Genomic DNA, 72,089 nt, shown 5'->3' with positions numbered 1-72,089 from the left:
TGTAGGTATGGGACTGCAATGTATACAAACACCGCTTCCAGCCGTGCTTCTAAATATTTCTTCAGATTCAAATTCTCTTGCTGCAGGATTATTTTCCTCCTGCGACGAAACAGGTCAAATTAAGATCCGACATTTGTATATGATGATACCTAGCACAAGACCAATTCATTCCTAATGAGAGGTTATATAGCATTTTTTTTCAATGTTGTTCTCTGGATGTTTCCTCAGAGTATGCTGATGGACCTATATTCATATATTACAATAGGAGATGTCAGCCTGGTGTCGGTTTATATGCATCACATGTTGAAGCTTTTGAAAATGATATGCACAGATGTAGGCCTACAACACCTGACAAATTAAAGCCCTTCTTACATCAGCTGATATCTCAAAATTCTGTACAGAAACCCAGCTTAAAACCCCAAACAGCAAGCAATGCAGGTGTAGAAGCACGGAACAGCCCACTATGACCATTGTACTTGCCTCAGCAGAGCTGGTTAGGCTGTTTTTATTGTCATGAATTGACTTTCAGATGACTGTTACTTATCTAATCAACTAACTTTGTTTAATTGTTACTCAATTAAATTAATCATGTAACAATGAACTCATTAGGAATTTGGGGCACCATGAGAGCGGTTGTTTAAAAAGTTACCATCTCCCGAATTAAACTCGAAAGGTCTATACCTATCACGCCCATTAAACAGTCAACGTATTAATCATAACCTTGTATCACATCAGCATTCTGAACAATTGTAACCTCCTGCATCTGCAAAAAAACAGCCTTACTTACGATTCAAATCAAGTTTATTTGACACATGTGCCGAATACAACAGTGAAATGCTTACTTACAGGCTCTAGAAAAAGGTATTAGGTGAACAGTAGGTAAGTAAATAAATAAAACAACAGTAAAAAGACAGTCTATATACAGTAGAGAGGCTATAAAAGTAGCGAGGCAACATACAGACACCGGTTAGTCAGGCTGATTGAGGTAGTATGTACATGTAGATATGGTTAAAGTGACTATGCATATATGATGAACAGAGAGTAGCAGTAGCGTAAAAGAGGGGTTGGTAGGTGGTGGGTGGCGGGACACAATGCAGATAGCCCGGTAGCCAATGTGCGGGAGCACTGGTTGGTCGTACAACGTACTGTATGTATGATAAACAGAGAGTAGCAGCAGCGTAAAAAGAGGAGTTTGGGGTGGGCACACAATGCAAATAGTCCGGGAAGCCATTTGATTACCTGTTCAGGAGTCTTATGGCTTGGGGGTAAAAATTGTTGAGAAGCCTTTTTGTCTTAGACTTGGCACTCGGGTACAGCTTGCCATGCGGTAATAGAGAGAACAGTCTATGACTGGGGGGGCTGCGGTCTTTGACAATTTTTAGGACCTTCATCTGACACCGCCTGGTATAGAGGTCCTGGATGGCAGGCAGCTTAGCCCCAGTGATGTACTGGGTCGTACGCAAAACCCTCTGTAGTGCCTTGCGGTCAGAGGCCAAGCAATTGCCATACCAGGCAGTGATGTTGCAGCTGTAAAACCTTTTGAGGATCTGAGGACCCATGCCAAATGTTTTTAGTTTCCTGGGGGGGAATAGGCTTTGTCGTGCCCTCTTCACAACTGTCTTGGTGTGTTTGGAGTTCTACAAAGTACTACACAAATTGGTTTAATTATTAATTTACTAACTAAATGGTAACACAGGATAAACATACATACTTAATACATTAAAACAGGTCCCTAGCGGACCGACACAATATGGAGGCTTGTCACATAAGAGATGGAGAGGGCAAGAGAGAGAAAGAGAGAGGGACACGAACCACTGACCGTTTGGAGTAAGAAATCATGTATGTATTTAGATGTAAATGCCTTAGTTCTCTGTGTATCTCTGTCGGAACCAAGCCTTCTTGGAAAGGGGTTTGGTTGGGCTTTTCCGTGGCATGCTTGTAATGCTCTTATTGTCCAAAAGGTGTCCCCACCCTTCTTCTACTGTTTTCCTCCTCTGCCGTCATCCGGTATCCGTTGACTTGACGTGTAGTCCTGAACAGAACTATAGAGCTTATTCTACTTTCCATTTGCTCCTGAAGCTGATTATTTGAAGATAGGCTACCCAGCCGTGTCAATGGTTCCCAGTGGGGTGATGAGAGTAGTAGAATATGATGGTTTGAAGAGAGGAGTAGAATGGTCCCACTTAAATTCACTTCTCAACTCTACTGTTGATATTCAGAGTTCGAACCACTTTGATATGTTAATTCTTAACCAACCGTTTATTACAGTTCATTCAAAGTGGTGGTTCATGAGGCTGACACGCTCTCTGACCTCACTCAAGTGGCGGTGACGACTCACTTGTACAAAGTTATAGAAACAATTGTTTATAGTTTCCAAGATCACATCCCTCTTTTAACAAAAACACTTTCATAATGTTTCATATTTCATGCACAACCTAGAGGATGGAGACTTCGTACATGTAGTGTATATACTTTTCAAGTTACAGTATTTCCTTTATAACATTTTTAATGACATCACAAAATAACAACCGAAATTAAATTATTATGCTTTAGATCACCTCTTGACCATTCCCCCTGTTCTATTTTAGAAATATTGTTCCAGGATTCACTTTAGAGTTTAGGTGGGCAAACGTCTGTGAAAGAAAGGCACATTGCTGTGTGAATTTGGAGAGATAGCTGAAAGTTCTAATTCTTGATTTACAACAGGGTGTGAACTGTCAAAGCCCCACCCTCTGTGGGTGAGAGGGGGTCTGGCTGAAGTTGTTTATTGCCCATCTGGATCCTCACAGGAGAGTCATGACAGTCCCCATCTGGTGGGTTCAATCTTGGAAGGATTCTGCAAGTTGCAACCCACCACAAGAATGACACGGGGTGTGGCTGCCAGAGGAGATGGCTGCCGTTTTACGATCCACTAACCAATTGTGCTATTGTGTGTTTTTTAGCGTTATTTGTAAGTTATTTTGTACATAATGTTTCTGCCACCGTGTCTTATGACCGAAAAGAGCTTCTGGATATCAGGACAGCGATTACTGGAGGAATACTTTTTCTTCAACGAGTCAGACGGGAAGTATTCACAGGATAAAAATACAGAGATATCGGATCAAAGGTCTGGGTGCCTTGTAAGGAGCCGACGGCGAGTGAGTAATCTCCCTTTAACATCGGTCATATTAGCCAACGTACAATCAATGGATAATAAAATAGACGAACTACGATCACTTATATCCTACCAACAGGACATTAAAAACTGTAATCTTATGTTTCACCGAGTCGTGGCTGAACAGCGTCATGAATACCATACAGCTGGCGGGTTATACACTGTATCGGTAGGATAGAACAGCGGCCTCTGGTAAGACAAGGGGTGGCGGTCTACGTATATTGGTAAACAACAGCTGGTGTACGAAATCTAAAGAAGTCTGAAGGTTTTGCTCACCTGAGGTAGAGTATCTCATGATAAGCTGTAGACCACACAATTTACCAGGAGAGTTTTCATCTATATTCTTCATAGCTGTCTATTTGCCACCGCAAACCAATGCTGGCACTAAGACCACACTCAATGAGCTGTATACGGCCATAAGCAAACAGCTCTCCCTCAACCTCCATTTGGCAAATCTGACTATAATTCTATCCTCCTGATTGCTGCTTACAAGCAAAAACTAAAGCAGGAAGCACCAGTGACTCGGCCAATAGAAAAGTACAGGATTGTTCTGTTCGCACAGACTCGAATATGTTCCTGGATTTCTTCCGATGGCATTGAAAATGGAACCAGACCCAAGCCATAGCACACCACATCAGTCACTGGCTTCATCAATAAGTGCATTGATGACGTCATCCCCACAGTGAACATACGTGCATACTCCTCATCTCCTCATATTTCTAGAGTACACGTCATCAACGCACGCAGTACAAGACTAGAGACTAGGTTTGTTTTAGTACTGACCCTAGCAATGGGTCCCAAATGGCTGGGAAATTCCGGCAGCATCAGAAGAACGGGAGATTCCGGCAGCACCGGACAGGCGGGAGACTCCGGCAGCTCCGGAGTGAAGGGCGATTCCGGCAGCTCCGGAGTAACGGCGATTCTGGCAGCTCCTGACTGACGAGCGGCTTTGGCAGCTCCAGACTGATGGACGGCTCTGGCAGCTCCTGGCTGACGGGCGGCTCTGGCAGCTCCTGGCTGACGGGCGGCTCTGGCAGCTCCTGGCTGACGGGCATCTCTGGCAGGTCCTGACTGACGGGCGTCTCTGGCAGCTCCTGACTGACGGGCGTCTCTGGCAGCTCCTGAATGACGGGCGACTCAGGTAGCTCCTGACTGACGGGCGACTCTGGCAGCTCAGGACAGACGGGCGACTCTGGCAGCTCAGGACAGATGGGCGACTCTGGCAGCTCAGGACAGACTGGAGGTCTCGAGCACTGAGCCTGCCCAACCCTACCTGGCTGAATGCTCCCCGTAGCCAGGCTAGTGCGGCGAGGTGGAACAGCCCGCACTGGGCTGTGCTGGTGAACCGGGGACACCATGCTTAGGGCTGGTGCCATGTATCCCGGCCCGAGGAGACGCACTGGAGACCAGATGTGCTGAGTCGGCTTCATAGCACCTGGCTCGATGCCCAACCTAGCCCGGCCGATATGAGGCGCTGCTATGTACCGCAACGGGCAATTGCCTGCGCACTGGGGACACCTTTCGCCTCACGGCATAACACGGTGCCTGCCCGGTCCCTCTCTCTCCACGGTAAGCTCGGGGAGTTGGCGCAGGTCTCCTACCTGACTTTGCCACACTCTCGATGTGCCTCCTCTCAATACATTTTTGGGGCTGCTTCTCGGGCTTCCAGCCGCGCTGCCGTGCTGCCTCCTCATACCTCCGCCTCTCGGCTTTCGCTGCCTCCAGCTCAGCCTTGGGGCAGCGATATTCTCCAGCCTGTGCCCAGGGTCCCTTGCCGTCCAGAATCTCCTCCCATGACCAGGAGTCCTGAGATTGCTGCTGCTGCCCGCTACCACACTGCTTGGTCCTTTGGTGGTGGGTGTTTCTGTAATGGCTGTCTTCCTCCTCCTCCAACGAGGAGGAGTAGTAAGGATCAAAGGACCAATGCGCAGCGTGACACGTGTTCATGCTCTTTATTAAAACAAGCGAACACTGAAACAAAACAATAAACGACACGTGAAATAACCAACCGAAACAGTTCCATGTTACAGGGGAGAGGAGGGGGATGAATGAGCCAATTGTAAGCTGGGGATGATTAGGTGACCATGATGGTATGAAGGACAGCTTGGGAATTTAGCCAGGACACCGGGTTTAACATCCCTACTCTTATGCTAAGTGCCATGGGATCTTTAATGACATCAGAGAGTCAGGACACCCGTTTAACATTCCCCTACACAGGGCAGTGTGCCCATCCCCCCACACAGGGCAGTGTGCAGTGTCCCATAGGCTAAAATAGGCTGAAATATATGCATTAAGGCCAGAACAATTGTTGAGTTAATGGGCTCAAATAAAACAGCCTACTGTGGTCCGCACATTCACCTATTTATGCTAGTTATGTCACTCTAAAGTCAACTGCCACCACATACACACGCATGCACGCGACTGCACACAGGCATACACACGCATACACACGCTGAAAGTTGAGAACCAAAATAATAGCCCTCTAAACTGCATCAACCTATCCTCCCGGTGCACCACTCAGGGAGGCATCAAAACACCCTGAACTTGGTGTATCATTCCCCCACAGGAGTGTGTGTGTGTGTGTGTGTGTGTGTGTGTGTGTGCGTGTGTGTGTGGAGCAGGGATCACATCACATTTGCTCGACAGACCCCATCGTGCCGATCGTCCCCTCGGGGCCTTCAAGGTGGATCACTGTCTGGCGCCCTGGAGCGACGCTGTGATCTGAGCAGTGCTTATCACTATGCCCCCTCGCCTCCATCCATCAACCACACTGCTACCCTCACCGCCCAGGCCCGGCATATTATGAAAATATCTGTCACACGGGAAATGAGGTGCTCCTCCTCCACCCCAACACCCTTTCACTAGGAATCAGGGGCCAAGGCAAGTGACGTAAAACTTGGACAGGGTTCAAAGTCTCTCCAACCGCCAGTCACCCTGGGTAATTAGAGAAGGGGGGTTGGGTGATAGTGTGTGTATGTGTGAAAGGGTAGGAGGACCGGGTGGTGGGGTGCTTCCGTCTCTCCTGTTCTTCATCTGCTCCTCATCCTCCTGTCCAGTAAGATCGCAGCTAGCACATAACGTTCTGAGACCCATATGTTTCTTTGAGCTTGGTGAGAGGGTGGTTGTCCTATGGTTATTTATTTAGCATACAACATTCCCACAAATTTCTGGGTGGAGGACAGTTGCTTGGTTTTGGAACGTTCACAGAACATTTAAGGAACTTAGCAAAAAAAATATATATTTTTTTGGTATTTCATTACTTTAAAATATCGTTCCCTAAAATTTCAAACATGGGTACATTTCAAAAACATTTTGGCATTGTTCTAGGAACGTTCTCCAACTGGTTTAACAATGCGAGAGCTTGGGACGTACAGGTGCTATCTGCATTTTGTCAAAATGATGTTATTGCCTTGTTATGTTCAGTGTTCTCTACCTACAGTATATAGTACTCTAAACGATAAGAAACAATGTTCTCTACCTACAGTATATAGTACTCTAAACGATAAGAAACAATGTTCTCTACCTACAGTAAAAAGAACTCTAAACGATAATAAACAATATTCTCTACCTACAGTATATAGAACTCTAAACGATAAGAAACAATGTTCTCTACCTACAGTATATAGAACTCTAAACGATAAGAAACAATGTTCTCTACCTACAGTATATAGAACTCTAAACGATAAGAAACAATGTTCTCTACCTACAGTATATAGAACTTTAAACGATAAGAAACAATGTTCTCTACCTACAGTATATAGAACTCTAAACGATAAGAAACAATGTTCTCTACCTACAGTATATAGAACTCTAAACGATAAGAAACAATGTTCTCTACCTACAGTATATAGAACTCTAAACGATAAGAAACAATGTTCTCTACCTACAGTATATAGTACTCTAAACGATAAGAAACAATGTTCTCAACCTACAGTATATAGAACTCTAAACGATAAGAAACAATGTTCTCTACCTACAGTATATAGTACTCTAAACGATAAGAAACAATGTTCTCTACCTACAGTATATAGAACTCTAAACGATAAGAAACAATGTTCTCTACCTACAGTATATAGAACTCTAAACGATAAGAAACAATGTTCTCTACCTACAGTATATAGAACTCTAAACGATAAGAAACAATGTTCTCTACCTACAGTAAAAAGAACTCTAAACGATAAGAAACAATGTTCTCTACCTACAGTATATAGAACTCTAAACGATAAGAAACAATGTTCTCTACCTACAGTATATAGAACTCTAAACGATAAGAAACAATGTTCTCTACCTACAGTATATAGAACTCTAAACGATAAGAAACAATGTTCTCTACCTACAGTGAAAAGAACTCTAAATGATAAGAAACAATGTTCTCTACCTACAGTATATAGAACTCTAAACGATAAGAAACAATGTTCTCTACCTACAGTATATAGAACTCTAAACGATAAGAAACAATGTTCTCTACCTACAGTATATAGAACTCTAAACGATAAGAAACAATGTTCTCTACCTACAGTATATAGAACTCTAAACGATAAGAAACAATGTTCTCTACCTACAGTAAAAAGAACTCTAAACGATAAGAAACAATGTTCTCTACCTACAGTATATAGAACTCTAAACGATAAGAAACAATGTTCTCTACCTACAGTATATAGTACTCTAAACGATAAGAAACAATGTTCTCTACCTACAGTATATAGAACTCTAAGCGATAAGAAACAATGTTCTTCTGTGGGAATTTCAGCACTTCAGCATAATGTTTCCTACAGGTTTCCTCATGGTTCTATTTAAAGTCATGTTCTCAAATTGCTCCAAGAATGTTAAGGAACAGCGTTCTTCTGTGGGAATTTAGGTCCTTTAGCATAACGTTTCCAAGAACGATAAGAAATTACGTCAAAGACCACCCAAGCCACGGCCTGTTCACCCTGCTACCATCACAAATATTTTTGGCTCACAACCCTATTTCAATATCTGAAACTTCTCGAGACCACACCGATGTACATTTTTTTTGGGGGGGGGGGGGGGGTGGGCCTTAATTAATAGTCAATGTTTAGGGTTATGGCAGTCAATTGAAAAAAATTCTAACCGTAATGATGATTGTCTTCTCAACTCAACATCACATACTGTTAATGTGGGGCATTCAATTGCAAATGAGTCTCACATAATGTATTTTATCTCACCACCACTAATGAGATGGGTGTGCTTGATGCATGTTGTCGGGCCTTCTCAAAGTCATGGGATTGGTCAACAGTGCGCACCTCATCTCTGCTGTCACATCCAACCGGGATCGATATTTTGTTTTAATGCATACGAGAGCACTGAATCCAGCTACACACCGATATGAGCTGGTGAAGGGTCCATGTCACTTATGATGTTGTCCATAACAGTAAAAACACTGTGTTCTGGAACCTAGTGTCCAAGTCACTTATGATGTTGTCCATAGCAGTAAAAACAGTGTGTTCTGGAACCTAGTGTCCAAGTCACTTATGATGTTGTCCATAGCAGTAAAAACACTGTGTTCTGGAACCTAGTATCCAAGTCACTTATGATTTCGTCCAGAGCAGTAAAAAACACTGTGTTCTGGAACCTAGTGTCCAAGTCACTTATGATGTTGTCCATAGCAGTACAAACACTGTGTTCTGGAACCTAGTGTCCAAGTCACTTATGATGTTGTCCATAGCAGTAAAAACACTGTGTTCTGGAACCTTGTGTCCAAGTCACTTATGATGTCATCCATAGCAGTAAAAACACTGTGTTCTGGAACCTAGTGTCCAGGTCACTTATGATGTTGTACATAGCAGTAAAAACCACTGTGTTCTGGAACCTGGTGTCCAAGTCAATTATGATGTTGTCCATAGCAGTAAAACCACTGTGTTCTGGAACCTAGTGTCCATGTCACTTATGATGTTGTCCATAGCAGTAAAAACACTGTGTTCTGGAACCTAGTGTCCATGTCACTTATGATGTTGTCCATAGCAGTAAAAACACTGTGTTCTAGAACCTAGTGTCCAAGTCACTTATTATGTAGTCCAGAGCAGTAAAAACCACTGTGTTCTGGAACCTAGTGTCCAAGTCACTTATGATGTTGTCCATAGCAGTAAAAACACTGTGTTCTGGAACCTTGTGTTCAAGTCACTTATGATGTTGTCAATAGCAGTAAAAACACTGTGTTCTGGAACCTGGTGTCCAAGTCACTTATGATGTCGTCCAGAGCAGTAAAAAACACTGTGTTCTGAAACCTAGTGTCCAAGTCACTTATGATGCTGTCCATAGCAGTGTAAACACTGTGTTCTGGAACCTAGTGTCCATGTCACTTATGATGTTTTCCATAACAGTAAAAACACTGTGTTCTGGAACCTAGTGTCCAAGTCACTTATGATGTTGTCCATAGCAGTAAAAACACTGTGTTCTGGAATATTGTGTCCAAGTCACTTATGATGTCGTCCATCGCAGTAAAAACACTGTGTTCTGGAACCTGGTGTCCAAGTCACTTATGATGTTGTCCATAGCAGTAATAACACTGTGTTCTGGAACCTAGTGTCCAAGTCACTTATGATGTTGTCCATAGCAGTAAAAACACTGTGTTCTGGAACCTAGTGTCCAAGTCACTTATGATGTTGTCCATAGCAGTAAAAACACTGTGTTCTGGAACCTAGTGTCCATGTCACTTATGATGTTGTCCATAGCAGTAAAAACACTGTGTTCTGGAACCTAGTGTCCAGGTCACATATGATGTTGTCAATAGCAGTAAAAACACTGTGTTCTGGAACCTGGTGTCCAAGTCACTTATGATGTCGTCCAGAGCAGTAAAAAACACTGTGTTCTGGAACCTAGTGTCAAAGTCACTTACGATGTTGTCCATAGCAGTAAACACACTGTGTTCTGGAACCTAGTGTCCAAGTCACTTATGATGTCGTCCAGAGCAGTAAAGACACTGTGTTCTGGAACCTAGTGTCCAAGTCATTATGATGTTTTCCATAGCAGTATAAACACTGTGTTCTGGAACCTAGTGTCCATGTCACTTATGATGTTGTCCATAGCAGTGTAAACACTGTGTTCTGGAACCTAGTGTCCATGTCACTTATGATGTTGTCCAAAGCAGTAAAAACACTGTGTTCTGGAACCTAGTGTCCATGTCACTTATGATGTTGTCCATAGCAGTAAAAACACTGTGTTCTGGAACCTAGTGTCCATGTCACTTATGATGTTGTCCATAGCAGTAAAAACACTGTGTTCTGGAACCTAGTGTCCAGGTCACATATGATGTTGTCAATAGCAGTAAAAACACTGTGTTCTGGAACCTGGTGTCCAAGTCACTTATGATGTCGTCCAGAGCAGTAAAAAACACTGTGTTCTGGAACCTAGTGTCCAAGTCACTTACGATGTTGTCCATAGCAGTAAACACACTGTGTTCTGGAACCTAGTGTCCAAGTCACTTATGATGTCGTCCAGAGCAGTAAAAACACTGTGTTCTGGAACCTAGTGTCCAAGTCATTATGATGTTTTCCATAGCAGTATAAACACTGTGTTCTGGAACCTAGTGTCCATGTCACTTATGATGTTGTCCATAGCAGTAAAAACACTGTGTTCTGGAACCTAGTGTCCATGTCACTTATGATGTTGTCCATAGCAGTAAAAACACTGTGTTCTGGAACCTAGTGTCCAGGTCACATATGATGTTGTCAATAGCAGTAAAAACACTGTGTTCTGGAACCTGGTGTCCAAGTCACTTATGATGTCGTCCAGAGCAGTAAAAAACACTGTGTTCTGGAACCTAGTGTCCAAGTCACTTACGATGTTGTCCATAGCAGTAAAAACACTGTGTTCTAGAACCTAGTGTCCAAGTCACTTATTATGTAGTCCAGAGCAGTAAAAACCACTGTGTTCTGGAACCTAGTGTCCAAGTCACTTATGATGTTGTCCACAGCAGTAAAAACACTGTGTTCTGGAACCTAGTGTCCAGGTCACTTATGATGTTGTCCATAGCAGTAAAAACACTGTGTTCTGGAACCTTGTGTTCAAGTCACTTATGATGTTGTCAATAGCAGTAAAAACACTGTGTTCTGGAACCTGGTGTCCAAGTCACTTATGATGTCGTCCAGAGCAGTAAAAAACACTGTGTTCTGGAACCTAGTGTCCAAGTCACTTATGATGCTGTCCATAGCAGTGTAAACACTGTGTTCTGGAACCTAGTGTCCATGTCACTTATGATGTTGTCCATAACAGTAAAAACACTGTGTTCTGGAACCTAGTGTCCAAGTCACTTATGATGTTGTCCATAGCAGTAAAAACACTGTGTTCTGGAATATTGTGTCCAAGTCACTTATGATGTCGTCCATCGCAGTAAAAACACTGTGTTCTGGAACCTAGTGTCCAGGTCACTTATGATGTTGTACATAGCAGTAAAAATCACTGTGTTCTGGAACCTGGTGTCCAAGTCACTTACGATGTTGTCCATAGCAGTAAACACACTGTTTTCTGGAACCTAGTGTCCAAGTCACTTATGATGTTGTCCATAGCAGTAATAACACTGTGTTCTGGAACCTAGTGTCCAAGTCACTTATGATGTTGTCCATAGCAGTAAAAACACTGTGTTCTGGAACCTAGTGTCCAAGTCACTTATGATGTTGTCCATAGCAGTAAAAACACTGTGTTCTGGAACCTAGTGTCCAAGTCACTTATGATGTTGTCCATAGCAGTAAAAACACTGTGTTCTGGAACCTAGTGTCCATGTCACTTATGATGTTGTCCATAGCAGTAAAAACACTGTGTTCTGGAACCTAGTGTCCAGGTCACATATGATGTTGTCAATAGCAGTAAAAACACTGTGTTCTGGAACCTGGTGTCCAAGTCACTTATGATGTCGTCCAGAGCAATAAAAAACACTGTGTTCTGGAACCTAGTGTCCAAGTCACTTACGATGTTGTCCATAGCAGTAAACACACTGTGTTCTGGAACCTAGTGTCCAAGTCACTTATGATGTCGTCCAGAGCAGTAAAGACACTGTGTTCTGGAACCTAGTGTCCAAGTCATTATGATGTTTTCCATAGCAGTATAAACACTGTGTTCTGGAACCTAGTGTCCATGTCACTTATGATGTTGTCCATAGCAGTGTAAACACTGTGTTCTGGAACCTAGTGTCCATGTCACTTATGATGTTGTCCAAAGCAGTAAAAACACTGTGTTCTGGAACCTAGTGTCCATGTCACTTATGATGTTGTCCATAGCAGTAAAAACACTGTGTTCTGGAACCTAGTGTCCATGTCACTTATGATGTTGTCCATAGCAGTAAAAACACTGTGTTCTGGAACCTAGTGTCCAGGTCACATATGATGTTGTCAATAGCAGTAAAAACACTGTGTTCTGGAACCTGGTGTCCAAGTCACTTATGATGTCGTCCAGAGCAGTAAAAAACACTGTGTTCTGGAACCTAGTGTCCAAGTCACTTACGATGTTGTCCATAGCAGTAAACACACTGTGTTCTGGAACCTAGTGTCCAAGTCACTTATGATGTCGTCCAGAGCAGTAAAAACACTGTGTTCTGGAACCTAGTGTCCAAGTCATTATGATGTTTTCCATAGCAGTATAAACACTGTGTTCTGGAACCTAGTGTCCATGTCACTTATGATGTTGTCCATAGCAGTAAAAACACTGTGTTCTGGAACCTAGTGTCCATGTCACTTATGATGTTGTCCATAGCAGTAAAAACACTGTGTTCTGGAACCTAGTGTCCAGGTCACATATGATGTTGTCAATAGCAGTAAAAACACTGTGTTCTGGAACCTGGTGTCCAAGTCACTTATGATGTCGTCCAGAGCAGTAAAAACACTGTGTTCTGGAACCTAGTGTCCAAGTCACTTACGATGTTGTCCATAGCAGTAAACACACTATGTTCTGGAACCTAGTGTCCAAGTCACTTATGATGTCGTCCAGAGCAGTAAAAACTCTGTGTTCTGGAACCTAGTGTCCAAGTCATTATGATGTTTTCCATAGCAGTATAAACACTGTGTTCTGGAACCTAGTGTCCAGGTCACTTATGATGTTGACCATAGCAGTAAAAACACTGTGTTCTGGAACATAGTGTCCAAGTCACTTATGATGTTGTCCATAGCAGTAAAAACACTGTGTTCTGGAACCTAGTGTCCAGGTCACTTATGATGTTGTCCATAGCAGTAAAAACACTGTGTTCTGGAACCTAGTGTCCAGGTCACTTATGATGTCGTCCATAGCAGTAAAAACCACTGTGTTCTGGAACCTGGTGTCCAAGTCACTTATGATGTTGTCCATAGCAGTAAAACCACTGTGTTCTGGAACCTAGTGTCCATGTCACTTATGATGTTGTCCATAGCAGTAAAAACACTGTGTTCTGGAACCTAGTGTCCATGTCACTTATGATGTTGTCCATAGCAGTAAAAACACTGTGTTCTAGAACCTAGTGTCCAAGTCACTTATTATGTAGTCCAGAGCAGTAAAAACCACTGTGTTCTGGAACCTAGTGTCCAAGTCACTTATGATGTTGTCCACAGCAGTAAAAACACTGTGTTCTGGAACCTAGTGTCCAGGTCACTTATGATGTTGTCCATAGCAGTAAAAACACTGTGTTCTGGAACCTTGTGTTCAAGTCACTTATGATGTTGTCAATAGCAGTAAAAACACTGTGTTCTGGAACCTGGTGTCCAAGTCACTTATGATGTCGTCCAGAGCAGTAAAAAACACTGTGTTCTGGAACCTAGTGTCCAAGTCACTTATGATGCTGTCCATAGCAGTGTAAACACTGTGTTCTGGAACCTAGTGTCCATGTCACTTATGATGTTGTCCATAACAGTAAAAACACTGTGTTCTGGAACCTAGTGTCCAAGTCACTTATGATGTTGTCCATAGCAGTAAAAACACTGTGTTCTGGAATATTGTGTCCAAGTCACTTATGATGTCGTCCATCACAGTAAAAACACTGTGTTCTGGAACCTAGTGTCCAGGTCACTTATGATGTTGTACATAGCAGTAAAAATCACTGTGTTCTGGAACCTGGTGTCCAAGTCACTTACGATGTTGTCCATAGCAGTAAACACACTGTGTTCTGGAACCTAGTGTCCAAGTCACTTATGATGTTGTCCATAGCAGTAATAACACTGTGTTCTGGAACCTAGTGTCCAAGTCACTTATGATGTTGTCCATAGCAGTAAAAACACTGTGTTCTGGAACCTAGTGTCCAAGTCACTTATGATGTTGTCCATAGCAGTAAAAACACTGTGTTCCGGAATATTGTGTCCAAGTCACTTATGATGTCGTCCATCGCAGTAAAAACACTGTGTTCTGGAACCTAGTGTCCAGGTCACTTATGATGTTGTACATAGCAGTAAAAATCACTGTGTTCTGGAACCTGGTGTCCAAGTCACTTACGATGTTGTCCATAGCAGTAAACACACTGTGTTCTGGAACCTAGTGTCCAAGTCACTTATGATGTTGTCCATAGCAGTAATAACACTGTGTTCTGGAACCTAGTGTCCAAGTCACTTATGATGTTGTCCATAGCAGTAAAAACACTGCGTTCTGGAACCTAGTGTCCAAGTCACTTATGATGTTGTCCATAGCAGTAAAAACACTGTGTTCTGGAACCTAGTGTCCATGTCACTTATGATGTTGTCCATAGCAGTAAAAACACTGTGTTCTGGAACCTAGTGTCCAGGTCACATATGATGTTGTCAATAGCAGTAAAAACACTGTGTTCTGGAACCTGGTGTCCAAGTCACTTATGATGTCGTCCAGAGCAGTAAAAAACACTGTGTTCTGGAACCTAGTGTCCAAGTCACTTACGATGTTGTCCATAGCAGTAAACACACTGTGTTCTGGAACCTAGTGTCCAAGTCACTTATGATGTCGTCCAGAGCAGTAAAGACACTGTGTTCTGGAACCTAGTGTCCAAGTCATTATGATGTTTTCCATAGCAGTATAAACACTGTGTTCTGGAACCTAGTGTCCATGTCACTTATGATGTTGTCCATAGCAGTAAAAACACTGTGTTCTGGAACCTAGTGTCCATGTCACTTATGATGTTGTCCATAGCAGTAAAAACACTGTGTTCTGGAACCTTGTGTTCAAGTCACTTTATGATGTTGTCAATAGCAGTAAAAACACTGTGTTCTGGAACCTAGTGTCCAGGTCACTTATGATGTTGTCCATAGCAGTAAAAACCACTGTGTTCTGGAACCTGGTGTCCAAGTCACTTACGATGTTGTCCATAGCAGTAATAACACTGTGTTCTGGAACCTAGTGTCCAAGTCACTTATGATGTTGTCCATAGCAGTAAAAACACTGTGTTCTAGAACCTAGTGTCCAAGTAACTTATTATGTAGTCCAGAGCAGGAAAAACCACTGTGTTCTGGAACCTAGTGTCCAAGTCACTTATGATGTTGTCCATAGCAGTAAAAACACTGTGTTCTGGAACCTTGTGTTCAAGTCACTTATGATGTTGTCAATAGCAGTAAAAACACTGTGTTCTGGAACCTTGTGTTCAAGTCACTTATGATGTTGTCAATAGCAGTAAAAACACTGTGTTCTGGAACCTGGTGTCCAAGTCACTTATGATGTCGTCCAGAGCAGTAAAAAACACTGTGTTCTGGAACCTAGTGTCCAAGTCACTTATGATGCTGTCCATAGCAGTGTAAACACTGTGTTCTGGAACCTAGTGTCCATGTCACTTATGATGTTGTCCATAACAGTAAAAACACTGTGTTCTGGAACCTAGTGTCCAAGTCACTTATGTTGTTGTCCATAGCAGTAAAAACACTGTGTTCTGGAATATTGTGTCCAAGTCACTTATGATGTCGTCCATCGCAGTAAAAACACTGTGTTCTGGAACCTAGTGTCCAGGTCACTTATGATGTTGTACATAGCAGTAAAAACCACTGTGTTCTGGAACCTGGTGTCCAAGTCACTTACGATGTTGTCCATAGCAGTAATAACACTGTGTTCTGGAACCTAGTGTCCAAGTCACTTATGATGTTGTCCATAGCAGTAAAAACACTGTGTTCTGGAACCTAGTGTCCAGGTCACTTATGATGTTGTCCATAGCAGTGTAAACACTGTGTTCTGGAACCTAGTGTCCAGGTCACTTATGATGTTGTCCAAAGCAGTAAAAACACTGTGTTCTGGAACCTAGTGTCCAAGTCACTTATGATGTTGTCCATAGCAGTAAAAACACTGTGTTCTGGAATATTGTGTCCAAGTCACTTATGATGTCGTCCATCGCAGTAAAAACACTGTGTTCTGGAACCTAGTGTCCAAGTCACTTATGATGTTGTCCATAGCAGTAAAAACACTGTGTTCTGGAACCTAGTGTCCAGGTCACTTATGATGTTGTCCATAGCAGTGTAAACACTGTGTTCTGGAACCTAGTGTCCATGTCACTTATGATGTTGTCCAAAGCAGTAAAAACACTGTGTTCTGGAACCTAGTGTCCATGTCACTTATGATGTTGTCCATAGCAGTAAAAACACTGTGTTCTGGAACCTTGTGTCCATGTCACTTATTATGTTGTCCATAGCAGTAAAAACACTGTGTTCTGGAACCTAGTGTCCAGGTCACATATGATGTTGTCAATAGCAGTAAAAACACTGTGTTCTGGAACCTGGTGTCCAAGTCACTTATGATGTCGTCCAGAGCAGTAAAAAACACTGTGTTCTGGAACCTAGTGTCCAAGTCACTTACGATGTTGTCCATAGCAGTAAACACACTGTGTTCTGGAACCTAGTGTCCAAGTCACTTATGATGTCGTCCAGAGCAGTAAAAACACTGTGTTCTGGAACCTAGTGTCCAAGTCATTATGATGTTTTCCATAGCAGTATAAACACTGTGTTCTGGAACCTAGTGTCCATGTCACTTATGATGTTGTCCATAGCAGTAAAAACACTGTGTTCTGGAACCTAGTGTCCATGTCACTTATGATGTTGTCCATAGCAGTAAAAACACTGTGTTCTGGAACCTAGTGTCCAGGTCACATATGATGTTGTCAATAGCAGTAAAAACACTGTGTTCTGGAACCTGGTGTCCAAGTCACTTATGATGTCGTCCAGAGCAGTAAAAAACACTGTGTTCTGGAACCTAGTGTCCAAGTCACTTACGATGTTGTCCATAGCAGTAAACACACTATGTTCTGGAACCTAGTGTCCAAGTCACTTATGATGTCGTCCAGAGCAGTAAAAACACTGTGTTCTGGAACCTAGTGTCCAAGTCATTATGATGTTTTCCATAGCAGTATAAACACTGTGTTCTGGAACCTAGTGTCCAGGTCACTTATGATGTTGACCATAGCAGTAAAAACACTGTGTTCTGGAACATAGTGTCCAAGTCACTTATGATGTTGTCCATAGCAGTAAAAACACTGTGTTCTGGAACCTAGTGTCCAGGTCACTTATGATGTTGTCCATAGCAGTAAAAACACTGTGTTCTGGAACCTAGTGTCCAGGTCACTTATGATGTCGTCCATAGCAGTAAAAACCACTGTGTTCTGGAACCTGGTGTCCAAGTCACTTATGATGTTGTCCATAGCAGTAAAACCACTGTGTTCTGGAACCTAGTGTCCATGTCACTTATGATGTTGTCCATAGCAGTAAAAACACTGTGTTCTGGAACCTAGTGTCCATGTCACTTATGATGTTGTCCATAGCAGTAAAAACACTGTGTTCTAGAACCTAGTGTCCAAGTCACTTATTATGTAGTCCAGAGCAGTAAAAACCACTGTGTTCTGGAACCTAGTGTCCAAGTCACTTATGATGTTGTCCACAGCAGTAAAAACACTGTGTTCTGGAACCTAGTGTCCAAGTCACTTATGATGTTGTCCATAGCAGTAAAAACACTGTGTTCTGGAACCTAGTGTCCAGGTCACTTATGATGTTGTCCATAGCAGTAAAAACACTGTGTTCTGGAACCTAGTGTCCAGGTCACTTATGATGTCGTCCATAGCAGTAAAAACCACTGTGTTCTGGAACCTGGTGTCCAAGTCACTTATGATGTTGTCCATAGCAGTAAAAACCACTGTGTTCTGGAACCTGTTGTCCAAGTCACTTATGATGTCGTCCAGAGCAGTAAAAAACACTGTGATCCGGAACCTAGTGTCCAAGTCACTTATGATGTCATCCAGAGCAGTAAAAACCACTGTGTTCTGGAACCTAGTATCCAAGTCACTTATGATGTTGTCCATAGCAGTAAAAACACTGTGTTCTGGAACCTAGTTTCCAGGTCCCTTATGATATCATCCATAGCAGTAAAAACCACTGTGTTCTGGAACCTAGTGTCCAAGTCACCTATTATGTAGTCCAGAGCAGTAAAAACCACTGTGTTCTGGAACCTAGTGTCCAAGTCACTTATGATGTTGTCCATAGCAGTGTAAACACTGTGTTCTGGAACCTAGTGTCCAAGTCACTTGTGATGTTGTCCATAGTAGTAAAAAACACTGTTCTGAAACACCGTTGCTGCACTGTCCTGAACTGTCTCCTCTTGAGCGGTCTCATCAGAGGCTCTCTGGATGTTTAGTTTTTACCAAAAACAAAAAAGAAAAAGAAACCATGTATTTATTAGTGTAAATTAAACATTATATTAATGATGATAGGTAAAACAATTTCCATATTAAATGATTAACCTAATGTTCTAATAATATGTTAGGGCCCCTGTCATTCACAGGCCCTATATTTGTCCTAACTTTCCCCCCATACTGCGCCCCTGTATGCACATACAGTGCCTTCGGAAGGTATTCAGAACCCTGGACTTTTTACACGTTATGTTAGGTTACAGCCGTATTCTAAAATGGATTAAATAAATTTTCCCCCATAAATCTACACACAATAACCCATGATGACAAAACAAAAGAGTAAAATGCACCTTGGGCAGCGATTTACAGCCTTGAGTCTTTTTGGGTATGACACTACATGTTTGTCACCTGTATTTGTGGAGTTTATCCCAATCTTTTCTGCAGATCCTCTCTAGCGCTCACGCTCTGATGGGGAGCGTCGCTGCACAGCTATTTTCAGGTCTTTCCAGAGATGTTTGATCGGGTTCAAGTCCGGGAGAGTCACAGCACAGCCATTTTCAGACTTGTCTCCGAGTCCCTACCACTGAAAAACATCCCTACAGCATGATGCTGCCACCACCGTGCTTCGCCGTAGGAAGGAATGGTGCCAGGTTATTTTCAGATGTGATTTTCTGATTTCAGGCCAAAGAGTTCAATCTTCATTTCATCAGACATGATATCATATGCCTTTTACTCAGGAGTGGATTCTGTCTGGCCACTCTACCATAAAGGCCTGATTGGTGGAGTGCTCCAAGAGATGGTTATCCTTCTGGAACTATTTGGATAACAATTTTACAAACAATTTAGCAGTCTTATAGCTTGGGGTAGAAGCTGTTCAGGGTCCTGTTGGTTCCAGACTTAGTGCATCTGTGCCGATTACCGTGCAGTAGCAGAGAGAGCAGTCTATGACTTGGGTGACACCGCCTGGTATAGAGGTCCTGGATAGCAGGTAGCTCGGCCCCAGTGATGTACTGGGCCGAACGCACTACCCTCTGTAGTGCCTTGCAGTCGAATGCCAAGCATTTTCCAAACCAAGAGGTGATGCAGCCAGACAAGATGGCCTCAATAGTGCAGCTGTAGAACCTTTTGAGGATCTGAGGGCAAATGTCAAATCTTTTCAGCCTCCTGAGGGGGAATAGGCTTTGTCGTTCCCTCTTCAAGATTGTGTTGGTGCATGTAGACCATGATCGAGTCTTAGTGATGTGGACACCAAACAACTTGAAGCTCTAGACCCACTCCACTCCAGCCCCGTCGATGTGAATGAGGGTGTGCTCGGCCCTCTTTTCCCTGTGGTCCAGCTCCTTTGTCTTGCTGACTTTAAGGGAGAGGTTGTTGTCCAGGCACTGCACTGCTAGGTCTCTGACCTCCTCCCTATAGGCTGTCGTTGGTGGTCAGGCATACCACCGTCGTTTTGTCAGCAAACTTAATGATGGTGTTGGAGTCGTGAGCAGCCACGCAGTCGTGGGTGGACAGGGAGTACAGGAGGGGCGTAAGCACGCATGGCGGATGTGTTATTGCCTACCCTTACCAACTGGGGGCAGCCAAACATGCCAAACTAAGTATGGAATCAATCTTTAGGATGTTTTTAACATAAAACTCTCCAAATTCACCCATGAATGTGCCTTTGTTTCATAGACGTTTTACCGCCAAAACTCTAACACATTCTAAAGCGAACACTGGAACAATATTTCTAACATAGAACAGGGGGAATGGTCAGAGGTGATCTAAAGCATAATAATGTAATTTCGATTGTTATTTTGTGATGTCATTAAAAATGTTATGAAGGAAATACTGTAACTTGAAAAGCATATACACTACATGTACGAAGTCTCCATCCTCTAGGTTGTTTAAGAAATATGAAACATTATGGAAGTGTTTTTGTTAGGAGAGGGATGTGATCTTAGAAACTATAAACAATTGTTTCTACAACTTTGTACAAGAGAGAGCGTCAGCTTCACGAACCGCCCCATTTCAATGATCTGAGTGAAATGATGAGTTAAGAATTAACATATCAGAACAGAGAGATGTGTAGCTGCAGTTCACGTCCAAAGTGGTTAGAACTCTGAAATTTCCTAAGATACCAACTTTCTATACAGTAGCTAAATTACAAAAACAAGTGTCTCCTCCTCCAGGTAGACCCATTGTAGCAGCAATCGACTCTGTGACATCCAACATTTCTAAATTTGTGGATCACCACATTAAACCAATGGTCTCCCATCGTATGTCAAAGACACTCGTCACATGATCTCATTGATAGAGGGCTTCGGAAGGATACCAGAGGCCACCCTGCTGGCCACTTTTGATGTGGAGAGCTACACTGACACGCCACACACCGGAGGCTTGCAGGCGCTGCAACACTTCCTTCAGCAAAGAGACTCCCTTGCTCCATCCAATGATTGATTCTCTCAACTTACTGAACTGGTATTATCCAATAACTACTTTGTCTTTTTGTCAGACTTTTTTCTTTAAATTGGAGGTGTAGCCATGGGCTCGCCGTTTCCCCCAACTATGCAAACCTGTATGTGGGACAATTTGAGGAAGCACTCCTTTAAAAAACAGAGACACACCCCTACTTTCTAAAATCCTCCTATGGATGAGATACATAGATGATGTCTTTGTGCTCTAGGAAGGAAGTGAGCAGGAACTAAATTAATTCCAAACTCTACTAAACGAGAGCTCTGAATACCTCAAATTAACCATGCAGAGTGATGAGAAAAATAAACTACCTGTACTTATGGATCATCAAGGAGAATGATGCATTACACACAGATGTATACACAAAGCCCACAGACAACAATACCCTGCTATGTGTGGATAGTATTCATCCCCTTCCCCTCAGGAATGGTCTACCATATAGCCAGTTATGCAAGGTTAAACAAATTTGTGGCCAACAGACAGATTTTGACACCAATGCTAAAAAAATGATAGATAAATTCAAAATGAGAGGCTACAAGAACAAAACTCCTGATGCTGTAATGATGAAAATATCTCAAAAACCAAGAGAGTAATTGCTAAAAACTCAACCAAAGAAGAAAACAAAGCAACTGTCTTCGGCATCAAGTACACCAAGTTTTTGGAGAAAATGAAAGCAGTCCTGAAAAAGCACTGTCATATTCTGCAATCAGACAAAACAAATTGCACACCTCTTCAAGGAACCCTCACTGGTGGTCTATAAGCGTGGTCACAATATTGGTGATACCTTGGTGAGATCTGACATGCCCCCTGAGCCCACTCAGACACTCTTGACATCCATTCCAAATGGGAACTACAAATGTGGCTCATATGCACAGTGTAATAGCACTATAAAAACATCCTTCTTCAGACACCCACATACAGGTTGAAAAATCCCTGTTAGAGGGATCCCATTTTTACTTATTTTTTTATTTCACCTTTATTTAACCAGGTAGGCCAGTTGAGAACAAGTTCTCATTTACAACTGCGACCTGGCCAAGATAAAGAAAAGCAGTGCAACAAAAACAACAGGATGGAGTTACACATAAACAAACGTACAGTCAATAAAACAATATAAAAATCTATGTACAGTGTGTGCAAATGTAGAAGAGTCGGGAGGTAAGGCAATAAATAGGCCATAGAGGTGAAATAATTACAATTTAGCATTAACATTGGAGAGACAGATGTGCAGATTATGATGTGCAAGTAGAGATACTGGGGTGCAAAGAGCAAGAAGATAAAAAACAATATGGGGATGAGGTAGTTGGGTGTGCTATTTACAGATGGCTATATACAGGTACAGTGATCGGTAAGCTGCTCTGACAGCTGATGCTTAAATTTAAAGAGGGAGATATACAGTGCCTTGCCAAAGTATTTGGCTCCCTTGAACTTTGCGACCTTTTGCCACATTTCAGGCTTCAAACAAAAAGATATAAAACTGTATTTTTTGTGAAGAATCAACAACAAGTGGGACACAATCATGAAGTGGAACGACATTTATTGGATATTTCAAACTTTTTTAACAAATCAAAAACTGAAAAATTGGGCGTGCAAAATTATTCAGCCCCTTTACTTTCAGTGCAGCAACTCTCTCCAGAAGTTCAGTGAGGATCTCTGAATGATCCAATGTTGACCTAGATGACTAATGATGATAAATACAATCTACCTGTGTGTAATCAAGTCTCCGTATAAATGCACCTGCACTGTGATAGTCTCAGAGGTCCGTTAAAAGCGCAGAGAGCATCATGAAGAACAAGGAACACACCAGGCAGGTCCGAGATACTGTTGTGAAGAAGTTTAAAGCCGGATTTGGATACAAAAAGATTTCCCAAGCTTTAAACATCCCAAGGAGCACTGTGCAAGCGATAATATTGAAATGGAAGGAGTATCAGACCACTGCAAATCTACCAAGACTTGGCCGTCCCTCTAAACTTTCAGCTCATAAAAGGAGAAGACTGATCAGAGATGCAGCCAAGAGGCCCATGATCACTCTGGATGAACTGCAGAGATCTACAGCTGAGGTGGGAGACTCTGTCCATAGGACAACAATCAGTCGTATATTGCACAAATCTGGCCTTCATGGAAGAGATATCCATAAAAAGTGTTGTTTAAATTTTTCCACAAGCCACCTGGGAGACACACCAAACATGTAGAAGAATGTGCTCTGGTCAGATGAAACCAAAATTGAACTTTTTGGCAACAATGCAAAACGTTATGTTTGGCGTAAAAGCAACACAGCTCATAACCCTGAACACACCATCCCCACTGTCAACGTAACGTAACGTAATCAACACTGCTTGCTAGCCAGCTAGCCCCCGAATAGCAGCACTGTAGAAACTATTACACTCGACGGAACGACTTGATTAGTGTAGTGTCAACAACGCAGCCACTGCCAGCTAGCCTACTCCAGCAGTACTGTATCATTTCAATCATTTTAGTCAATAAGATTCTTGCTACGTAAGCTTAACTTTCTGAACATTCGAGACGTGTAGTCCACTTGTCATTCCAATCTCCTTTGCATTAGCGTAGCCTCTTCTGTAGCCTGTCAACTATGTGTCTATCTATCCCTGTTCTCTCCTCTCTGCACAGACCATACAAACGCTCCACACCGCGTGGCCGCGGCCACCCTAATCTGGTGGTCCCAGCGCGCACGACCCACGTGGAGTTCCAGGTCTCCGGTAGCCTCTGGAACTGCCGATCTGCGGCCAACAAGGCAGACTTCATCTCAGCCTATGCCTCCCTCCAGTCCCTCGACTTCTTGGCACTGACGGAAACATGGATCACCACAGATAACACTGCTACTCCTACTGCTCTCTCTTCGTCCGCCCACGTCTTCTCGCACACCCCGAGAGCTTCTGGTCAGCGGGGTGGTGGCACCGGGATCCTCATCTCTCCCAAGTGGTCATTCTCTCTTTCTCCCCTTACCCATCTGTCTATCGCCTCCTTTGAATTCCATGTTGTCACAGTTACCAGCCCTTTCAAGCTTAACATCCTTATCATTTATCGCCCTCCAGGTTCCCTCGGAGAGTTCATCAATGAGCTTGATGCCTTGATAAGCTCCTTTCCTGAGGACGGCTCACCTCTCACAGTCCTGGGCGACTTTAACCTCCCCACGTCTACCTTTGACTCATTCCTCTCTGCCTCCTTCTTTCCACTCCTCTCCTCTTTTGACCTCACCCTCTCACCTTCCCCCCCTACTCACAAGGCAGGCGATACGCTCGACCTCATCTTTACTAGATGCTGTTCTTCCACTAACCTCATTGCAACTCCCCTCCAAGTCTCCGACCACTACCTTGTATCCTTTTCCCTCTCGCTCTCATCCAACACTTCCCACACTGCCCCTACTCGGATGGTATCGCGCCGTCCCAACCTTCGCTCTCTCTCCCCCGCTACTCTCTCCTCTTCCATCCTATCATCTCTTCCCTCTGCTCATACCTTCTCCAACCTATCTCCTGATTCTGCCTCCTCAACCCTCCTCTCTTCCCTTTCTGCATCCTTTGACTCTCTATGTCCCCTATCCTCCAGGCCGGCTCGGTCCTCCCCTCCCGCTCCGTGGCTCGACGACTCATTGCGAGCTCACAGAACAGTGCTCCGGGCAGCCGAGCGGAAATGGAGGAAAACTCGCCTCCCTGCGGACCTGGCATCCTTTCACTCCCTCCTCTCTACATTTTCCTCCTCTGTCTCTGCTGCTAAAGCCACTTTCTACCACTCTAAATTCCAAGCATCTGCCTCTAACCCTAGGAAGCTCTTTGCCACCTTCTCCTCCCTCCTGAATCCTCCGCCCCCTCCCCCCCTCCTCCCTCTCTGCAGATGACTTCGTCAACCATTTTGAAAAGAAGGTCGACGACATCCGATCCTCGTTTGTTAAGTCAAACGACACCGCTGGTTCTGCTCACACTGCCCTACCCTGTGCTCTGACCTCTTTCTCCCCTCTCTCTCCAGATGAAATCTCGCTTCTTGTGACGGCCGGCCGCCCAACAACAACTTGACCCTATCCCCTCCTCTCTTCTCCAGACCATTTCCGGAGACCTTCTCCCTTACCTCACCTCGCTCATCAACTCATCCCTGACCGCTGGCTACGTCCCTTCCGTCTTCAAGAGAGCGAGAGTTGCACCCCTTCTGAAAAAACCTACACTCGATCCCTCCGATGTCAACAACTACAGACCAGTATCCCTTCTTTCTTTTCTCTCCAAAACTCTTGAACGTGCCGTCCTTGGCCAGCTCTCCCGCTATCTCTCTCAGAATGACCTTCTTGATCCAAATCAGTCAGGTTTCAAGACTATTCATTCAACTGAGACTGCTCTTCTCTGTATCACGGAGGCGCTCCGCACTGCTAAAGCTAACTCTCTCTCCTCTGCTCTCATCCTTCTAGACCTATCGGCTGCCTTCGATACTGTGAACCATCAGATCCTCCTCTCCACCCTCTCCGAGTTGGGCATCTCCGGCGCGGCCCACGCTTGGATTGCGTCCTACCTGACAGGTCGCTTCTACCAGGTGGCGTGGCGAGAATTTGTCTCCTCGCCACGCGCTCTCACCACTGGGGTCCCCCAGGGCTCTGTTCTAGGCCCTCTCCTATTCTCGCTATACACCAAGTCACTTGGCTCTGTCATAACCTCACATGGTTTCTCCTATCATTGCTATGCAGACGACACACAATTAATCTTCTCCTTTCCCCCTTCTGATGACCAGGTGGCGAATCGCATCTCTGCATGTCTGGCAGACATATCAGTGTGGATGACGGATCACCACCTCAAGCTGAACCTCGACAAGACGGAGCTGCTCCTCCTCCCGGGGAGGACTGCCCGTTCCATGATCTCGCCATCACGGTTGACAACTCCATTGTGTCCTCCTCCCAGAGCGCTAAGAACCTTGGCGTGATCCTGGACAACACCCTGTCATTCTCAACTAACATCAAGGCGGTGGCCCGTTCCTGTAGGTTCATGCTCTACAACATCCGCAGAGTACGACCCTGCCTCACACAGGAAGCGGCACAGGTCCTAATCCAAGCACTTGTCATCTCCCGTCTGGATTACTGCAACTCGCTGTTGGCTGGGCTCCCTGCCTGTGCCATTAAACCCCTACAACTCATCCAGAACGCCGCAGCCCGTCTGGTGTTCAACCTTCCCAAGTTCTCTCACGTCACCCCGCTCCTCCGCTCTCTCCACTGGCTTCCAGTTGAAGCTCGCATCCGCTACAAGACCATGGTGCTTGCCTACGGAGCTGTGAGGGGAACGGCACCCCAGTACCTCCAGGCTCTGATCAGGCCCTACACCCAAACAAGGGCACTGCGTTCATCCACCTCTGGCCTGATCGCCTCCCTACCACTGAGGAAGTACAGTTCCCGCTCAGCCCAGTCAAAACTGTTCGCTGCTCTGGCCCCCAATGGTGGAACAAACTCCCTCACGACGCCAGGACAGCGGAGTCAATCACCACCTTCCGGAGACACCTGAAACCCCACCTCTTCAAGGAATACCTAGGATAGGATAAAGTAATCCTTCTCACCCCCCTTAAATGATTTAGATGCACTATTGTAAAGTGGCTGTTCCACTGGATGTCAGAAGGTGAATTCACCAATTTGTAAGTCGCTCTGGATAAGAGCGTCTGCTAAATGACTTAAATGTAAATGTAAATGTCAAACATGGTGGTGGCAGCATCATGGTTTGGGCCTGCTTTTCTTCAGCAGGGACAGGGAAGATGGTTAAAATTGATGGGAAGATGGATGGAGCCAAATACAGGACCATTCTGGAAGAAAACCTGATGGAGTCTCCAAAAGACCTGAGACTGGGACGGGGATTTGTCTTCCGACAAGACATTGATCCAAAACATAAAGCAAAATCTACAATGGAATGGTTCAAAAATCAACATATCCAGGTGTTAGAATGGCCAAGTCAAAGTCCAGACCTGAATCCAATCGAGAATCTGTGGAAAGAACTGAAAACTGCTGTTCTCAAATGCTCTCCATCCAACCTCATTGAGCTCGAGCTGTTTTGCAAGGAGTAATGGGAAAAAATGTCATTCTCTCGATGTGCAAAACTGATAGAGACATACCCCAAGCGACTTACAGCTGTAATCGCAGTAAAAGGTGGCGCTACAAAGTATTAACTTAAGGGGGCTGAATAATTTTGCACGCCCACTTTTTCAGTTTTTGATTTGTTAAATTTTTTTGGAAATATCCAATAAATGTCGTTCCACTTCATAATTGTGTTCCACTTGTTGTTGATTCTTCACAAAAAAAATACAGTTTTATATCTTTATGTTTGAAGCCTGAAATGTGGCAAAAGGTCACAAAGTTCAAGGGGGCCGAATACTTTCGCAAGGCACTGTAAGTCTCCAGCTTCAGTGATTTTTGAAATTTGTTCCAGTCATTGGCAGCAGAGAACTGGAAGGAAAAGCGGCCAAAGGAAGTGTTGCCTTTGGGGGTGACTAGTGCAATATACCTGCTGGAGCGTTTGCTACGGGTGGATGCTGCTATGGTGACCATTGAGCTGAGATAAGGCGGTGCTTTACCTAGCAAACACTTATAGATGACCTGGAGCCAGTGGGTTTGGCGACGAATATGTAGCGAGGGTCAGCCAACGAGAGCATACAGGTCGCAGTGGTGGGTCGTATATGGGGCTTTGGTGACAAAATGCATGGCACTGTGACTACATCCAGTTTGCTGAGTAGGGTGTTTGAGGCTATTTTGTGAATTACATCACCGAAGTCAAGGATCGGTAGGATAGTCAGTTTTACGAGGGTATGTTTGGCAGCATGAGTGAAGGACAGTTTGTTGCGAAATAGGAAGCCAATTCTAGATTTAATTTTGCATTGGAGGTGCTTAATGTGAGTCTGGAAGGAGAGTTTACAGTCTAACCAGACACCTAGTTATTTGTAGTTGTCCACATTCTAAGTCAGAACCATCCAGAGTAGTGATGCTAGTCGGGCGAGCAGGTGCGGGCAGTAATCGGTTGAAGAGCATGCATTTAGTTTTACTAGCATTTAAAAGAAGTTGGAGGCCATGGAAGAAGTGGTGTATGTCATTGAAGCTCATTTGGAGGTTTGTTAACAGTGTCCAAAGAAGTGCCAGATGTATACAGCATGGTGTCGTCTGCATAGAGGTGGATCAGAGATTCACTAGCAGCCAGAGCAATATCATAGATATTTACAGAGAAAAGAGTCGGCCTGAGAATTGAACCCTGTGGCACCCCCACAGAGACTGCCAGAGGTTCGGACAACAGGCCCTCAGATTTGACACACTGAACTCTATCTGAGAAGTAGTTGGGGAACCAGGCGAAGCAGTCATTTGAGAAACCAAGGCTGTTGAGTCTGTCGATAAGAATGCGGTGACTGATAGAGTCGAAAGCCTTGGCCAAGTCGATGAAGATGGCTGCACATGATATCGTTTAGGACCTTGAGCGAGGCTGAGGTGCACCCATGACCAGCTTGGAAACCAGATTACATAGTGGAGAAGGAACAGTGGAATTCGAAATGGTTGGTAATCTGTTTGTTACATTGGCTTTCGAAGATTTAGAAAGGCAGGGCGAGATGGATGTAGATCTATAACAGTTTTTGGGGGGATGGGGGATGACCTCGGCAGCTTTCCAGTCTTCGAGAATCTCAGACGATACGAAAGAGAGGTTGAACAGGCTAGTAAGAGGGATTGCAATAATTTTGGCGGATAATTTTAGAAAGAGATGGTCCAGATTGTCTGATTTGTAGGATCCAGATTTTGCAGCTCTTTCAGATTTCTGGTGGTGACAGTGTTTCCTAGCCTCAGTCCAATGGGCAGCTGGGAGGAGGTGCTCTTATTCTCCTTGGACTTTAGTGTCCCAAAATTATAGGAATTAGTGCTACAAATTTCTGTTTGAAAAAGCTATCCTTAGCTTTCCTAACTGACTGTGTATATTGGTTCCTGACTTCCCTGGAAAGTTGCATATCGCGAGGGCTATTCGATGCTAATGCAGAATGCCACAGGATGTTTTTGTACTGGTTAAGGGCAGTCAAGTCTAGGGTGAACCAATGATTATATCTGTTCATAGTTCTATATTTTTTGAGTGGGGTATGCTTATTTAAGATGGTGAGGAAAGCACTTTTAAAGAGCAACCAGTCATCCTCTACTGATGGGATGAATTCAATATCCTTCCAGGATACCCGGGCCAGGTCGATTAGAAAGACCTGCTCGCTGACTTTTTTTAGGGAGCGTTTGACAGTGATGAGGGGTGTTTGTTTAACTGTGGACCCATTACAGACGCAGTCAATGAGGCAGTGATCGCTGAGATCCTAGTTGAAGATGGCAGAGGTGTATTTAGAGGGCAAGTTGGTCAGGATGATATCTATGTGGGTGCCCATGGTTACGGATTTAGGGTTGTACCTGGTAGGTTCTTTGATAATTTGTGTGAGATTGATGGCAATCTAGATTGTAGGGCGGCCGGGGTGTTAAGAATATCCCAGTTTAGATCACCTAACAGTACGAATTCTGAAGATAGATGGGGGCTATGAATTCACATATGGTGTCCAAGGCACAGCTAGGGGCTGAGGGGGGTCTATAACAAGCGGCAACGGTGAGAGACTTGTTTCTGGAAAGATGGATTTTTAAAGTAGAAGCTCGAACTGTATGGGCACACACCTGGATAGTATGACAGAATTCTGCAGGCTATCGCTGCAGTAGATTGCAACTCCGCCCCCTTTGGCAGTTCTATCTTGTCAGAAAATGTTGTAGTTTGGGATGGAAATTTCAGGATTTTTGGTGGCCTTCCTAAACCAGGATTCAGACAGAGCTAGGACATCAGGGTTGGCGGAGGTTGCTAACACAGTGAATAAAACAAACTTGAGGAGGCTTCTGATGTTAACATGCATGAAACCAAGGCTTTTACAGTTACAGATGTCAACAAATGAGACTGCCTGGGGAATGGGCGTGGTGCTGGGGGCTACAGGGCCTGAGTTAACCTCTACATTACCAGAGGAACAGAGGAGAAGTAGGATAAGGTTATGGCTATAAGAACTGGTCGTTTAGTGCGTTCAGAACAGAGTAAAAGGGCAGGGTTTTTCTGGGCGTTGAAGAATGGATTCAAGGCATAATGTACAGAGGGTATGGTAGAATGTGGGTACAGTGGAGGTAAACCTAGGCATTGAGTGACAATGAGGTTTTGTCTCTAGAGGCACCAGTTAATCCAGGTGAGGTCACCGCATGTGTGGGGGGTGGGACAAAAGGGCTATCTAAGGCATGTTGGGCTGGCCTGGGGGCTCTACAGTGAAATAAGACAATAATCACTAACCAAAACAGCAATAGACAAGGCATGCAAGACCAAGGGAGTAATCTATCTCATCACCTGTGGGAAAGCCTACATGTGGGAAAGCCTACATATGACAAACAAAAAGACAATTAAAACAACGCATAGTTGAGCACTGCAGCTCAATCAGGTGTAAGAACATTGAATATCCAGTAGAAGCTCACTTTGTTGAAGCTACCCATCCCATCTCTTCCCTCAAATACACAGGCATTGAGCATGTTACTGTACCAAGGGGAGGAGGTAACATTGAGATCCTACTACTACAAAGGGAGGCTTACTGGATATCCTATCTAAAAACATGACTTTGATCTCAGGACTTTCTTATGAACAATTCTCTCTTTTATGAACAAGCCTTATGAATTGATATATTCCTTCTATCAGCTTATCAGCGTTCCAATATGTTCCCCCTGTTTTGATGATGCTTATTATGCATTATGTTTGAACCAAAAGGTAACTTGTAACAATTTTTTTAATGAAATAGGAAACAATTAAACATGTGAAATTGAAATAAAAAATAATGTATTTTGATGCCAATATTTACAATATTCAATTATGTTTCCAGATGATAACAATAGCCTCGTATATTCAATATGCCATAAACAATTGCTTTTTAACAGTTTCACTCAATTCATTCCAATTAACTTAATAATTATGACACACCCCTCACTATTATCATTGGTTGCACTAATTGCACTGTTTGTCTACATAACCCGGTTCAAGCATTCAAATCAAATCAAATCAAATTTTATTTGTCACATACACATGGTTAGCAGATGTTAATGCGAGTGTAGCGAAATGCTTGTGCTTCTAGTTCCGACAATGCAGTAATAACCAACAAGTAATCTAACTAACAATTCCTAAACTACTGTCTTATACACAGTGTAAGGGGATAAAGAATATGTACATAAGGATATATGAATGAGTGATGGTACAGAGCAGCATAGGCAAGATACAGTAGATGGTATCGAGTACAGTATATACATATGAGATGAGTATGTAAACAAAGTGGCATAGTTAAAGTGGCTAGTGATACATGTATTACATAAGGATGCAGTCGATGATATAGAGTACAGTATATCCGTATGCATATGAGATGAATAATGTAGGGTAAGTAACATTATATTAGGTAGCATTGTTTAAAGTGGCTAGTGATATATTTACATCATTTCCCATCAATTCCCATTATTAAAGTGGCTGGAGTTGAGTCAGTGTCAGTGTGTTGGCAGCAGCCACTCAATGTTAGTGGTGGCTGTTTAACAGTCTGATGGCCTTGAGATAGAAGCTGTTTTTCAGTCTCTCGGTCCCAGCTTTGATGCACTTGTACTGACCTCGCCTTCTGGATGATAGCGGGGTGAACAGGCAGTGGCTCGGGTGGTTGATGTCCTTGATGGTCTTTATGGTCTTCCTGTAACATCGGGTGGTGTAGGTGTCCTGGAGGGCAGGTAGTTTGCCCCCGGTGATGCGTTGTGCAGACCTCACTACCCTCTGGAGAGCCTTACGGTTGAGGGCGGAGCAGTTGCCGTACCAGGCGGTGATACAGCCCGCCAGGATGCTCTCGATTGTGCAACTGTAGAAGTTTGTGAGTGCTTTTGGTGACAAGCCGAATTTCTTCAGCCTCCTGAGGTTGAAGAGGCGCTGCTGCGCCTTCTTCACGATGCTGTCTGTGTGAGTGGACCAATTCAGTTTGTCTGTGATGTGTATGCCGAGGAACTTAAAACTTGCTACCCTCTCCACTACTGTGCCATCGATGTGGATAGGGGGGTGTTCCCTCTGCTGTTTCCTGAAGTCCACAATCATCTCCTTAGTTTTGTTGATGTTGAGTGTGAGGTTATTTTCCTGACACCACACTCCGAGGGCCCTCACCTCCTCCCTGTAGGCCGTCTCGTCACTGTTGGTAATCAAGCCTACCACTGTTGTGTCGTCCGCAAACTTGATGATTGAGTTGGAGGCGTGCCACGCAGTCGTAGGTGAACAGGGAGTACAGGAGAGGGCTCAGAACGCACCCTTGTGGGGCCCCAGTGTTGAGGATCAGCGGGGAGGAGATGTTGTTACCTACCCTCACCACCTAGGGGCGGCCCGTCAGGAAGTCCAGTACCCAGTTGCACAGGGCGGGGTCGAGACCCAGGGTCTCGAGCTTGATGACGAGCTTGGAGGGTACTATGGTGTTGAATGCCGAGCTGTAGTCGATGAACAGCATTCTCACATAGGTATTCCTCTTGTCCAGATGGGTTAGGGCAGTGTGCAGTGTGGTTGAGATTGCATCGTCTGTGGACCTATTTGAGCGGTAAGCAAATTGGAGTGGGTCTAGGGTGGAGGTGATATGGTCCTTGACTAGTCTCTCAAAGCACTTCATGATGACGGAAGTGAGTGCTACGGGGCGGTAGTCGTTTAGCTCAGTTACCTTAGCTTTCTTGGGAACAGGAACAATGGTGGCCCTCTTGAAGCATGTGGGAACAGCACACTGGTATAGGGATTGATTGAATATGTTCGTAAACACACCAGCCAGCTGGTCTGCGCATGCTCTGAGGGCGCGGCTGGGGATGCCGTCTGGGCCTGCACCCTTGCGAGGGTTAACACGTTTAAATGTTTTACTCACCTCGGCTGCAGTGAAGGAGAGACCGCATGTTTCCGTTGCAGGCTGTGTCAGTGGCACTGTATTGTCCTCAAAGTGGGCAAAAAAGTTATTTAGTCTGCCTGGGAGCAAGACATCCTGGTCCGTGACTGGGCTGGATTTCTTCCTGTAGTCCATGATTGACTGTAGACCCTGCCACATGCCTCTTGTGTCTGAGCCGTTGAATTGAGATTCTACTTTGTCTCTGTACTGACGCTTAGCTTGTTTGATAGCCTTACGGAGGGAATAGCTGCACTGTTTGTATTCAGTCATGTCACCAGACACCTTGCCCTGATTAAAAGCAGTGGTTCGCGCTTTCAGTTTCACGCGAATGCTGCCATCAATCCACGGTTTCTGGTTAGGGAATGTTTTAATCGTTGCTATGGGAACGACATCTTCAACAAACGTTCTAATGAACTCGCACACCGAATCAGCGTCTTCGTCAATGTTGTTATCTGACGCAATACGAAACATGTCCCAGTCCACGTGATGGAAGCAGTCTTGGAGTGTGGAGTCAGCTTGGTCGGACCAGCGTTGGACAGACCTCAGCGTGGGAGCTTCTTGTTTTAGTTTTTGTCTGTAGGCAGGTATCAGCAAAATTGAGTCGTGGTCAGCTTTTCCGAAAGGGGGGCGGGGCAGGGCCTTATATGCGTCGCGGAAGTTAGAGAAACAGTGATCCAAGGTTTTTCCACCCCTGGTTGCGCAATCGATATGCTGATAAAATTTAGGGAGTCTTGTTTTCAGATTAGCCTTGTTAGAATCCCCAGCAACAATGAATGCAGCCTCCGGATAAATGGTTTCCAGTTTGCAAAGAGTTAAATAAAATTCGTTCAGAGCCATCGATGTGTCTGCTTGGGGGGGGGGATATATACGGCTGTGATTATAATCGAAGAGAATTCTCTTGGTAGATAATGCGGTCTACATTTGATTGTGAGGAATTCTAAATCAGGTGAACAGAAGGATTTGAGTTCCTGTATGTTTCTTTCATCGCACCATGCCTCGTTAGCCACAAGGCATACTTATGCGGATTTCATCAAACTTGTTGACAAGAGACTGGACATTGGCAAGAATAATGCTAGGGAGTGGTGCACGATGTGCCCGTCTCCGGAGTCTGACCAGAAGACCGCCTCGTTTCCCTCTTTTTCGGAGTTGTTTTTTTGGGTCGCTGCATGCGATCCATTCCGTTGTCCTGTTTGTAAGGCTGAACACATGATCCGCGTCGCGAAAAACATATTCTTGGTCGTACTGATGGTGAGTTGACGCTGATCTTATGTACAGTAGTTCTTCTCGACTGTATGTAATGAAACCTAAGATGCCCTGGGGTACTAATGTAAGAAATAACACGTAAAAAAAACAAAAAACTGCATAGTTTCCTAGGAACGCGAAGCGAGGCGGCCATCTCTCTCTTCATGACATTACCATGAAGAAGGCACAGTGATGCCGAAAACATTGGTGATTTACCCAATAAATTACTGTGAGTTTATATATGTAGTGTGACTCCTCTTACTTTTATAGCTTATAGCTAATTCACCGTTAGTCAGCACCTCTACATAAAATAATTTCCTCTGTTTTTATTTTTACGTGGTCTGCCACTGCGAGGACAATCAGCTGTCCAGCCTGTCTCCCTGTAGCGCTGTCTTAGGCATCTCACAGTACTGACATTGCAATATATTGCCCTGGCCACATCTGCAGTCCTCATGCCTCCTTGCAGCATGTTCATTTTCTATGTTTTGTATTTCTTTGTGTTTGGCCGGGTGTGGTTCTCAATCAGAGGTAGCTGTCATGTCTTGTTATGTCTGTTCCTGTCCTTTCTCTTCACTCTGTCTCTCTCTGCTGGTCTTTTTAGGTTACCTTCTCTGTCTCTCATTCTTCAGCTGTTCTACATTTCCCCTAACTAGCTCATTCACTCTTTCCCCACCTGTTCTCTCTTCCCCCTCTGATTAGGTCTCTATTTCTCTCTCTGTTCCTGCTACTTTCAGTGTCTGATTCTTGTTTGTGTTTTTGATACCAGAAGCAAGCTGTCGTCCCGTTTGCTTCCACCTTGTCCTATCCTGTCGGAGTCTGCCTGGCAGGTGCATCCTGCATTATACTACGTTCTTTTGTTCCATTGACTACGTTGGAAGAGGATTTATGCCATTCCTGTTTTTTATTAAAGAACTCTGTTTTCTGTTAAAACCGCTTTTGGGTCTTCACTCAAGTACATAACAGAAGAATCAGACCAAGAATGGACCCAGCGGCTCCGGACCCTTTTCACTCCGCCGTCGAGATCCAGGGAGCGATGCTAGGCAGACACGAGGAGGAATTGTCTGCTGCTCGACATGCCGTTGAGACCCTGGCCGTCCAAGTCTCCGACCTCACAAGACAGGTTCACCAACTCCGCCTCGATCCACCGCCCACTTCCAGGGTTTCCGAGTCTCCGGAGCCCAGGATCAACAACCCGCCGTGTTACTCTGGGGAGCCCACTGAGTGCCGCTCATTCCTCACTCAGTGTGATGTGGTGTTCTCTCTCCAGCCCAACACTTACTCCAGGAGCGCAGCCCGCATCGCCTACGTCATTTCTCTCCTTACCGGACGGGCGCGTGAGTGGGGCACGGCAATCTGGGAGGCGAGGGCTGAGTGTATTAACCAGTATCAGGACTTTAAGGAGGAGATGATACGGGTTTTTGACCGTTCTGTTTTTGGCGAGGAGGCTTCCAGGGCCCTGTCTTCCCTATGTCAGGGGAATAGATCCATAACGGATTATTCTATTGAGTTTCGCACTCTCGCTGCCTCTAGTGACTGGAACGAGCCGGCTTTGCTCGCTCGTTTTCTGGAGGGTCTCCTCGTCGAGGTTAAGGATGAGATCCTCTCCCGGGAGGTTCCTTCCTGTCTGGACTCCTTAATAGCTCTCGCTATTCGCATAGAGCGACGGTTTGATCTTCGTCGCCGAGCTCGTGGAAAGGAGCTCGCGTTCTCCGTTGCTCCCCTCTCCACATAACTGCCACCTGCCGCATCACTGCCACCCTCCTCCGCCGGCTCGGATGCTGAGCCTATGCGGCTGGGGGGTATCCGCATCTCGGCCAAGGAGAAGGAACGGAGAATCACCAATCGCCTCTGTCTCTACTGCGGCTCCGCTGGTCATTTTGTCACCTCATGTCCAGTAAAAGCCAGAGCTCATCAGTAAAGGGAGGGCTACTGGTGAGCGCAACTACTCAGGCCTCTCCTTCTGGATCACGCACTACCTTTCCGGTCCATCTCCGCTGGCCCGGTTCATCTGCTTCCTGCAGTGCCTTGATAGACTCTGGGGCGGAGGGCTGTTTTATGGACGAGACCTGGGCTCGGGAACATGACATTCCTCTCAGACAGTTAGGGAGCCCACGGCCTTGTTCGCTTTAGATGGTAGTTCTCTCCCCAAGATTCAGCGTGAGACGCTGCCTTTAACCCTCACTGTCTCTGGTAATCATAGCGAAACCATTTCTTTTTTAATTTTTCGTTCACCTTTTACACCTGTTGTTTTGGGTCATCCCTGGCTAGTGCGCCATAACCCTTCTATTAATTGGTCTAGTAATACTATCCTATCCTGGAATGTTTCTTGTCATGTGACCTGTTTAATGTCTGCTATCCCTCCTGTTTCCTCTGTCTCTTCTTCACAGGAGGAGCCTGGCGATTTGACAGGGGTGCCGGAGGAGTATCACGATCTGCGCACGGTGTTCAGTCGTTCCAAGGCCACTTCTCTCCCTCCACACCGGTCGTATGACTGTAGTATTGATCTCCTTCCGGGAACTACTCCTCCCCGGGGTAGATTATACTCTCTGTCGGCTCCCGAACGTAAGGCTCTCGAGGATTATTTGTCGGTTTCGCTCAACGCCGGTACCATAGTCTCCTCCTCCTCTCCCGCCGGAGCGGGGTTTTTTTTTGTTCAGAAGAAGGACGGGTCCCTGCGCCCATGCGTGGATTATCGAGGGCTGAATGACATAACAGTTAAGAATCGTTATCCGCTTCCTCTTATGTCTTCAGCCTTCGAGATCTTGCAGGGAGCCAGGTTTTTCACCAAATTGGACCTTCGTAACGCCTACCATCTCGTGCGCATCAGGGAGGGGGACGAGTGGAAGACGGCGTTTAACACTCCGTTAGGGCACTTTGAATACCGGGTTCTTCCTTTCGGCCTCGTTAACGCTCCAGCTGTCTTTCAGGCACTAGTTAACGACGTCCTGAGAGACATGCTGAACATTTTTGTTTTCGTTTACATGGACGATATCCTGATTTTTTCTCCGTCTCTCTCGATTCATGTTCAGCATGTGCGACGCGTCCTCCAGCGCCTTTTGGAGAACTGTCTTTATGTGAAGGCTGAGAAGTGCATTTTTCATGCCGCCTCTGTCCCTTTTCTCGGTTCCGTTATTTCCGCTGAGGGCATTAAGATGGATCCCGCTAAGGTCCAGGCTGTCATTGATTGGCCCGTTCCTAAGTCACGCGTCGAGCTGCAGCGCTTTCTGGGCTTCGCTAATTTCTATCGTCGTTTCATCCGTAATTTCGGTCAGGTGGCAGCTCCCCTCACAGCCCTTACTTCTGTTAAGACGTGCTTTAAGTGGTCCGTTTCCGCCCAGGGAGCTTTTGATCTTCTTAAGAATCGTTTTACATCCGCTCCTATTCTTGTTACACCTGACATCTCTAGACAGTTTGTTGTTGAGGTTGACGCGTCAGAGGTGGGCGTGGGAGCCATTCTTTCTCAGCGCTCTCTCTCTGACGGCAAGGTCCATCCTTGCGCGTTTTTCTCTCATCGCTTATCGCCGTCAGAACGTAACTATGATGTTGGTAATCGCGAACTGCTCGCCATCCGCTTAGCCCTAGGCGAATGGCGACAGTGGTTGGAGGGGGCGACCGTTCCTTTTGTCGTTTGGACTGACCATAGGAACCTTGAGTACATCCGTTCAGCCAAACGACTTAATGCGCGTCAGGCTCGTTGGGCTCTGTTTTTCGCTCGTTTCGAGTTTGTTATTTCTTATCGTCCGGGCTCAAAAAACACCAAGCCTGATGCTTTATCTCGTCTCTTCAGTTCTTCTGAGGTCTCCACCGACCCCGAGGGGATTCTCCCTGACGGGCGTGTTGTCGGGTTGACTGTCTGGGGAATTGAGAGGCAGGTAAAGCAAGCACTCGCTCACACTCCGTCGCCGCGAGCTTGCCCTAGGAACCTTCTGTTCGTTCCCGTTCCTACTCGTCCGGCCGTTCTTCAGTGGGCCCACTCTGCCAAGTTAGCCGGCCACCCCGGCGTTCGGGGTACGCTCGCTTCCATTCGCCAGCGTTTCTGGTGGCCCACTCGGGAACGTGACGCGCGTCGATTTGTCGCCGCTTGTTCGGTCTGCGCGCAGACTAAATCTGGGAACTCTCCTCCTGCCGGCCGTCTCAGACCGCTTCCCATTCCCTCTCGACCGTGGTCTCACATCGCTTTAGATTTTATCACCGGACTGCCTTCATCAGCGGGGAAGACAGTTATTCTTACGGTTGTCGATAGATTCTCTAAGGCGGCTCATTTCATTCCTCTCGATAAGCTCCCTTCTGCTAAGGAGACGGCTCAGATCATTATCGAGAATGTTTTCCGTATTCATGGCCTTCCTTCTGACGTCGTTTCCGACAGAGGCCCGCAGTTCACGTCTCAATTTTGGAGGGAGTTTTGCCGTTTGATTGGGGCTTCCGTCAGTCTCTCGTCCGGCTTTCATCCCCAGTCTAACGGTCAAGCCGAACGGGCCAATCAGACTGTTGGTCGCATTTTACGCAGCCTTTCTTTTCGTAACCCTGCGTCTTGGTCAGAACAGCTCCCCTGGGCAGAGTACGCCCACAACTCGCTTCCCTCGTCTGCTACCGGTCTATCCCCTTTTCAGTGTAGCCTCGGGTACCAGCCTCCGCTGTTCTCATCTCAGCTCGCCGAGTCCTGCGTCCCCTCCGCTCAGGCTTTTGTCCAGCGTTGCGAGCGCACCTGGAAGGGGGTCAGGTCGGCACTTTGCCGTAATAGGGCGCAGACTGTGAGGGCCGCTAATAAGCGTAGGACCAAGAGTCCTAGATACTGTTGCGGTCAGAGAGTATGGCTCTCCACTCAGAACCTTCCCCTTAAGACAGCTTCTCGCAAGTTGGCCCCGCGGTTCATTGGTCCGTTCCGTATTTCTCAGGTCATTAATCCTGTCGCAGTGCGACTTCTTCTCCCGCTATCTTCGTTGCGTTCACCCGGTCTTCCATGTCTCCTGTGTTAAGCCCGTTCTTCGCGCCCCCGCTCGTCCCTCCCCCCCCATCCTTGTCGAGGGCGCACCCATCTACAGGGTTCGTAAGATTTTGGACATGCGCCCTCGGGGCCGTGGTCAGCAGTACCTAGTGGATTGGGAGGGGTACGGTCCTGAGGAGAGGAGTTGGGTTCCCTCTCGGGACGTGCTGGACCGTTCGCTGATCGATGATTTCCTCCGTTGCCGCCAGGTTTCCTCCTCGAGTGCGCCAGGAGGCGCTCGGTGAGTGGGGGGGGGTACTGTCATGTCTTGTTATGTCTGTTCCTGTCCTTTCTCTTCACTCTGTCTCTCTCTGCTGGTCTTTTTAGGTTACCTTCTCTGTCTCTCATTCTTCAGCTGTTCTACATTTCCCCTAACTAGCTCATTCACTCTTTCCCCACCTGTTCTCTCTTCCCCCTCTGATTAGGTCTCTATTTCTCTCTCTGTTCCTGCTACTTTCAGTGTCTGATTCTTGTTTGTGTTTTTGATACCAGAAGCAAGCTGTCGTCCCGTTTGCTTCCACCTTGTCCTATCCTGTCGGAGTCTGCCTGGCAGGTGCATCCTGCATTATACTACGTTCTTTTGTTCCATTGACTACGTTGGAAGAGGATTTATGCCATTCCTGTTTTTTATTAAAGAACTCTGTTTTCTGTTAAAACCGCTTTTGGGTCTTCACTCAAGTACATAACAGGTAGCTATCTATTGTTGTCTCTGATTGAGAATCATACTAAGGCAGCTTTTTCCCACCTGTGTTTTGTGGGTAGTTGTTTTCTGTTTTGTGAACTGTTTCGTTTTGTTCCATGTTGTTATTTTGTCTCAGTGTTCAGTTTAAATAAATTATCATGAACACGTACCACGTGCGCTTTGGTCCACTCCTTCTTCATACAACGACGAGCGTTACAGAACTACCCACCACCAAAGGACCAAGCAGCGTGGTAAGGAGGAGCAGCATGGTCAGAGGTATGAGACAACCTGGGAGGAGGTAAAGAGGTGGTCGGTCGACCCAGGGAGAGTGCCAGAGCCCGCCTGGGAGTCAATGAAGCAGTGCATAGAAGTATACCGGAGGATGGAGTTGGCGAGATGAACACGGCTGGCAAGGAATCCCGAGAGGCAGCTCCAAAAATGTTTTGGGGGATGGCACAAGGGGAGTGTGGCAGAGTCAGGTTGGAGACCTGAGCCAACTCCCCGTGCTTACCGTGGCGGGCGTCGTACTGATCAGGCACTGTGTTATGCGGTGGAGCGCACGGTGTCTCCAGTATGCGTTCTTAGCCAGCTCCCCACATCATCCCAGCTCCCCGCATCTGCCGGGCTAGGGTGATTATCCAGCCAGGACGGATTGTGCCAGCCCTGCTCTCCAGACCTCCAGTACGTCTCTACGGCCCAGGATACCCTGCTCCGGCTCTGCGTACTGTGTCTCCAGTGCATCTGCACAGCCCAGTGCGTCCTGTGCCTGCGCCCCGCACTTGCTGGGCCAAAGTAACCATCCAGCCAGGACGGGTTGTGCAGGCTCCTAGCTTGAGACCCCCAGTGCGCCTCCACGGCCCAGTGTATCCGGTGTCTCTGCCTAGGACAGGGCCTCCTGTATGTCTCTCCAGTCTGGTGAGCCCTGTGCCTGAGCCTAGAACTAACTCTCCTGTATGTCTCCCCAGCCTGGTGAGCCCTGTGGCAGCTCCACGTACCAGACTGCCCATACATCTCCTTCCTCCAGTAATGATCCATGGCAAGAAGCCTCCAGTGATGATCCATGGCACAACACCCCCAGTGATGATCCATGGCACGAAGCCTCCAGTGATGATACATGGCAAGAAGCCTCCAGTAGTGAGACATGGCACGAAGCCTCCAGCGACGTTCTCCAGTCCGAAGCCTCCAGCAACGACGGCCTCCAGTCCGGAGCCTCCAGCAACGACGGCCTCCAGTCCAGAGCCTCCAGCAACGACGGCCTCCAGGGGGGGCGGTACTGTCACGCCCTGACCTTAGAGAGCTTTTTATGTCTCTATTTTGGTTTGGTCAGGGTGTGATTTGGGTGGGCATTCTATGTTCATTTTCTATGTTTTGTATTTCTTTGTGTTTGGCCGGGTCTGGTACTAAATCAGAAGCAGCTGTCTATCGTTGTCTCTGATTGAGAATTATACTTAGGCAGCTTTTTCCCACCTGTGTTTTTCCCACAGAATTGTTTAGTTTTGTTCCATTTTGTTATTTTGTCTCAGTGTTCAGTTTAAATGAATTACCACGTACACGCTGCGCTTTGGTTCACTTCTTCTTCAAACAACAACGAGCGTTACAACCTTCCTGTTCAAGTGAGCACAGGACAACAAGGTGACTCCAAAAAGGCATTGTATGCTGCTGCATAAATTATGTAATATGACAGGGAGATATGTATACTGTAGCTAAGAGAGTAATACTAAGTGTATGTTGTGTAGTAAGCTGTTAGTATGCCATGTGCTTAACCCTAATAATGTATTTCCTCCTATTCATTTAGCCTAATGTTTTGACTTGGTGGTGCAAATGCAGCCTATAACCTGTTTTAGAGAAATGTCTTTATCAAAAATTGTAAGAACTTTCATTATCTGATTATACGCCCCCTTTATTTATCCTATGGTTCTGACTTGGTGTAAAGGGAGAACACTGTAATAATGGCCAAGGTTCTGAATTCTGTCGCTGTACATTTCAAATGTGCTGAACAAATAATTATACTGACTACGTTTATCCTAGCTCGCTCATTAATGTCTTAATCGAAATTACAGATTGCCTCTTATCCGCTTGTCTTCCCCTTATGCCATAGTTTGTACATCTCAATTGTCAGTAGAAACCACATTTGTTTAAGCAAGTCAGCCATATCAGCCATGTTTTTTTAAAGGCAGTAAATGAGGATGAATGAATTGTTTCGCTGATAGCGAGGTGTAGCAGTACTTTTAGGACTCTGCTGTTGGGACAGCTTTATGTAGGTTTGTGGGCACCGTTTGTCACCATTATAGTGCAATTAACGTATTGTGTAGTGGCTTTGCTGGCTTGCATCCTAAACATTTTTTTTCCCCCACCAAGATATATATGCTAAAATCGCACCTGGTCAGGATGTAGATTATAATAGTAAATTAAAGAAGAAAAAAAAATAAAGATGCTCTCGGTGGTGCAGCTGTAAAACTTTGGAGGATCCAAGGGCCCATACCAAATATTTTCAGCCTCATGAGAGGGAAGAGGAGCTGTCGTGCCCTCTTCATGACACAGGTGAACCATGTTGCGTCCTTAGCGTCTATGCCTACAGCGTTTTAGTAGCCTATGAAACAAAGGAATGGGGTCTGGTATGAACAAGGGAACACCTGAGTTGGAGTTGAAGTCGGATTTGAAGTAGAAATCGAGGTTAGTAACTGTCAATCTGCCAGAAGAGCTTGTTGGCCGTATGTGAAAAGATATAAATAAAGTATCTCTCTGTACAAAATTAAAGATAAACATGAAAAAAGTCACTAAATAGCAAAGACAGGTTGGAACTGTTAAAATGTCGCCCTTCTCCATCAACGCCATCTTACATTTTAGCTTGCCAGGTATAGTAGAACCAATAGTCCAAAAACAGTCCTCCCATAATATTAGAACTTCTTAATAGACCCCAGGTAAGTAAAATTGTGTGTATTCTTATTATTATGATTATTATTATGATTAATATATTGTGGTACATTAGCAATTACCTGTACTTTTGACCATTTGCTGTTTACCATACCTCAAAACTGTAAGTCAGGCGCAGGAGAGCAGTACTGGGTAATAACCGAAGCAGTTTAATATGCAAAACCAACGGCACCCAGAACAACAAAATATGAGTGCAAAATGACCTGTCGCGAACCAGTCAGAAACAAACACTTTACAACAAACAATTTCACACACAGACCAGGGGAAAAACAGAGGGTTAAATACACGACAAGTAATGAGGGAATGTAAATCAGGTGTGTGGGAAAACAAGACAAAACAAATGGAAAATGAAAGGTTGATCGGCGATGGCTGGAAGACCGCTGACGTCGCCGCCCGAACAAGGAGAGGAACCGACTTCGGCGGAAGTCGTGACAAAAACTGATAACTTTTTTTTCTTTTTTGATTTTTTTTTTTAAAAGCTTGACTGTTAAAGTTTCAGTTTATATTTATTTTACAAAAGTTATTTGAATACGTTTTTAAGAGAAAATTTTTCAGACAACAGTCATTCGACTCAGCCGGTTTGGATGACGCTGGTACCATGTGAAAATGTAACACATATTGCTCGTGCACATGCATCGTGTGTGTGTATGTGTGTGTGCACGCACGGGTGCGTGTGGTCGTGTGTGTGCATACGTACAGTTGAAGTCGGAAGTTTACATACACCTTAGCCAAATACATTTAAAATCAGTTTTTCACAATTCCTGACATTTAATTCTAATAAAAATTCCCTGTCTTAGGTCAGTTAGGGATCACCACTTTATTTTAAGAATGTGAAATGTCTGAATAATAGAGAGTGATTTATTTCAGCTTTTATTTCTTTCATCACATTCCCAGTGGGTCAGAAGTTTACATACACTCAATTAGTATTTGGTAGAATTGCCTTTAAATTGTTTAACTTGGGTCAAACATTTCAGGTAACCTTCAACAAGCTTCCAAAAAAAGTTGGGTGAATTTTGGCCCATTCCTCCTGACAGAGCTAGTGTAATGGAGACAGGTTTGTAGGCCTCCTTGCTCGCACACGCTTTTTCAGTTCTGCCCACAAATTTTGTATGGGATTGAGGTCAGGGCTTTGTGATGGCCACTCCAATACCTTGACATTGTTGTCCTTAAGCCATTTTGCCACAACTTTGGAAGTATGTTTGGGTTCATTTTCCATTTGGAGGTTGCTATGACCTAGCCTATGAATAAAAGTTTACAATGTAGCTGCACAGGTTGAGAGAAAAGGTCATGATGGCCACTCCAATACCTTGACTTTGTTATCCTTAAGCCATTTTGCCACAACATTTGAAGTAAGCTTGGGGTCATTGTCCATTTGGATGACTTATTTTCGACCAAGCTTTAACTTCCTGACTGATGACTTGAGATGTTGCTTCAATATATCCACATCATTTTCCATCGTCATGATGCCATCTATTGTGTTGAGCTGTTGCTTCAATATACGTATATCCACATCATTTTCCTACCTCATGATGCCATCTATTTTGTGAAGTGCACCAGTCCCTCCTGCAGCAAAGCACCCCCACCACATGATGCTGCCACCCCCGTGATTCACGGTTGGGATGGTGTTCTTCGGCTTGCAAGCCTCCCCCTTTTTCCTCCAAACATAACGATGGTCATTATGGCCAAACAGTTCCAATTTGGTTCATCAGACCAGAGGACATTTCTCCCAAAAGTAAGATCTTTGTCCCCATGTGCAGTTGCAAACCGTAGTTTGGCTTTTTTATGGCAGTTTTGGAGCAGTGGCTTCTTCCTTGCTGAGCAGCCTTTCAGGTTATGTTGATATAGGACTCGTTTTTCTGTGGATATAGATACTTTTGTACCTGTTTCCTCCAGCATCTTCACAAGGGCCTTGGCTGTTGTTCTGGGATTGATTAGCACTTTTCGCACCAAAGTACATTAATCTCTAGGAGACAGAAAGCGTCAACTTCCTGAGTGGTATGACAGCTGCGTGGTCCCATGGTGTTTATACTTGTGTGCTATTGTATGTACAGATGAACGTGGTATCTTCAGGCATTTGGAAATTTCTCCAAAGGATGACTTGTGGAGGTCTACAATTTGTTTTCTGAGGTCTTGGTTGATTTATTTTGATTTTCCCATGATGTCAAGCAAAGAGGCACTGAGATTGAAGGTAGGCCTTGAAATACATCCACGGGTACACCTCCAATTGACTCAAATTATGTCAGACGCTTCTAAAGTCATGACATCATTTTCTGGAATTTTCCACGCTGTTTAAAGGCACAGTCAACTTAGTATATGTAAACTTCTGACCCACTGGAATTGTGATACAGTGAGTTATAAGTGAAATAATCTGTCTGTAAACAATTGTTGGAAAAATGACTTGTAGATGTCCTAACCGACTTGCCAAAACTATAGTTTGTTAACAAGACATTTGTGGAGTGGTTGAAAAACAAGTTTTAATGACTCCAACCTAAGTGTGTGTAAACTTCCGACTTCAACAGTACATGTGTGCTTTTGTCATATGATCATATCCTATAGGTAGTAACTTTTTTTTAAAACCAACAGAGACCAGGTCAAGTCTTGCTCACCATTTTACATTTTGAAATAAATTAATGCTTAATTACATCAAAAGGGGGCAACTGCACAAGAATGGGAGGACAAACAAAGAAAAGACTGTGGTTAAAGGGATGATGAATCAAAAAACAACATTTGTCGATGTACACAAGTGTACATCCTCATTCATGAGTGAAGGTAATCACAGTCAGAAGGAAAGCAGCTTGATTCTCCATGTCAGAAACCTTATAGTCCTATCAGCTTCCAGGTTAATGTTCAGTAGGCACCAAGTGGAAGAAAACTGTTTGAAACAAGGAAGTACTATCTGAATTTGTCCAATAAGAAACACTCGTTTACGTTTTCCATTACAAAATATGTTGCTACTGTACGGTCCTAATGAGCAGGACCCAGGTAAAGTTGGTTTATTTGCCAACTTCACAAATCCCTGATTAGTTTCTCTGTACCAACACCAATATTCAGGCAGGTCCCCACAAGGAACCGTTTTGTAGGGACAATTCCAAATAAGTATTTAGAAGTGGTGTCTTGGATTTATTTTTGATTGCTGGTACCATTGTTCGATGCTCCCATACAGCATCTATGTTTTAAATAGATTTATTTTGTGTTAAATTCCTACATTGTCTGGACTTTTAGAATTGCAAAATGTGATACCACGCAAACAGAGCCATAACCTTGGTATCTACCCAAAATCAGAGTGCTGGTTTTCAGAAACAAGCACATAGAAAGACATTTAGACTGAGGTAAGTATGGCGTGAGCGTGTGTGCGTGACTGCCGTGTGGAAGTGCATCTGGTACACAAGTGCTGAAACAAACTACAAATGTAGTGATGAATGTGACAATATTCAAATAGCCAGACATTATTCCACAATCTAAATCCATATGTTTCTGCTATCAATTCATAATCCAAAGAGTGAGATGCTCAAAAAGCACTAGATATGTTGTAGCTATTTTTGCTTAAAATGTATATGTTACTGAGATATTAAATGGTGACTGCAAATAGAATCAATGCAATTTAATCAGCAAAGAGTCAGATATGAGTCAGATATCAATATATATCAATATCAATCAATATATCAATATATATATTATATCTAATTTCTGTGTATGACAGTATATTGTTACAAAATATTAAAGCAAAGTCTGAGTAAACGATAGTGACTGTGATATCTTTATATTAACTATATCAGTTTAATTCTAATTCTCATCTATGCCCTATCTATCAATATACATTTTCTTGTTGACATCTGACCCTTACTCTGTACAGACTGAATTGTAAAGTAGATCAGCTTTGATGGCCATGTCTTAAGCAAATGCAGTTGTCAGTGGGGCAACCGTCCTTTAACAAAATCTTTTAAGAAATATGCCACCTGGATGAGACATTTCTCAGATCAGGGATTCCGCAGTGTGATTAAAATGTATAAGGCACGTTAGAGTCTTCCGGATAACCTTGCTACAGTACTTTGCAACTGCATTTTACACTCCCAAATGCTTTTACCTTTTTTTACAAGTCCCTACCTAGAAACAGAATGGTCAGGATGGAGTGACAGGGTGGAAGCCTAAGGTCCAAGGTCCAGGGGGAATATCATTTATATAAGTGACTCCCTCTTGAATGAGCTGGTGGATGGGTTTATGGGCGGATCGGGTGGGGTGGGTGACATCAGAAAAGGCTGGTAAGGGTGGTCTGGGAAGGGCTCACACTCATGGAGTCATGTAGGTCCATGCCCCCCGGCACGGCGGTCAGTACAGAGTTAGCCGGTGTCATAGAGGGGCTGGTCATGTCCGTGAGGGTGGTATGGGTACTGGAGGGGCTCATTGAGGAGTTGGACAGCTCGGAGGGAGGGCCTGAAGGCGACCCCCCTGATAGAGTGGACCCATCCAACAGCTTGTCCAGTCCTGTGCTCTCCTGATGTAGAATGTTCCGTCGAAACTTGGCCCGGGCGTTTTGGAACCAAACCTTCACAGAAAGAAAGAGAAAGGGGAAAAAAATGCTCAATAGATAGTGTAAGTGTGGTGAACCGAAGCCTGGGCTCTGGGGGGAAAGGTTTAGAAACAGAGAGATACCTAAGGAGAGGGGGGTTCAAATCAAAATGACAAACATGAAAATGGAATTCATCAAAGCAAAGAGTCGGCTTTGTTTTTCTTCAGTTTGTTCATTAAATCCGTGTTTTACGCCTGTCTGTTTTTAAAAAAAACATAATTTGCAGTTGTTTATACTTTTGCAAATGGTCCGTTGCGTGTTTTTCAATTCCCATATCGAATGCTAAACAGTTGGTATGATAACTCGGTGACACTTTCTTTAAAAAAAAATAAAATAGCTCATTACTTAGATCAAGCGATATCTATACTGACTGTGTGAGGACTAAATGTTTTTAGTCTTGTGAAAATTATGTTCAACGGGATGGAAATAGGTAGGTCATTTCAATTTACAATTTGTTTGGGATAATCATAACACTTGAACACTTGAACAATACTAATCAAAACCTTCCCTGATAGATTTCTCTGGCATTTTGCACTATTATTAAGTTCATTATTACCACAGATACAAAGAATGCAATTTCAAATATTGTCATTATTTACTACTACTACATGTAAAACAACTATGAGGGAATTGTTGAAATACTGAGTACATAGCCACACAAATACATTTTTCTACAAGGGCTGCAGGTACCATCATCAATGTACAACACTTGACAATAACCTCACAAGCATAAACCACTGTTTCCATTTGCCACACAGTCGAGTACTATTGTACAAGGCCTAGTATCCCAAGAGCTTTCATAGTTCGTGTAACATTAAAGATGCACTATACAGAAATCGCTTCGCCATTTCCTAGTTGATAAAATTCTAATTGTTCATCTAATTTCAGTTTATGTGAAAAAACAAAAGTAGAGTGTAGAGAATCATTGTGCCATCTAAACCGCTGTGAAATATATTTTCAGCTGTTCTAGGCTGGTGTTCAAAACCGAAAGTCAAAGACGCAAAAACTAAACTTAAGAACGGGAGGCATGGAAATAGCCCACATAGAACAGATCTACTGCTTCTTAGACTTGCTTTCAATGAGAATGAGAATGACAGATCTATAACTCACATTTTTATGTACATTTGGTCGGGTCTCCCAAAAATGTACGTTGCAGCTTTAAGTTAATTATTTTTGTAGTTCCTACAGTCAGTTGCATCGTTAGCATCCAAGCTGTTTCCCAAAAGGAACATTGTTACTCTAAACGAATTCCTTTGTTGTTACACCGATTAATCACTTTCCCTCTGTGTGAATGCTGAGTGTTAGTAGTTAAAGGGATAGTTCACCCAAACTACAAAATCACTTTGTTTCCTTTCCCTGTAAGCAGTCTATGGACAAGTTATAACAGCACTCCATGCTTTGATTTTGTTTAACTGGACATTGTTTCCAAATACTAACTTTGCTGAGATACACAATCCATTTTAGACACTTAAGGATCCATTGGATATGAAGTGCAAAAAATGCTAATATAGTGACTTCCATTGGATTGTAATGATGTAATAAAAAAGTAAAATGGTATATTTAATTAGGTGGAATGATGCACTAAACCGAAAAATACAGATAACCAGAGCAAAAAAATGATGATTTACAGTATTTGTAACTGGTGAAATGCGATGCAGATTTCACTTACCAAATAAGCATCAGTGCCAGTATTTGTCTCAGAGTAGGACTGCTGGTCTAGGATCAGGTCCCCCCTATCCATATAATCTTATTCATTATTATCTAAAAGGACAAAATAATCCTACTCTGAGACACTTGTTCAATATGAGCCCAGAAGTGGACTATATACAATAACATACAGGTAACTTCCAAAATAAAGGAAACACCAACATAAAGTGTTTTAACAGGGCGTTGGGCCACCACAAGCCAGACCAGCTTCAATGCACCTTGGCATAGATTCTGGAACTCTATTGGAGGGATGCGACATCATTCTTCCATGAGAAATTCCATAATTTGGTGTTTTGTCGATGGTGGTGGAAAACCCTGTCTGAGGCACCGCTCCAGAATCTCACATAAGTGTTAAATTGGGTTGAGATCTGATGACTGAGTTGCCAATGGCATATGGATTACATAGTTTTCATGCTCATCAAACCATTCAGTGACACTCGTGCCCTGTGGATGGGGGCATAGGCATGGTAGCCACTATTTTGGCAGTTACCTTTACCTGTGTGTAAGTAATTGTCCTTATGAAGGGAATCTTCTTTCTCACCTGCAGCACGCGTTTGGAGAGACCCGTCTTCTGGGCCAGCTGTTTCAGGTCTTTGGCGTCTGGATTATGGTTGATGGCAAAGTAGGACTTCATGGTCCTCAGTTGGTGGTGTTTGAAGGAGGTGCGCATGCGCTTGGACTTGGAGCTGGAGGAGTAGTGGGAGTCACGGTCCAGGTGGTCCCCATCCTCACTGCAACTTAATGCTGGTGGGGAGGGACAACACACACAGGTTCGTTTCTGTTTAAGATATGATACAATACAATATGACACAATACTTTGGTGACCATTTTCATGGAATTTATTTTATGGTTACAATCATGTCATCATTGGGATTACGTATTCAGACTATTCCAATGTGTTGTTTTGTTGCCGTTGTGAACGCTATGGTAGATAGACCGCGTGTCTTATTTGTTTATAGGAAAGCTCATGACGGACTGGACTTTACAAGGTTGTGGTTAGTGGAGGCTAAACGGATACACTCATCAAAGTGAAATATTTTTGAGTCTAGTGAGATTAAAATGTCAACTGAAAATGTAAGTCAAAATAAGCAAATGATGCATTAAAGGGGTAATTTTACAGAGCAATCATTGCACTAGAATATTTTCTTTCTAGCTAATCAGATTATATTATTGTCATTATTACTATTACTGTTATTGGTAACAGTACAGTTATCTATATCTATAAACTATTGTGCTAATTTCAATGAATTCATAATGACAACTTTTGTATCAAATTGAATCAAGCAAGAGCACGACATATATGTTTACATTCTGTAGTTTACAGCATGGGCAAAACTGTCTGCAAAACACCTACAACACATCTGACAGTCTACAAGTACTCTGGAAGCTCGAAATTAGAAAGCATGTTAGTGGCAAAACTGAATACAAAACACCTTCAACACATCTGACAGTCTACAAGTACTCTGGAAGCTCGAAATTAGAAAGCATGTTAGAGGCAAAACTGTCTGCAAAACACCTACAACACATCTGACAGTCTACAAGTACTCTGGAAGCTCGAAATTAGAAAGCATGTTAGTGGCAAAACTGTCTGCAAAACACCTTCAACACATCTGACAGTCTACAAGTACTCTGGAAGCTCTAAATTAGAAAGCATGTTAGTGGCAAAACTGTCTGCAAAACACCTTCAACACATCTGACAGTCTACAAGTACTCTGGAAGCTCTAAATTAGAAAGCATGTTAGTTGCAAAACTGAATACAAAAAGAATCAATGTGATTACTCCTAAATACCCACAACACTGAGTGAAAATGCCTAAATTAATCAATAAAATGTCAACCCGAAAGATTGACTGGACACAACAAATACTTTACCTTAAGTGTTCTTATTACTTTGTAAGTAGTGCAGTGTTAAAAGTATTGCATTTGCTCATTATTGGAACTCACTTTTTCCCTTTTTTCTTCTGTAAGTACAGTAAGTATTGTATTTACTAGAATAATGACTCTAAAGTGTTACTAATAATTCCTTAAAAAAACGGGGACAACAAATTCATATGTCAAAATATTCAAGAGATTAAAAAAAATGTCAAATGTCAATTGCATGTCAAAAACTTTTGCCAAAAGTTATGGAATTCACCAAACAGGGAACGGAAAGGCACTGGAGCGACGAATAGCCCTTGCTGTCTCTGCCTGGCTGGTTCCGCTCTCTCCACTGCTCCACTCCTCTACCCCTATTACGGGGGCTGAGTCACTGGCTTACTGGGGCTCTTCCATGCTGTCCCCAGGAGGGGTGCGTCACTGGAGTGGGTTGAGTCACTGACGTGATCATCCTGTCTGGGTTGGCGCCCCCCCTTGGGTTGTGCCGTGGCGGAGATCTTTGTGGGCTATACTCAGCCATGTCTCAGGGTAGTAAGTTGGTGGTTTGAAGATATCCCTCTAGTGGTATTGGGGCTGTGCTTTGGCAAAGTGGGTGGGGTTATATCCTGCCTGGTTGGCCCTGTCTGGGGGTATCGTCGGCCGGGGCCACGGTGTCTCCCGACCCCTCCTGTCTCAGCCTCCAGTATTTATGCTGCAGTAGTTTATGTGTTTCGGGTGGCTAGGGTCAGTCTGTTATATCTGGAGTATTTCTCCTGTCTTATCCGGTGTCCTGTGTGAATTTAAGTATGCTCCCTCTAATTCTCCCTCTCCCTCCTCGCCCAGAGGACCTGAGCCCTGGGATCTTGCCTCGGGACTACCATGCCTGATGACTCCTTGCCGTCCCCAGTCCACCTGGTCGTGCTGCTGCTCCAGTTTCAACTGTTCTGCCTGCGGCTATGGAACCCTGACTTGTTCACCGGACGTGCTACCTGTCCCAGACCTGCTGTTTTAGAATCTCTTTCTCTGCCGCACTTGCTGCCTCTAACTCTGATTGCTCGGCTATGAAAGGCCAAATTACATTTACTCCTGAGTTGCTGACCTGTTGCACCCTCTACAACCACTGTGGTTATTCTTATTATTTGACGCTGCTGGTCATCTATGAATGTTTGAACATCTTGGCCATGTACTGTTATAATCTCAACCCGGCACAGCCAGAAGAGGACTGGCCACCCCTCAGAGCCTGGTTCCTCTCTAGGTCTCTTCCTAGGTTCCTGCCTTTCTAGGGAGTTTTTCCTTACCACCGTGCTTCTACATCTGCATTGCTTGCTGTTTGGGGTTTTAGGCTGGGTTTCTGTATAGCACTTTGTGACATTGGCTGATGTATATAGGGTTTTATAAATACATTTGATTGATTGATTGCAGAATATATTATAATGGATAAAATTGGCATGTATTTTCACAGTGTTATGCAGTGCAGTCAGGGTTTGATAGAAAATCCAGATGATAGTGAAAGGAATGTCAACAAATGCCCTCGGGTGGAAGCAAAGCTCCAAAACAGAAAGGTAGAACTAAAGAAAAGGCAACATGTTCCTCTCCATGATGCCTTATTCAATATTGTATAACACTGCAGGCTATAATTTAATTCGAATTTCATTAGACTTGAGATTTTGTAAAAGTGGGTAAAAGTTGTCTTGGACAATGCAAAATATTATGCAAAGAAAGATAGGTATAAGCCTATATACAGTATTAGTTGGTTTAAGATTAAAGTCCTTATTTTATTTTATGTAATTAGGCTTTCTTCTTTTATATGTCGTTTATTTATGTTAGCTATTTTAGATTTGGAGGGAAATTGTGCAATTAATCCTGCCCATTTGTATAACCATTTACCAGACAACCCTGTCAAAAAAAGTAAGTTGTTTATGAAATAGTCCTTGACAATAATGTATAAATATTGTAATTACATTTGCATGCTCATAGTTATTGAAGCACACTCAAAACGGTACATTTCAAAATGTTTATGAAACGAAAATCCAAATTCTCGTTTCCCAAAGCAGAATGCAGAGAACAGACCTAATCTTTTAACTATTAGCCCTGCCATTCATGTTTAACTCACGTGCTTACTAAAGCGTTCTGCCATTCGCCTTTCATATTCAAATCACCATATGCCACCACAATAAGGAGCTATAGCGACCTGAAATTGTATCATTAAATCCTTTACTCTCGAAAAACCGACAGGCTTATACAATCTGGCTCTATCCTTATTGGGCCTATCCTTGCCTACTCCTACTCATATTATTATCGGAATGATAATACGCCTATAACAAGTATAAACATTGCTTATTAATGCCTAATCATAATACCAAGACGTCATCAGCCCCCATCTGAACTATTTTCACTTGTCTGCTTCTGTCGTCTTCTAAAAAATATTTTATTACTCTAACTTTTGAGATAGGTTTTACAAGACTAAATTGACCGTGTATGAGCTTGCAAATGAAATGTTCAGTGGGAAAAGTGAAACATTTAAAAAAAGAATGAAGTGGAGTGTTTCAAGAGATGTTATTACGCAAGCCGTCTCTCTGTAGCCTATAATGGGACATGCAGAAGGACATGGAGAATTGGGTAGACCTTCAGAAGCAGGTTCATCTTGCATATTTCTCTGAGGATATGTTATCTAAATATATTAGATTGGAAGTGGATCAAGCGCTCCCATTCCACAAATCATCAGAGGCCTCCATTGAACTTCTGACTTTTCCCTAACATCTATGAGCAAACATTAAATCTTGTTAATATTACGCTGTCTCAGAAAGGTGAATTATTCAATAAATCAACATATACATATCGATCCGTTTTAAAACATGTCAGGCCTAAAATATTTTTGATTATAACAAATAAGAAGTAACCATTTAGTTTATCAAACTGATTAACTTTGTTTAAAAATGACAAAAACGACATTCTATGTTTCCCAAAACGGTGCAGACAAAATAGGCCTGTCGAAATAAGGGCCGATTTCCATCAAACCAAAATATTTCAAATTAGTCCAACAATCCATTATTTTGCGCGTTATCTTTCATTCCAACAGAGATATCACACATACTGTGAAATAAAATAGGTCCTACAATTGTGAGATTTTCTTTTCGTGGCACTTTCTGTAGATTTAAATGACCATAATCATTCATGGCTAACCGGTACATACTCGTCCTACCTGCGTTGTAAGCCACCACATCTGCTCCAGGCCCGGGACTTTTCTTTTTCCTCGGCCTTCCTTTCTGCACGGTTCGGGCGCCGTTGTAGTAGGTCTGCCCCAGCGAGTTTCCCGCGCTGCCCGCGCAAAGTCCTTTGCCCGAGTCTACATCCCCCGAGTGATTGAAATGCGCGTGATATTCCCCTTGTGTGAGTGTCTCAAAGTGGATCCGGCAGTACACAAGACTGTCCCGCATACCGAAGTGGTCTCCGGTCGTGAGCATTTTGTTGCAGATTGTACAGGTGAAACAGTTCAAGTGATAGACCAAGTCCCTCGCCCGCATGACCATCTCTGACGCCGAGATCCCGAGATGGCAACGGGCGCACCTCTGGACGGAAAACCTCCTGCTTGGGAGAAGAGAGCGGATGACACAAACACGTACAGAATATAGATTCAATCCAGGGTCAACAAACTTTAGTTTGTGCACATTCTGACGAACAACGTTGATGTAAAGTTGTTATTAATCAATACAGGCATATTCATTATCACGCGTAAAAGGCTAAATGCCTTCAAATCTTCATGTTTTTTTTCATTCTTGTCATTTTGCCACTTAAAAATATGATGTTTTGGTTTAGACTAAGTAGAGCATCAAAAACAAGAATAGGTCTACCAGAGATATGGAATAGTAGCATATTGGCTAATGTGTTGTAATTTGTAAATAATGTATGGCCTGCATGGATAACAAGCTACCGTGTTTTGGGGAAGATTAGCCTACCAATGGAGTAGCAGTAGCTGGGGAGTTGAAGTGTTTGTAATAAGTAGCCTAGATAGAATACTAGCTGTAGGCCTAGGCCTAATTGGATATCTCTCGTTTATATGCTTGCTTGGCCAGTTGTTTTTGTTATAGCTGTAGCCTTGTATCATGGTTACCTGTAGTAATCTTCTTTGCAATAGATGCTGCCGTCTTTACTGAAACAGGTAAGCTCGGACTCGAGGTTGAGTTTGCACTCGCAGCACTTGAGACAGCGCATGTGCCACTGTTTGTCAACCGCAAGCAAGTAGTAGCGGTCAGATATCTTCCCCCCGCAGCCCGCGCATAAGGCCACACGGTCGCTGTTGATGGACCTCATACCCTGAAGAGGGAAAGGGAAATCAGTTTTATGTTTACAATAAGAACACGTTCGATAGTATGCCACCAAGAAATGTCAAGGCCAATACTGTATAACAGTTAATATTGTGCGCACACATATTCCATACCTGTTCATACCTCTGTCTACTTTGCAGCGATAGATAAAAGGGTAACACTAGATAGAACCTAAATGTGGCATGACGTAACAGGTAGGCATAACATGTAAATGCACCAGAAACCTTTTTTTTTCATTGCGCTACATATATTATAACAACTAAATAAAAGGCAAATGTCAAATTCAAATATGTTTCCTAAGCGCATTAATTCACGTGAAACACTCAATATTATCATCAATTAACAAATCTTGTTGACAACCAAAATATTGCAAAACGTATTTGATTAGGTCTAATAAACGAATAAAAAAATCATCACAGATTAAGCATTAAAATTCTAATGTTTCTGTGAAATAAACGTATTTTCCTTTGGATGTGTTATATTTCAATTGGAGAGTTGAATGGACATGAGCATGTCCAACTTTAAGACGTGTTTTAGTGGACAATCGACGTGAGCTGGCCTATTGAACAACGACTTGTTTGTTTTTACAAAAAACGAGAAGCCTGTTTATGTTTCACAAATTAGGCCTATATGTTTCGTGCCTTGCTGGGTTCCCCTTATCAATGACAGTGATTGCCTATATCCTGCTATAGCAATAGGCCGAGATAACATACCTAAATAGGCTATCAAAGTGATCAAGATGATCTGTTAGAAATAATTATTGGGTTGTGAATGAACATGCACGGCCTTAAAACGGGCAAACAGACATACCATGCAGTGTAAAATCAAATGTTTTGAGTTTTTACTGTATATATCTGTTTTGTTATCTAAGTGGGCCTATGTAGTCTACATGCATCTGAAAGGAAACTTCGTGAATAAAATTCGAAAGTTATTGTAACATGTTGTTTCGTAGGAATACGAAATAGTAGCCAGTAGCCCATGAATAATTAGTTTACGCAAATGTGAACGCTAACATGCAAGCAATGTACTGCTTTCTAGCTTATAAATAAATATATTTGAATCGGAGTTTACTTTCTGACCGTAGTCCCTCGAAATGAACGCTTTATTTGTGCTTCCACATGTCTGAACAGCACGGGTCCTTCTTTAATAGAGCATTTACCCACCGTCTCGGTTTCTCCCATGTCTATAGCCGAACTGATGGCGGTACAATCGCCCTTCGCCCTCCGGCCCATCTCGTAGATAACCCCCTGCATCTCGCCTCCGAGCAGCCCGTGGAAGAGCATCGTGGAGGCTGGAGAGCTACACTTGCAAGCGGCTCCCTCAGATCTGCAAGCCAAAACTTCCATGAGACGCAAATCTCGCCCATGCATTTAAAGTGAATGGCTCCCATCTATTGGTTTAGGATGTCAAAAAATCCAAGCCAATAAAGATAGTAGGCTACGAAAAACATATTTTCCTTTCCAACACTGTGATTTTGATTCGTATTCAAATATAGTCCTTTAATTTCAGACATGATTATAGTAAATATTACGTTTTCTATATGGCGTATAGGCTGTAGTTTACACCATATTTGAACACGTGATCAAATACAAAATAGCCTTCTATTTACAACCAATAGATGAGAAGAATTAAATAAACATACCAGCAAACCACAAAGTAAATTCGGAATCAAATAATCTCTCTCAATAGGCAGATTTCAGGATGCACAAAAATGCACCATTTTCTCCCTGTCTTCAGGCAAAAGTGGTCGAGAGCTACTGCAAACGTTCAACTTGCATTAGGACTAAATGATGGAGTAAATACGTATTCCAGAAACAACCGAGAAAGGAGGGGAAAAACTAAAAACACGGCAGAATTGTAGATGACTTGTGGTTGGTATCCTGGCCTCCACTCTTGAGTTGCTCCAAGCCTCGAATCACAACAGCGACGTTCAATGCTACACGTGGATGCTGACGCAAAACACCCAAAACGAATATCAATCGAGAATAAAATAATAGCAAAGACGACGAACGAATGCATAAAAACACACAATTGTTCGAGTCCAAGGGCTATTGCAAAACATACATTGTTTTCCTACGGGTATCAAGCTCTTCGGCAAGGCGAGCACTGAGCCCTATGTGTGTGTGCAATTTATGGGGAGGAGATGACTATTGATTCGATGTGTACAAATCCCTTGTCAAGACTCTCGGAAGCGGTCTCAGCTTCGTTTTGCTTGGCACCTCCGTACCTATAGCTGCACTCCGCGCCTTTCTACCGGGACTCGTAGACTACGTCACGTGGCACTTTCAGTCGTTCATTGGTTTACAAATGTCACCAAAATGATCTGTATTACAATGTACCGTAGCTCGAGCGGTTGAATCAAAAGCGACTGGATCGATAAAGCAAATTCTTCTTTTGAAAACAGCCTATGTGGTGGCATCGATGAGTAGGAAACCTTTATTATGATTTCTATAATAGGATAAGGATTATTGCTATGTTTTGACCATTTTCAAAAACTTGTCATTTCATGATATTTAATCTCAAAACGTTTAGACTAATGGTTACATTTACATTGAATACAAGTTAGCGAACATGAATAACCTATTCAAAACAGGTATTTTGCGCGTAAAATATTATGGTGATGTCTCGTTCACTTATTGGAAATTGTGTGATGCCAGAACACATATTTGCAGCATGGTATCCACACTTACAGAAGAAACGTTTTGTTTATTTAATTATTTGTTTAGATATGGACTGTACACTGCAATTCAGCTCGTATAGCTGCCAATGTGTATACCACCATAACGATACACTAAACCAAAGGCTATACATATTTGTCATTTATAGATGTTAGAATTCAATCACACTCCCATTTGTGTCTTTGTCTAACTACACTAGAGGCATATGAGGGGTCTAACTAGTCTAGAAATAGCCTTACGAACAATTGTATTTGACTGAAACGAATAGAATACTGTTTACAGTGAGTTCATATCAATCCTACTGATTGAATTTGAATCCAGAAGACTGATTCAAATTGGATGTTATCACGCTTTCTGAGTTTATCATCTTGGACAGTAAGTGCATTATAGCATGGCTGGCACAGGGCCGTGGACAGTGTGTGTGTGTGTGTGCTTGTCTTGTTATGTCATTGTAATTGAAATTACCGCTACATTATTAATAGCACCATTGTTGTTTTAATTACTTTAAATAATTATTCCAATTTGTACCTTTGATTGTGTGATAGAAGACTGATTCAAAAATCGAAATGAAACTATAGGGCAGACTACAACCCAGACCAACGGCCAGTGTCTGACTCCACCGTGGAGCACCATACATCTCAACAAAGGGAAAGTGACAGGTGAACAAATCACAGGTCTCCCATTACCTCACTGCACCTCTTAGCAACGTCATCCTCTCGCTGCAGCCGCTGACTTCTGTACCATCTGTTAGCAACCCCGACCAGCAAATTGGACAACAATGCCTGGACCAGCGCCTTCGCTACAGTCGTGACTAAACTCCAACAAAGAACAACGCCTTCGGCCGCGGGGGACAGGGCTCTCTGTCACCCCAGACATTTTACCACCAGCGCGGGGGCTATAGCAGAATACTTTGTTTAATCCATGTAATAACAGCCATTGAGCGTTGCTTTACACTGGTTTTACCTCCATATTTCTTCATCTGTCAGAGTGGCTACATTGGTGATCTTTTTGGGACTCATGGCCAAATGAGGCATCGAAATTAAAAACGTGTTTTAGTTTTTTAAATTATAATTTACATTGGTAAATCAGTATGCAAATGAACATTGCCTATAAGCCTATTGCATGTTAATGTCACTGCAATAATCCTCAATAGAAACAACATGACAGAGGAAGGCCCGAAAAGCCATCACTCTGCTAACATCCGGTAAACGGTACTGGAGCATCCGCTCTCGGACCAACAGGCTCCGAGACAAATTCTACCCCAAGCCATAAGACTGCTAAATAGTTAACCCTCCTGCTGTGTTCCGGTCGAATTGGACCGATTTACAAGTTTTCTCTCTGAAAAATGTAGTTCATTTAATCTGATAGTCATAAGGTTCCATGATTTTGTACATACAGAGCATCTGAACACACAAAATACATTTGGATGATTTTCATTACATTTTGGGTGTTTTATTGAACTTTTGTACACCTATGGAGTTCCCGTCAAAAATGGCCGGTCATTAGAAATGAATGGGTGAGACTACAATTAGTGTATAAAATAAATTTCAGGCACATGCCCATTCATCAGATGGACACACTTCCTCTCCCAGACCCCCACATGCATGTGTGTTTGAGCACACACTCACACACCTCACTCCCCCTCTTGGCTTCCATGTCTACCCCCACGGGAACCTTTCCCAAATATAATCTTTCCTCCACGGAAACCACACCTGTTGGCATTCTCACAATTGTTTCAATAATATATAGTGCTTGTTAACTTTGACACAAAGTAGTCTGTGATAAATAGCATGATATGTTTCATCTGAGTATTTGTTATATTCAAAATAATCCGTACATTGAGCATTTCTCCTTTACCAAGATAATCCAGCCACCTGACAGGTGTGGCATATTAAGAAGCAGAAGATCATTACACAGGTGCACCTTGTGCTGGGGACAAAACAAGACCACTCTAAAATGTGCCGTTTTGTTACAGAATACAATGCCACACGTCTCAAGTTTTGAAGGTGTGCAATTGGCATGTTAACTGCAGGAATATCCACCAGAGCAGTTGCTGGAGAATTAAATGTTAATTTATTTTTACCATAAGACGCCTTCGACGTTGTTTTAGAGAATTTGGCAGTACATCCAACCGGCTTCACAACTGCAGTCTAGGACCTCCACATCCACTTTCTACACCTGCAAGCTCTACCCCAAATATAATTTAAATTGTACTACATATATTAAAAACTGATGAAATGTGTTCTCTCTAAACTTTAGGCTCCCCGAGTGGTATATATTAAAACGTATATTGATCTAACGTCGTTAGATTAAGCTATATATACACTGCTCAAAAAAATAAAGGGAACACTTAAACAACACAATGTAACTCCAAGTCAATCACACTTCTGTGAAATCAAACTGTCCACTTAGGAAGCAACACTGCAAACTTACCTCCAGCAGGCCACAAATGTGCATGTGTCTGCTCAAACGGTCAGAAACAGACTCCATGAGGGTGGTATGAGGGCCCGACGTCCACAGGTGGGGGTTGTGCTTACAGCCCAACACCGTGCAGGAAGTTTGGCATTTGCCAGAGAACACCAAGATTGGCAAATTCGCCACTGGCGCCCTGTGCTTCACAGATGAAAGCAGGTTCACACTGAGCACATGTGACAGACGTGACAGAGTCTGGAGACGCCGTGGAGAATGTTCTGCTGCCTGCAACATCCTCCAGCATGACCGGCTTGGCGGTGGGTCAGTCATGGTGTGGGGTGGCATTTCTTTGGGGGGCCGCACAGCCCTCCATGTGCTTGCCAGAGGTAGCCTGACTGCTATTAGGTACCGAGATGAGATCCTCAGACCCCTAGTGAGACCATATGCTGGTGTGGTTGGCCCTCTTCCTCTTAATGCAAGACAATGCTAGACCTCATGTGGCTGGAGTGTGTCAGCAGTTCCTGCAAGAGGAAGGCATTGATGCTATGGACTGACCCGCCCGTTCCCCAGACCTGAATCCAATTGAGCACATCTGGGACATCATGTCTTGCTCCATCCACCAACGCCACGTTGCACCACAGACTGTCCAGGAGTTGGCGGATGCTTTAGTCCAGGTCTAGGAGGAGATCCCTCAGGAGACCATCTGCCACCTCATCAGGAGCATGCCCAGGCGTTGTAGGGAGGACAGACAGGCACGTGGAGGCCACACACACTACTGAGCCTCATTTTGACTTGTTTTAAGGACATTACATCAAAGTAGAATCAGCCTGTAGTGTGGTTTTCCACTTTAATTTTAAGTGTGACTCCAAATCCAGACCTCCATGGGTTGATAAATTTGATTTCCATTGATAATTTTTGTGCAATTTTGTTGTCAGCACAGTCAACTATGTAAAGAAAAAAGTATTTAATGAGAATATTTCATTCATTCAGATCTAGGATTTGTTATTTTAGTGTTCCCTTAATTTTTTTGAGCAGTGTATATATATATATATATATATATATATATATATATATATAACTTTTTCCAAATGACATTATATAATATCAGTGTACCTCAAAATCGTTTTGTTGGAGTGACCTAAAATGTTGAGATGAGACAGATTCCATTTTTAGACTTGTGGCATCCAGAGAAAGTATTGAAAAAAATGTTGGTGATATAATGGTGTTTCTGTGAGAGTTACACCCTAAGCCATTCTAGCCTATAGCTATACAACTGTAATGTTATAACCCTGGAAGCGGGAAAATATGAGAAACGATTCACACTGACACCTAGCATCAGCTACAAACCAAAATGTACGACTTTTTTTTGAATTGTACTATTTGCATTTTGATTGCCTTGTAAGGTAGGCCTATATGAAAGATATGCTTCAATATCAACATCTCCACATGGCCTATCTTCTTTTTAAGTTCAAACCTTGTTTGTTAATATTAGTACAGATTCTCAGGGAACGCCACATTTGGCCCGACCCGGAGTTTGTGAACCACTGCACTAACCCCTCTCTGCTTGCTTCCTCTCTCTCTCTGTCTCTCTCTCATTCTCTGTCTCCTCTGCACCCTCCTGCATGCATTGTAGCTTGCCCCCCCCCCCCCCACACACACACACTGAGCGCCACATCACTGTTGTAGCCTACAGAGTTATGTGAACTTAGTACAGTAGCATATGTTTTGCTCTTGCTGAGATAGGAGGCTCCGTTCAATGTAAACTTTAGCTTCTTACTTCGTTCATCCTTCTAGCTGGCTAAGTAATGCTAGCCAGAACCCTCAACATTACTGCAATAGAAGCGACTATTCACCAGTTGTGCTCTCATTCTCCGGGAGTCGGTTTTTGTTTGTTTGGGGGATGTCTGTAGTCATAGCAGCAGTCGCAGGATGGTTTTAAAATGGCCCTTTGTCCAACATCTTGCCAACAAACTGTCAGCAGCATCTCAAGGTGCCAACTTGAGCCAACCACAAGCTGCGGTAGTTCGTTTTACATCTCAGGCTCTCGGTCTGTGCCGCGAGAGGGCGGAGTAAACCGTTTGAGAGAGTGTTGAATGTGCTGCTAAAAGGCAAATCCGGGGGACGCAGGCGAATATAACGAAAAACCACTGATCATGATATCCCTCGTTTGCAAAGGCAGGCGCGAATAGTACTCAGTCAGATTGATAATATTAGCGTTCTGAGCTTTGATCAACGCTGGGAGCAATAGTTTGATGTTGACCCGTCATTTAGTTTCTTTGTGTACAAAATATATAGTTTATATTATTATTAGAAACAATTACCAAGGTCCGGACTTCGGTGTCCGCACATGTAGTTACGTCATAATGGCACAATAGTATTCTGCCTATAGCATGCAAACAGAGTAAGATGCAGCGTACCATAAAACAAATAAATAACATGTTCAATTTCAATAGATAATATAGATTAGGTATTTCTTTAGTGTCTGATTTTCACAGATATGCTATTTGTTTTAGTACAAGAAAATGCACTGCGGTAGGAAACGAATTCATGTCATAAAACATTCACATTCATGAACAAACAAAAACAAAATTGACATCTCAAAGACTTTTACCCCTCCCCTCCCTATACCATAACTTATTTGTACAACCACCATTATTTCACATGCTCAATGTTGCAGTCCCTGAACATTGCACATACTGCTACTTCACGACCCTGCGATCTCAATATCCACGATGCACCTTTAAATTGCAATTAGTTACATTTCACAGTAGCGACCACAGTCAACACAATGACTTATAAAGATAATAGTTTTAGCATACTAATCGCTGATAATATCCATCATATTCTACTAATAAGATAATAACCATTTTGTTATATAAAAAAATCTACTTAATGAAACATCGACTTTCAATAGCCTATAGTGTTCCATTCTCGTATGGGTTACATTATCAAGTAGTAGATTATGTTTATATATTTCCATGTTATAGCCTATTTATTTGCATGGTTATGCTATAACCAAATGTATCGACTAATTTGCATTATTTTCTTACAGTTTCGTGGTAAATAAATTAACAGCAAGGCATAGTTCGTATTTTTCTACTTCATGATTATCAAATTAATCGGATATTTTGAGGATACCCCATCATCTGCCTTATACAGAATCTAGGTCAATTTGATGTCACATTAAATATCATGTCCTATCATACACCTAGCGAAAAAAACACACACGAGACATTTTCCCTATATCACCACTGTCATGACTTGCTTCAGTAGGCTATCAACATTCAAGTATTTAATGATGTTTAGTATATCATGAGCGTATCAGGGAAGCCGTAGCCTATGCTACAAAATTAGTTTCTAATTGGGGTCATTTTCATATTTACATCGTCCATGTCATGACATTAAGTGATTCTTGAAGAATATAACTTATAAATGCCTCATGAGTTTAGCTCAACTGTTGTAACCCATCAGAACCCAAAGTATATGCTTGTTTTATTCCAATGTTTCTAAACAAAGTAAATGTAAACATGGTGAAAACTATCATTTTAATTTCATGGATTCTTTGTCCTTGTATCCTCTATGAATTTGAGAGTGGTTACATTTCTCCAGGTCCATCACTCAACTTTTTACCGAAACAGTGGCAGTGATTGTTTAAAAATGCAGATTGACACTTTAAATGTAGAATAATGTCAGTTATGTCCACCACATTGTTTGCGTTTCTTCTACTCTCTTCAAACTCAGAAACGTCACCTCTCAGACAATATATGCTAGAGCATCTTTAAGGGCCGGTGTGCCGCTCCGGTCCTTATTTATCAGGTCTCGCGCTTCAAACAGGATCTGTGATCTTGCCGGGAAGTGGCGTATTAACTTCCTGAATATTTACTGTCAGCATCGATCTAGGGAAGATTTCCCGTCTGTGAAGAGAAAGAAAGGGCGGGGAAACGCTATATGACGTTTTGCTAAATCACCGAGTAAAATGTTGCTGAACTCGCCTATTTGTTTGGTTAGGCCTATTCAAGTAGGCGTGGTCGATGTCAAACGAGAGAATAGGTCTGTGATGTGAATGCATTGATAGGTTACATGTGTTTCTGATTCTGTGTTGCTCCGCAGGCATAACATTTAAGCATGTCCAACACATTCACTTTGGCAGGCTTGGAGTCTTTGCGCTTGCCAAAAGCGCTAGTGCATGCTGCCAGTGCCAAGACTAGCGAAGCATATGCCACATTTTAGGCCGTATATTCAAAGGATATGTTATTGTGTATTAGTTAACCTCCCCCGAAGAGTCTGAGAAAATAACGGGGTTGGATAAGGATTAAACAAACAAAAATAATGACCCGTGAAGCTTTTATCCAACCATTCAACACAAGAGTTAGGCCTACCACATTTTATTTGCGTTTTTGATGTAACAATTATGTAGTTTTGATGTAGCAATACATTTTTGGAACTAATCCTTAAACAAACACAAAAATAGCTTGATGGAAATTACACTTACTTTTGCCCTTAATATGGCCTGTGTCTTGAGGTTTCCAAATCGACGTGAACTGAGGTCTTTTTGTATCTTATAATTTCCCTCTTCATTGAATACTTCAACCACTCGCTTCTGATTTGAATAAATACTGCTTGTGTGCTTGTGTGTGTGCTTGTGTGTGCACGCGCGTGTGTGTGTGCGTGTGTGAAGCTACAGCGTCACCCGCTAAACACAGAGGTGAGCCCTGGCATAGGAGGCTGGCATCGGAGACCAGATCTGCGGGGGCCAGCGGCTGTATTTGTTCACTCACAAGGAGTGATATTGCGGAAATAGCTGGCTGCTGCAGGATGCCAAATGACACAGCATGGATTATTTAATTTGTTGGATTTGTTTCAGAACATAACGCATGTTTGCATGATCGAAAATTAATTTCATCCTACTCTGTATGTTAATTCCAAGACATGAAACTTGTGGGACTATATCGTGTTTGTGGTTATTTCATTGATTGGCTGAGCCTTTGAATGTGAGAGATGTTAAAAGTCATGTGCGTATTTTCAGCAATCAACTGGTCTACTCCGTAGTTTAAAAGAGGGGACAATAAACTAACATATGGAATAATGTCAAATTTTACTTATTAGGATAGAAGTTGACCTTGGAAAGAAGTTGCAAAACAACAAACGAAAACCACTTGATGCACGCCGGAATTCTGATTAGCAAAACTGATTAAACCGAATGAGCATTTCGAGTCCTTTCCACTTGTTTCGGGTATAAGGGATATCCCGGATATCACCTGCTAATGAATTGACTCTATGTTCAGTCAACAGTATGTAGTATAGCCTATTAAGACAGTTTATGCAGGCAGACTTAACAAAGAACCCAATGAAGAGTGAACAGTGAAATACATTAACCTGGAAACGACAACAGTTTAAAAGAATCCGTCACAACATTTCTGAAGGACTTTACATTGAATACCTAAACTCAAATACCTCTTGATTTCGACGTGTAAGAAGGTGCACCATGGTAGGATGTAGTTACACATAGAGCCTATAATCTATTCAATTAAAACATCGTGGTGCAGAAAAGGCCCCATCGCAGCACAATCACGAAAGAGCCTTGGTACGTCCTAAATCCGTATGCAAATAAAAACTCATGTAATACCCTTAATTGAATAAATGCATATTTATCATCTAGGTCGTCTGTCTGGAATAAGCTCATGCATTAAACAAAGCGTTGCCCAGCACGTCTGTGCTCATGGATGAAATATGATATTGTGAGGTTCAGTCGAACAGAGTTTAGTAGTATCTTGTGTCCTCGCTCTCCAATATTTGCTCTTGTCTTCTTTAAATAAATAATCACCCGTGGATAAACGAGAGATTACCTCGGTCGACCTTTACACACGTCAACCCACCACCACCACTACCACCACCAAAGTAATAGCTTCGTCTCCTGTTTGTCAGTTTATGTGTTATTGGTAAAAGTATAACGTTCTTTCAAAACCGTTATTCATGTATTCATGTTGCTGTTTATCTCTAGTGATATTGCTTTGTTTAATATCTCAGTGCGTGTGTTCAAAAGGCTTGCTTTGACCTCCTTTGCGCTAGAAGTCAAAGTCAATGTTGATTCCCTTCGCGCGTAATTCGCGATGCACCTTAGCACCAAGGCTTTAGCAATTTTGGGGGTCTCTGGATCCATGATGACCGCGTGCGCGTTTCCACTCCAGATATGGCACAGTGGCAAGCTCTGGGTCGAGTGCATTCATATGTCAGTTGTACTATTCCGATGCTAATATATACTTTATATTTCTTCATATGGAGATTCTAATTAATAATAACATACTCATAACATATGGAATATTCAACGATTTCAAATGGAATAAAAAATACATTAATTAAATGTATTATCAACGCCGGGAGACACTTTTTTTTGCTATAAACTAGCCTAATTTGCTTAGGTTACAATCAGGAATCAACTCAACTGTTTTGTTTGTAGGCCTAAATGGCATCGACTAGGTTACATCCAGATATCGTTATTCAATATGCATGTTTTCTTTAATTGATTGACTCGCTTGTGAGTCAATCTAAAACTGAAATGAAGGAACCGGATTTATGTATATGTGTGTGTGTGTGTGTGTGTGTGTGTGTGTGTGTGTGTGTGTGTGTGTGTGTGTGTGTGTGTGTTTGAGAGAGAGAGAGAAAGAGAGAAACATCGTAAAAAACAAAACAATGCATGCAGAGCACAGTTAGGCCAATACCCGCTAATGATCAAAATCCAGAAAAGAGACGTTAAATTCTATAACCACCTAAAAGGAAGCGATTCCCAAACCTTCCATAACAAAGCCATCACCTACAGAGAAATGAACCCGGAGAAGAGCTCCTTAAGCAAGCTGGTCGTGGGGCTCTGTTCACAAACACAAACACACCCCAAAGAGCCCCAGGACAGCAACACAATTAGACCCAAACAAATCATGAGAAAAGAAAAATATAATTACTTGACACATTGGAAAGAATTTACAAAAAAACAGAGCAAACTATAATACTAATTGGTCCTGAACATAGAGTACACAGTGGCAGAATACCTGACCACTGTGACTGACCCAAAATTAAGGAAATCTTTGACTATGTACAGATTCAGTGAGCCTAGCCTTGCTATTGAGAAAAGCTCCAAAGGCAGACCTGGCTCTCAAGAGAACAAAGGCTATGTGCACACTGCCCACAAAATGAGGTGGAAACTGAGCTGCACTTCCTAACCTCCAGACAAATGTATAACCATATTAGAGACACTTATTTCCCTCAGATTACACAGACCCACAAATAATTAGAAAACAAATCATTTTGATAAAGTACCATATCTATTTGGTGAAATACCACAACGTGCGAGCACAGCAGCAAGATGTGTGACCTGTTGCCACAAGAAAAGGGAAATCAGTGAAGAACAAACACCATTGAAAATACAACCTATATTTATGTTTTTTTTATTTTCCCTTTTGTACTTTAACTATTTGCACATCATTACAACACTGTATATAGACATATGCCATTTGAAATATCTTTATTATTTTGTAATATTTACAGTGCATTTTTTATTGTTTATTTCACTTTTGTTTATTATCTATTTAATTTGCTTTGGTAATGTAAACATATGTTTCCCATGCCAATAAAGCCCCTTATATTGAATTGAATTGAGAGAGACAGAGAGACAGAGAGAGAGAGAGATTGCGAGAGACAGGGAGGGAATGGAAAAAAGAGAGATGAGAGAGGGATGGATGGAGAGGGGGACTAATGGAGCGAGAGGGGGCATCTTGGGGGTGGTGGGTGGTTATAAGCACACAAACAATGCATTTATTAAGGGTTAAATGTATATGCATATGTTTAATTGTTTAACATGCTCCAGAACATTTGTATCATTTCAGCCAGTAGTTTTTAAAATGGAACTCATTAGCCAAAACGGGTCATCTATCTCATATGATATGTTAGGAATTTGTCATGCTTAAGATCCCGGACTGCATCTTTAATATAAGATAAAAGCCAAATAAGTATGATCACATCCCATTTGTACTATTTTCCCCTGATTTCCACTGTAAAATGATCAAATTTATGTGCAGCACTAAAAAGCATACATTTTAATCAATAAACTGGCATTAGAAATAAGGTCCTATATTCCTTCATATGAAATATGCATCTTCAAAACCTATAACCAATTTATAGTTTTATTTTTTTTATTTTTTATTTTACCTTTATTTAACCAGGCAAGTCAGTTAAGAACACATTCTTATTTTCAATGATGGCCTGGGAACAGTGGGTTAACTGCCTGTTCAGGGGCAGAACGACAGATTTGTACCTTGTCAGCTCGGGGGTTTGAACTCGCAACCTTCCGGTTACTAGTCCAACGCTCTAACCACTAGTCTACCCTGCCGCCCCAATTAATTGTCAGACAGAATAACAGACGGTACATCAACGTTGATTAAGGCAGCCCTCCGCACCTCTCTGATTCAGAGGGGTTGGGTTAAATGTGGAAGACACATTTCAGTTGAATACATTCAGTTGTACAACTGACTAGGTATCCCCTTTCCCTTACACTTTGCATGCCACAAGAGTAGGCTACCAAGCCACAATTGCAGAATATGGACTAATGTGCATTTGAATTAGATGTTTCCAGGGTAAAAAAATCAGCCCTGGCATTTTAACCACACCAGCCCACATCATATCACCCCCGATGTGGAGACTAGTGAAAGTAAACAAAGACAGTCAAATATAATCAGTCAATGTCAAATTTTATTAGTGTTAACAGTATGTGAATGGTAATATTAGTGGCTTTCAGATAACACTCTAATAATCCAATGCTTTAGTAATTTGAAGAAGTAAATGTTTCAATACAAGGTCACATGACGAACAGAGGGATTGAGCCTTGGGACTGATATAATTTTAGAGGCTGCCATCTGGTGTTGCGGTTAAATCTCTTTAAAAAAAAAGTCCACATTTTTGGGGACCCTAATATATATATTTTTATTAAATCCAGTCTGGTATGAGAACGGTAGCCCCTATCTGCAAAAGCAGGGTGTCTGCGGATAGCTGAATATCCTGGTTATTGATTGGGGCTTTCAAATCTTTTGTGTGACGTATATATACATATATATATACATATACAGTGGGGAGAACAAGTATTTGATACACTGCCGATTTTGCAGGTTTTCCTACTTATAAACCATGTAGAGGTCTGTAATTTTTTATCATAGGTACACTTCAACTGTGAGAGACAGAATCTAAAGCAAAAATCCAGAAAATCACATTGTATGATTTTTAAGTAATTAATTTGCATTTTATTGCATGACATAAGTATTTGATCACCTACCAACCAGTAAGAATTCCGGCTCTCACAGACCTGTTAGTTTTTCTTTAAGAAGCCCTCCTCTTCTCCACTCATTACCTGTATTAACTGCACCTGTTTGAACTCGTTACCTGTATAAAAGACACCTGTCCACACACTCAATCAAACAGACTCCAACCTCTCCACAATGGCCAAGACCAGAGAGCTGTGTAAGGACATCAGGGCTAAAATTGTAGACCTGCACAAGGCTGGGATGGGCTACAGAACAATAGGCAAGCAGCTTGGTGAGAAGGCAACAACTGTTGGCACAATTATCAATCACCCTCGGTCTGGGCTCCATGCAAGATCTCACCTCGTGGGGCATCAATGATCATGAGGAAGGTGGGGGATCAGCCCAGAACTACATGGCAGGACCTGGTCAATGACCTGAAGAGAGTTGGGACCACAGTCTCAAAGAAAACCATTAGTAACACACTACGCCGTCATTGATTAAAATCCTGCAGCGCACGCAAGGTCCCCCTGCTCAAGCCAGCGCATGTCCAGGCCCGTCTGAAGTTTGCCAATCACCATGGATGATCCAGAGGAGGAATGGGAGAAGGTCATGTGGTCTGATGAGACAAAAATAGAGCTTTTTGGTCTAAACTCCACTCGCCGTGTTTGGAGGAAGAAGAAGGATGAGTACAACCCCAAGAGCACCATCCCAACCGTGAAGCATGGAGGTGGAAACATCATTCTTTGGGGATGCCTTTCTGCAAAGGGGACAGGACGACTGCACTGTATTGAGGGGGGGATGGATGGGGCCATGTATCGTGAGATCTTGGCCAACAACCTCCTTCCCTCAGTAAGAGCATTGAAGATGGGTCGTGGCTGGGTCTTCCAGCATGACGACAACCTGAAACACACAGCCAGGGCAACTAATTAGTGGCTCCGTAAGAAGCATCTCAAGGTCCTGGAGTGGCCTAGCCAGTCTCCAGACCGGAACCCAATAGAAAATCTTTGGAGGGAGCTGAAAGTCTGTATTGCCCAGCGACAGCCCCGAAACCTGAAAGATCTGGAGAAGGTCTGTATGTGTCACACCCTGACCTTAGTATTCTTTGTTTTATTTTTATTTTGGTTAGGTCAGGGTGTGACATGTGTAAAGTATGTGTTTGGCTTGTCTAGAGGTTTTGTATGTTTATGGGGGTGCTTCCTATCTAGGTGTTTTTATAAGTCTATGGTTGCCGGGATTGGTTCTCAATTAGCGGCAGGTGTTTATCGTTGTCTCTGATTGGGAACCATATATATGCAGCCATATTCTTTGGGTATTTTGTGGGTGATTGTTCCTGTTACCAGTGTTCCTATATGTTAGTGTTCACGTTACGGGACTGTTTCGTCTTCGGTCCTTTTGTCGGTTTGTTTTTGTTCAGTGTTTCCCATTAAATATGGATTTTCATCCTCTCTTTCACCCGAAGACAGTCGTTACAGTATGGAGGAGTGGGCCAAAATCCCTGCTGCAGTGTGTAAACCTGGTCAAGAACTACAGGAAACGTATGATCTCTGTAATTGCAAACTAAGGTTTCTCTACGAAAAGATTAAGTTCTGCTTTTCTGATGTATCAAATACTTATGTCAATGCAATAAAATGCAAATTATTTACTTAAAAATCATACAATGTGAGTTTCTGGATTTTTGTTCTAGATTCCGTCTCTCACAGTTGAAGTGTACCTCTGATCAAAATTACAGACCTCTACATGCTTTGTAAGTAAAACCTGCAAAACCAGCAGTGTCTCAAATACTTGTTCTCCCCACTGTATGGGAATATGAATGTATAAGGGCAGGCCGAGCCAATGACCTAATTTCCTACATTCTGGTTAGCGTTGTGAAGCATAAACAAAATAAACACAGAATACGTTGATACACACTGAAAGCGGGACTCCACAGATCGTGAGGATATCTTATTCATCCGCCTGTGACCTACCGTTATTGATCAGCCCTTAGAGTCAAAATGTTTATTTTACACAATGTTTTCACCAAAGAGCAAACATCTTACAAGGTAAGCTTTCATTTGGTCTGTGTTTGAGATATAGATACATATGGGGGGGGGTATGAAATTAACCCTTAGGTTTGTATGAACAAATCAAGCCTATTGCCAATATTAACTGATTGGCTTGAGCTTGGATTGATTTAGTGAACCTCTCCAGCTGTGATAATAAAGATTGATTCATTTACATTGAGTTTGAGTCCTTAATGATGAATTTCCATGACAAGAACATCTCTATATTTTATGTTCTTCCATTACTTCAGATGCGTATCTCTTAGCAGGGGTGTTTCTATTCTTTGTTTAATGGGGCGCAGTGGGGGAACCAAGCACCAGTCA

General features: G+C 43.2%; 1 protein-coding gene across 3 annotated transcripts; it reads right to left on the bottom strand.

Annotated features, from left to right (window-relative positions):
• Positions 1–45,315: 45,315 nt before the first annotated feature.
• LOC135544745 (LIM/homeobox protein Lhx2-like) lies at positions 45,316–57,529 on the bottom strand. 3 transcript variants are annotated; one of them, XM_064972608.1, is made up of 6 exons: positions 56,995–57,529; positions 56,516–56,678; positions 55,139–55,341; positions 54,230–54,615; positions 49,717–49,919; positions 45,316–47,444 (listed from the first exon to the last, which is right to left on the bottom strand). In XM_064972608.1, the coding sequence occupies exons 2-6, from the start codon at positions 56,633–56,635 to the stop codon at positions 47,148–47,150; spliced, it is 1,209 nt and encodes a 402-aa protein (XP_064828680.1). In that variant the 5' UTR covers positions 56,636–56,678; positions 56,995–57,529; the 3' UTR covers positions 45,316–47,147. The 3 variants fall into 3 exon arrangements, with proteins under 3 accessions (XP_064828680.1, XP_064828678.1, XP_064828679.1); XM_064972606.1 differs by lacking the exon at positions 56,995–57,529 and having other exon boundaries at positions 54,230–54,612; positions 56,516–56,722; XM_064972607.1 differs by lacking the exon at positions 56,995–57,529 and having other exon boundaries at positions 56,516–56,698.
• Positions 57,530–72,089: the final 14,560 nt, after the last annotated feature.

The sequence above is a fragment of the Oncorhynchus masou genome, chromosome 8, assembly GCF_036934945.1.
Source record: "Oncorhynchus masou masou isolate Uvic2021 chromosome 8, UVic_Omas_1.1, whole genome shotgun sequence".
NCBI classification, from domain to species: Eukaryota; Metazoa; Chordata; class Actinopteri; order Salmoniformes; family Salmonidae; genus Oncorhynchus; species Oncorhynchus masou.
This window is presented reverse-complemented; position numbering and strand designations above follow the sequence as displayed.

What these genes read in the sequence shown, in the direction of transcription:
- LOC135544745 (XM_064972606.1), bottom strand. Translation starts at nt 56,722, where the DNA reads ATGCATGGGCGAGATTTGCGTCTCATGGAAGTTTTGGCTTGCAGATCT. An exon ending in TGCAAAGAAGATTACTACAG is followed by an intron (nt 54,613 to 55,138) that starts GTAACCATGATA and finishes TCTCCCAAGCAG; the next exon opens with GAGGTTTTCCGTCCAGAGGT. An exon ending in TCTCCAAACGCGTGCTGCAG is followed by an intron (nt 47,445 to 49,716) that starts GTGAGAAAGAAG and finishes CTTTCTGTGAAG; the next exon opens with GTTTGGTTCCAAAACGCCCG.